General features: G+C 44.7%; 1 protein-coding gene across 2 annotated transcripts; it reads right to left on the bottom strand.

Moving 5' to 3' along the window:
* Positions 1-20,675: 20,675 nt before the first annotated feature.
* On the bottom strand, positions 20,676-48,591 carry styxl2 (serine/threonine/tyrosine interacting like 2). 2 transcript variants are annotated; one of them, XM_078232963.1, is made up of 6 exons: positions 48,308-48,591; positions 39,802-39,926; positions 38,345-38,439; positions 34,164-34,392; positions 29,616-29,833; positions 20,676-24,052 (listed from the first exon to the last, which is right to left on the bottom strand). In XM_078232963.1, exons 2-6 carry the CDS (start codon positions 39,909-39,911, stop codon positions 21,216-21,218), a joined length of 3,489 nt encoding a protein of 1,162 aa, XP_078089089.1. In that variant the 5' UTR covers positions 39,912-39,926; positions 48,308-48,591; the 3' UTR covers positions 20,676-21,215. The 2 variants fall into 2 exon arrangements, with proteins under 2 accessions (XP_078089089.1, XP_078089091.1); XM_078232965.1 differs by lacking the exon at positions 48,308-48,591 and adding an exon at positions 40,028-40,410.
* Positions 48,592-72,089: the final 23,498 nt, after the last annotated feature.

Here is a 72,089-nt window from a genome sequence, read left to right as displayed (position 1 = left end):
ATTAAACTGCAATAATTTCATAAGTCATACAATTATTATGAAAATATCATGATTTACTGATTGCAAAAAATGATAGAAGTTGAAGATAGGGTGTCCCACTTGTACTCACTGAAATTGTGTAAGATGCCCATGCATAAATATTTCTACCTGGATAGATAGATGACTGTCCCAATTCACCAAACAGCCATTTTGTGATGAGTTTGTTTATAAATAATACATGGATCAGGGCCAATGATGGTTTCTGTGTGTTAGCCAAAACAAAATTGTAATGATTACTGTTAATGTCAGTTCAATCCAAATGACCTATCTTGAGATAAACAGTTGCCCTTAATGAATGTATATGTCTACTTTTTATATTTTTTAATTCATATCTGAAGATGACAAAAATCTGAATGTGTAATAGCACCAGTACACAAAATCATTCTTCCCTCTTTTAAATTAGTTTCTGCCAAAGAATGGCATGAACTTAAGGATTCCATTTTACTACCCCTCCTGTGTGCAAATATTCATCATAGGTGGTCATGTGTACATATTTGTAAGTTAGCAAAAATGTGATACTTACCACCATTTAATGAGTAGCTGTCCCAAAAGACTTAAACCTAGAAATTACTGTGCACCATGACTGTGTAAATGCTTAATGTATATGGGATCCATCTGCTCCTGTAATGAAGGTGTTAACTTGTTTTATTCACAAATGAGATAATAATTCCATCAAAACAGAAAAACAATGTCATGTTAAAGGTTCAGACACTAACATCTAGGCTAAAGTGTGATAATAAAAATGATCAATTATTGAAAGTGAGTTTTAAACATAAATATACATGTCATAAATGTTTTGAAAGACAAAAACTGCATATAAAGATAAGGTGAGAAGTGACAGAAAAAAGAATGCTTCATACAAGCAAGTGAATTTAACAATGATTGACATATACACAAACCTTCCAGTGTCCAAATCACAATAGCATTGACTGAGGCCTGGGAGCAATTTTCTTGATGTGGAGATGCCGGCGTTGAATTTTCTTGCCAGTTCTGTTTGCCACAGTTATTATCTAGTTTATGAAAACCAAGAAAAAGGGAGAAAACAAGAGAATGGTTCCTCAGTCCCTATGTTCCCCTTATAGTATGATGAGTTGGTATCGTGACAATTGGGATAGAATAGCCAAGTTCATGACAAAATCCTGGAAATTAGCAAACCTGTTAGTGATGCACTTCACATTTACTGCCTGTGCTTTCATATGATAAGACAATCTGAGTCTGGCAAGGGATTGCTCTCTAGATAGTTACTTGTACTTAAACATGAATGGAGCCAGTCATTCCGAGAAATGGCATGGAAATGTCTGTGTTTTCTGTTGCTAAAAAGAAAAGCAGCTGCACAGTCAAATACAGCACACAATGAGAAACCTAAGGAATGACCTGCTGAGACCTGAAAGACACTAATAGCACAGAAGGTGAGAAACAGCTGTTACCTTCAGTACTACTGCCATGGGTTTGGCTTTCTACAGGACACGCATTTCAAATTGCAAGCCTTGACAGAAGTCAAATTCAATTTTTGACAAACATTTCAGTAGTTTTTGCTTGTTCAGCCTAGAATACAAGAACCAGAGCTGATGCAGCTGCATCAAATACTTTGTCATAATTTTTCTCTCTTGTCTGTAATTACTGAAAGAAAATAAGCTCAGCTGTTTTCAATATAGAAGTATACATCAGTCTAACTTGCATGTCTAGGAAATATCTGAATTTGCAGTACAATATTTAGATCTACAGTTTAGCCTAAAGTAGGCCATTATTGATATGTTTATATAATGTCTGATATTAGCCCTAATCTAATTCAATGCAGAACCCAATGTGGAACTGAAGTTAAAAAAAATCCCTAGTCTTGTTAAAGTACCTACAATTAGCCTGGAGGTGATGTGAGTGCCAATATTGGCCACACACCTCTCGACTACAAGGATAAAAATTTGAAAGATACTGGAAGACTGTCAGAAACATCTTCTGGTGTGTATCAGCATTTTGCATTCTTTCTGGTTGTATCACAGCTTGGTATGGCTCCTGCTCTGCCCAAGACCGCAAGAAGCTACAAAAAGTGGTGAATGTAGCCCAATCCATCACACAAACCAGCCTTCCATCCATTGACTCTGTCTACATTTCCCACTGCCTCAGCAAAGCAGCCAGCATAATTAAGGACCCCACCCACCCCAAACATTCTCTCTTCCAACTTCTTCCGTCGGAAAAAAGGTACAAAAGTCTGAGGTCACTTACCAACCGACTCAAGAACAGCTTCTTCCCTGCTGCTGTCAGACTTTTGAATGGACTTACCTTGCATTAAGTTGATCGTTCTCTACACCCTAGCTATGACTGTAACATTACATTCTGCACTCTCTCCTTTCCTTCTCTATGAACAGTATGCTCTGTATAGCGCTCAAGAAACAATACTTTTCATAATATGTTAATACGTGTGACAATAATAAATCAAATCACATTCTGGAGAAGAGTGGTAGAAATGAGGAAAAATTCTGTGTCTGCGTATGTTTCCTCCGGATGCTCCGGTTTCCTCCCACAGTCTGAAAGACGTGCTGGTTAGGTGCATTGACCCGAACAGGCGCCGGAGTGTGGCGACTAGGGGAATTTCACAGTAACTTCATTGCAGTGTTAATGTAAGCCTTACTTGTGACTAATAAATAAACTTTTAAAAAATTATGTAGAGATGCACCAAAAAATGAGTACTTAGAGATTATGCATGCAACAAAATGCATTTACTAAAATTCAAAAAATGTATATAAGGGTCATAATTTGAGGATAAAGGGTAAACCTTTTAGAACTGAGGTGAAGAGAAATTCCATACTTTGGATATCTGAAAGGAGGAAGGCTCAGGGTAAGGTTTTGGTGTGGGGAGATGGGGGGAGAGGAGGAAAGTAAAAGATGCTTGCACTATTTGCAGCTTGTAAATCATAAGAGACAGTGCAATGTGTTGGGTTCTAAGAAGGATAATCAGGTAGGAGGATACTTCCGAAAGTTTCAGCCCTGCTGCTGGTCATGGCTTCAGCAATAGCTGCCCTAATAATAGCTGGCAGTAACTTCTCCTGTCGGATCCAGGCATGCAGCCAGCTCCCGTCTCCAGCCAGTTAGTAACTTCTGCTTCTGGTTGTGCATCACACAGCTCTTCAAGAGAAACTGGTGTGACATCAAGTGTCACGCGATTTGTTTGGATGACGTGACTGTCATTGATGAAGAATAGGCAATGTCTACAAGCTGATACATGGGTGTGAGGCTTGCTGCAGTGTCCAGTGTATGATGGGTGGGGTGGAATGTCAGATATGAGTCCTGTCTGATAGCGATTGTTGTGAGTGAGGGATGGTGAATCTGAGATTAGTCGTGCTTTTGGTAGGATACAGCATTTGAAGATGCATTTACTGACCTTACCATTCAGGTGAGGTCAAAGAATTTCTTGCAGTACTGCATCCAGTTCCTCAGGGCTTTTCACCTGATCATTGACACCAATGCTATCGATTCCCCATGCCTTCTCGCTCCATATCTAGTGAATCTCCAAACCCCATATGGATGCAAAACATCCCTCCTCCATTCTGCCTCCTCCACCAAGGGCTTTGGTGCAGCATCTGAAGTCCTCGAAGCCCGCGTTCTCTTCCATGTTGTGTCATTCTTCAGTGTCACTCAGGTCAGGTTCACTTCCTGCACAACTACCAGCACCTGCTCCAGCCACAATGCACTTCCCCTTTAAGAGGTGCGGGCTAGCTTAAAGCAGTGTAGCAATGGTGTTAGCAACTTCTGATATTAGCCCTTGCTGGTGCATCCAGCCATCCAACAGTGAGGTTAGCACTGGCTGGATGCTGAAATCATCGAAATGAGCAGAACAGCACAAAGTCGATGTTGCGCCTGCATTGCAATCAACAAGCACGATTAACTGTGCATCGCGAACCCCAGGCTGATCTTCACAGTCAATCAAATCTAGCCCCAGGATATTGAGTGGGTATAATATGACTTTTGATTTTGATCAGGGTCCAATCGAGCTCCAAAAAAAAAGGTTATTTATTAACAATAATTAGGGCACAGTTAAATGGAATTACAACTCAACTTTCTCAAGATGCAAATTCATTACACAATCATGGTCATGGTCAGTTGTAGCTGGAATTAATGATGATAAGAACATAAGAACTAGGAGCAGGAGTAGGCCATCTGGCCCCTCGAGCCTGCTCCGCCATTCAATAAGATCATGGCTGATCTTTTCGTGGACTCAGCTCCACTTACCCGCCCGCTCACCATAACCCTTAATTCTTTTACTGTTCAAAAATTTATCTATCCTTGCCTTAAAAACATTCAATGAGGTCGACTCAACTGCTTCACTGGGCAGAGAATTCCACAGATTCACAACCCTTTGTGTGAAGAAGTTCCTCCTCAACTCAGTCCTAAATCTGCTTCCCCTTATTTTGAGGCTATGCCCCCTAGTTCTAATTTCACCCGCCAGTGGAAACAACTTCCCTGCTTCTATCTTATTTATTCCCTTCATAATCTTATATGTTTCTATAAGATCTCCCCTCAGTCTTCTGAATTCCAATGAGTATAGTCCCAGTCTACTCAGTCTCTCCTCATAAGCCAACCCTCTCAACTCCTGAATCAACCTAGTGAATCTCCTCTGCACCCCCTCCAGTGCCAGTATATCCTTTCTCAAGTAAAGAGACCAAAACTGTACACAGTACTCCAGGTGTGGCCTCACCAGCACCTTTTCCAGCTGCAATATAACCTCGCTGTTTTTAAACTCCATCCCTCTAGCAATGAAGGACAAAGTTCCATTTCCATGATGCCACCAAGAGAAACCACAAAAACTCAGTAAAAAAAATTAAATTAAGAGTGAAGTTCTTGGGTATTTTGTAATAAAATGAAAAAAATTCTTCATTAACCCAGTTTGAACTGCTTTACTTTGCTTGTACCTTCCAGGACAAGAAAGTTCACTGCAATTTCTTACAGACAGAGTAGGAGTAGACAACTGTTCTCATTTCACCCTCCATCATCATGATAAGCAAATGTGCACTAAAATCATAGAATTCAATAGAAATGAAAGCTTCACCATTACAGTGACATGGAAATTGGGAAAAGAGCAACGTTAACACACAATTACATTAGAAAGGAGGAATTTCAGTAAAAGTAATCAAGCAATGGAGACATTGTGAATGGAGTTAAGGAACAATAAAGGATGCAAGATTCTGGGAGGAGTTGTCCACAGACCTTCAGAAAGTGATAATAAAGTGGGCAGATGAATAATTATAGAGATCATGGAAATATATAGTAATATAGTTATAATGGGAGATGTTGGGCTAAAAATTGCAAATGGCCCAATTGTGGATGCAGGGGTCTTGATGTGCAATTACCCAATGAAGGTGATGCAGGCAGCATGCGGACTTTGTGCCGTCAACCTCACACATGCTCAGTGCATCACACCCCATCACACTCACCCATCAATGATTTGGAGCCATTAGGATACGTGCCTAACATTCATATGCTTCACCTCAGCCTCACACTGCTGCAAGCCCCCTGGGCATTGGCACTTTACCCCTTGGGCAGTGTCAGGGGGCATGGGCTGGCACTGCTAGGGTGCCAATGCCCAGGGGGTACCCCCCCCCACTGCCTGACCCTCTGGGGATCCCCGATTGCCCCCCCTTCACTCCAGCGGGGTTGGGCCGCTAGTTCCCCGTTAGTGGGGAACTACTCTAAACCCTGCTGAAGTGAACTACTCCAGCGCGGGGGAGGTGGGGGGGGGGGGGGGGGGGAGGTGGCGGGGGGGAATGCTAGCGGGCCCGGAGACGTCAGTCCCAGGCCTGCTAATCATATTGAAATCATATTCAAATGCCAATTTAAATGGCCCTTGCGCCTCCCCGCCGATTTCCAGCACGGATCTCGTGCTAGCAGGGCACGAACGCGCACAAGAACCACACGAATCGGCAATGGCGACAATCTCCCGGCCCGTCATGCTAAAAAATTAGCATAGCATGATGGGAGAATTGCGACCAATGCGTGGGAGGCTGGTTTGCGTGATGAACTGTGCTACATTCACAATCCCTTGTAGTTTCTTGCAGTGTTGGTCAGAGCAGGAGCTATATCAAGCTGTGATACATCCGGAAAGGATGCTTTCTATGGTACTCTTTATTATATTTAAAGTTTAAAGTTTATTTATTAGTTACAAGTAAGGCTTATGTTAACACTGCAATAAGTTACTGTGAAATTCCCCTAGTCGCCACAGTCTGGCGCCTGTTTGGGTCAATGCACCTAACCAGCACGTCTTTCAGAATGTAGGAGGAAACCAGAGCACCCGGAGGAAACCCACGCAGACACGGGGAGAACGTGCAAACTCCACACAGACAGTGACCCAAGCTGGGAATCGAACCTGGGTCACTGGCCCAGTGAGGCAGCAGTGCCAACCATTGTACCACCGTGCCACCCCCTACTACTATGAACATGAAGATTTATTGGCCGTAACATTAGAATGAATCAAATATAATCACCCCACAACCAGTTGATACATTGGCCGGAATTGTACCAGCATGCCCGCCCCGATTCTGGGGGCGGGCGAGACTCGGAGAACGGCATTCTGCATTGGCCTCGGGCGGAATCGTGTGAAATTGGGGCGGACATGCCGGTAAAATTATGTAGAAAGGATCTGTGATGTTATCAGACATTATATAATCTGGTAAAAGCAAAATACTGTGGATGCTGGAATCTGAAACAAAAACAGAAAATGCTGGAAAATCTCAGCAGGTCTGACAGCATCCGTGGAGAGAGAATAGAGCCAACGTTTCGAGTTCAGATGATCCTTCGGTAGAGCTGACTATATTATCTGGATTATTGCTGTCATAATTTTGCTGGACAAAGCTGCTGGACATCAGCATTCGACTCAATGTGCCCTACACTTACTAATCACATTCACATACTATTGAGTAAGAATGTGAAATTTGTTACTCAACTAACAATATAGCTTAATCGTACTTGAACAATTAACTCGTGAACGTGAAAAGAACAAAACCCAATTCCCAGTGTCGATAGTTGTGTTTGGGTGTGCACACTGTAACAAAAACCAAAATGGGGTTTTCAACTACAACTGAAACATCTAGAAAAAAGCAATGTTCTTTGAAGTGGAAATGTAATCAGTTCCTCTTTACTCGCAGAAAAATCGATATATCCTGTCAGGCTTCTTCTCAGCAGAGTAAGAAACCTGAAATGTGTGCCAGGACAAAATGAACAAAATCGATCACTATAGCATCGCTGCCCCTTTGGGGACAGTAGGTTAACAGCACAGCACAATACTTTCTGCTACTTGTTTCCCTTAAGACATTTTAATGTATTATCAATGTACTTCACTGTTCCAAAGTTATATATTATTTTTCTCTACAGCATTATACTTGACTACACAATGGGTGAAAAAATAATTATGCTGGCATTTTAGATTGTCTTCACGTTTTTTATCTGTACAGTAAGTTCAAAACATCCTCTAAAAGAATTAAATTCAATGAATGAATCCCAATGTTCTTTTGATGTTTACTTGGCAGCTAATTAACTGTACACTCATTCATAAAGTTGAATGGTGCTGACAAATGAACCAAATTTAAAGTACAAGAGGTTTTGCTACCTGAATTGAAACCACAAAGCTGAAATGGAGGAAATGCCATTGATTTTTAATACCAAAATGACCATAAACTGAAGATGCAATTTGATGATGGGATTGAGGGAACTTTTAACTCCATGGAAGAGGGATTTAAAATGGAGTGGCCTTTGCTCCATCCACAGTTTGTCGCAATTTTAAAATGGCTAATCATTCAGAGAGGTGATGTGGAGATGCCGGCTTTGGACTTGGGTGAACACAGGAAGAAGGCTCACAACACCAGGTTAAAGTCCAACAGGTTTATTTGGTGGCAGGAGCTTTCGGAGCGCTGCTCCTTCATCAGGTGAGTGATTCAGAGAGGACCCACATCCAGAGATCTAAGTGAAGTGGGAGCCTCAAGCACTAATGCAAATTGGAGTCTGAGTACATCAACACAATCCTGAGTCACTTTAACCAGGCAGTTAATGGGTCACCACCAGTGGTTGCCCTGGCATTATGAACCTGCTCAAATACTAGAGAGGCGCTCTAGTGTTTAAGACTTCCCGTTGGCGTGCCAGATGATTCAGGAGTGATCCTTCAGGAAGCATATGGAAAATGTAAATCTCTTCTGCCCAGATTCCTTCTCCTCACCAAGCCTTTCCTTCCATCATCCCACAAATCATCAGTTCAACTGCTGATCACCCCATATTCTACCTCTAGACTTTCTTAGGCCAGACTGGCACTCTTCCAGCAGAGTGACACTGTGCTCCTTCCTGGCTGTTTTGGTTGGGGATCCATTAATGGGGCCAGGACTTTAAAATAGGCTGTGTCTTTCACTGCTGCTCCTGGACCAGCCACTCACAAGGCAGATGTTTCAGCAGAGAGTTAAAATTTCCAATGTGGGAATGGCAAGGTAAATATTGCTCACGTGCCACTGTTGTCTACCTCATCATCAAACTTGTAAATGCAAATTCAATTGATTCAATCAAAAAGGTAATTGAAAAGAAGACATAATTCAGAAATGGCTGGAATGTAACAGGCTTTGATATGAGCTGAGATGGATAATGCCAGGAGTCCACTAACAGCCAATGTTTTAAAGTTTATTTGTTAGTGTCACGAGTAGGCTTACATTAACACTGCAATGATGTTACTGTGAAAATCCCCCAGTCGCCACACTCCGGCGCTTGTTCGGGTACACTGAGGGAAAATTTAGCATGGCCAATGCACCTAACCAGCACATCGTTCGGACTGTAGGAGGAAACCGGAGCATCCAGAGGAAACCCACGCAGATACGGGGAGAACGTGCAGACTCTGCACAGACAGTGACCTCAGCCGGGAATCGAACCCGCGGTCCCTGGCGCTGTGAGGCAGCAGTGCTAGCCACTGTGCCACTGTGCTGCCCAAGGACGAGCTGAGGATGCGCTGCCACGCTTGACCTTAGCCAAATGGCCGAGATACGCAAGGGGTTTGAGAATTCATCATCATATATATCAGCAATTGTCCAAATTGAAGCAAATTCCAAAGTACAGGCTCGCAATAGGATAAAGGTCCAATGGTAATTTCTTTACTTATAATTTTCTTTTAGCTTGAATGAAATATTGGCACATTTTCATTAGAAACAAAGGTAATGTTACAGTTTTCATTTGATACAAAACGTAATAAAGTCTATTGCTGTTTCCATTTGTTACTTCCGCTGACCGCTGTGTACCCTGTTTTATATATCATAGTGATGAATCAGAAAGCTGCAGAAATAAATATTTAAAATATTTCAAGCTTGCCAGCTTCTTCTGTTACACACAAAAAGCATGGCCTTGGTTGTCAACAATGGATGCTCCATTGTTTATATCTATAACACCAAGATATGTAATTGAACTTTCAAAGCAGCCAAATCATTGTCAATAGGAACACTTCAACGTACCACGTTTCACTTTCCTCAAGCAATTATACTTTGTATAACAGGCTCTGAAATTTCTGGATGTAGGGACCCTGAAAAAAATAAGGATAAATGAAAGAAAAATGAAAAGAATGTGTTTTCTTGAAATATGGGTAAATTTAATGAAAAAGACATTTCCCATTGTTCTTTGTTTTCTTGTGAGTTTCAATATCCTGTTTACTGGGCCCAATACCATGAACAGATACTGTTTGTTTGAGTGATGTAAGCTAAGCCAATCCGTTTTCTAGAGAGCTGCACTTTAAGCCAATCAGATTACTTAGGGGGAGGGAAAAAGAAAAACAGCGGGAGGCAGAGGAAGCTGCAGTGGGGAGACACACGTGGGGAAGAGGAGCTGTTTCCATGCGGTAAAAACCCAGTTTTAACGTCGAGGCAAATAATATTTGTAGACTAACATACTTCAGTGTGGGCACAAATATTACTGTGCAGTTAAAGCTTGTGTTTGTCGCAGTTTAGTAACTCGTTTTTTCCAGTTTGAAGTGAAAGGCAGCAAGGTTTAGTCCTGTTTGTTATTTTCATTACTGTTGAGAAAAAATGTAAAGCGCATCGTCTTGTACTCTCAAGCGTGGCCGTTTCTGCTAGAAACTGCCGGTGAGGGACAGTCAGCTATAAACACCAAGCGTAGTTTTCACTGAGAAGACAGAGAGAACGAGGATTAGCTGAAGCTAACTTGCTAAGTAGCACTGCAGAGGAGGACAGACTTCAGCGCACTGGACCTGCGTCACTACACAGACAGCTTGCTGCATTTTTTATTCCTGCTGCATCATCTTCCCGCTCGCAGACCCTTCTGGACTGTGTGTGTCGTGGTTGCGTGAGTAACTGGAGACTATACTATCAGACACTGAACGATATCAGCAGTGTGTTGTTGAGGGCGTGTTTTCTTCATATGTGCACCAACGTATGGGCCCCAACGTTTATAAATCCAAGCGCTTGGTAATATTTTGAACATTTCTCAGGGTTGAAACTGTTTAATTGAAAAATCTATAGTTTGGGACTCTTTACCCGTTTTATGAGATGCAGCAATGCAAGAAAATAAATTTATTTTTGTTATTCCTTTTGCATGGTTGTCCTGAACCTTTTCTTATTATAAGGTTTACATACTTACCAGTTTAGGAGGCACTGCGCCATTATTAATAGGTTATTACTCTAGATTGCAACTGCATACACTAATCCTTTTCATTCACGCCTGTACTGACATTTATTGGTAAATAGGAAATTTAGCTCAACACCAACCGCTAAGAACTCAGGATCCTGTTAATTGAACATTTACATAGTGGCCCCTTATAACATCAAGCACATCCCAGGTACAGCTTTACTTAACTCAGCTGGTCAGAGCATATAGTTGTCAGCAGGAGGTTACATGGACATTTATACAATAAATGGCAGAGTCATCAGGAGTATAGAAACACAGAGGGACCTAGGTGTGCAAGTCCACAAATCCTTGAAGGTGGCAACACAGGTGGAGAAGGTGGTGAAAAAGGCATATGGTATGCTTGCCTTTATAGGACGGGGTATAGAGTATAAAAGCTGGAGTCTGATGATGCAGCTTTATAGAACGCTGGTTAGGCCACATTTGGAATACTGCGTCCAGTTCTGGTCGCCGCACTACCAGAAGGACGTGGAGGCGTTGGAGAGAGTGCAGAGAAGGTTTACCAGGATGTTGCCTGGTATGGAGGGTCTTAGCTATGAGGAGAGATTGGGTAGACTGGGGTTGTTCTCCTTGGAAAGACGGAGAATGAGAGGAGATCTAATAGAGGTATACAAGATTATGAAGGGTATAGATAGGGTGAACAGTGGGAAGCTTTTTCCCAGGTCGGAGGTGACGATCACGAGGGGTCACGGGCTCAAGCTGAGAGGGGCGAAGTATAACTCAGACATCAGAGGGACGTTTTTTACACAGAGGGTGGTGGGGGCTGGAATGCGCTGCCAAGTAGGGTGGTGGAGGCAGGCACGCTGACATCGTTTAAGACTTACCTGGATAGTCACATGAGCAGCCTGGGAATGGAGGGATACAAACGATTGGTCTAGTTGGACCAAGGAGCGGCACAGGCTTGGAGGGCCGAAGGGCCTGTTTCCTGTGCTGTACTGTTCTTTGTTCTTTGTTCTTATTTAACATTGATAAATAAGAGTGATTAAAGTTCAATTTGACAATGTCCTTCACTCACATTCTTGTTAGAACGAGTTGTTTTGTAAAACATTTGGGTGAAATCTGACCACAAAATGGCAGTGTTGTGCGCAGCACGGCGCTGGCGTGTTTTTGGGCCAAATCTTACAACTCATTGGTATTAATTTCCCATTGAGTGTCACGCCACGCCAGTGGCACATTCCCTCTGATTCACCATCGTGCAACAATTTAACTGGGGAGCTTCGTATAAACGGCTCCCCAGCACTTGTTCCACAATGACTGCAGGGGTTGGCAGCCAAGAAGACAGCACCTTGCTTCACGGAGGGGGGGGGGGGGGGGGGCACTGATTAAACTCTGCTCAATGGAGTGGCGCAGAGGCGGGAAACCCTGCACCCACTCAGAAGGAGACAGCTGTCCAGCAGGGTTACCGCTCCTGCCTGGGGATACAGTGGCAGCTTGGTGAGTTCAAGTGCACTACAGAAGAGGACCAGGCAGCAGTGCCGAAAGAAGCTGAATGATCTCCCTCGCTCAGCAGGGTAAGTGAACAACCCCCAGTCTCCCACCTACACTCTGTCTATCGATGTTGCTGCAGGGCAAACTAGGGCACAACAGATATCGGTGGACACAGCCAGCTGGAGTGATGCCCGAGTTGCGAAACTTTGCACGCTACAAGGGGCGGGCCCTCAAGCTGGCTGGGGAGGAGGAAGACTGTGTCTGTGCTGCTGGTGATGTAGGGGCAGCAGAAAAACACGAGAATCCTCCACACAAATGCTGGCATTCCTCAAATCTCCAGTGAGTAATCAATGTTCCCTCCATATCCCCTGTAATGCACTGATGCCACGTCCCTTCTTTTGCAGGCCGACCAGCGGAACAGGCTGGACCATCCTCATGCCTCCTGAATCCACCAGACACCAGTATCTCAAAGAGGGGTTACTCTAACCCTATCGTGTTACACCTGTCACCCGCACCCAGATACTCACACCTCGGTGGGTTCACTAAGTAGGCAGGCTTCTGGGACACCAGTGACCACCTCACAGCTGAAGATCCACGGCAGGCAGAGGCAGGGACTCCCAGGGGCCAGCACTCATAGGCCCCCCAGGGAACACCCGCCAAAGTTGTCTCAGGCAAAAGGGCATGGTAGTCAGCAGGCCACCTCAACCTCAGCTGTGGATCCTGAGATATACCTAGACGTAGTGGGAGGATGAGGAAGATTAAGAAACTCTAGGCACTCAGTGGCACTCAGGTGAATAAAGGCACTGTAGCAGTAAGGTCACTATTGTTTGATATTAAATTTCACTTTGTTCATTCACAAAGCCTCCACCCTGTCTGTTCATACCATCAAGCTTAGGCTCATCTGGTGCCTCAACCCTGTGGATTGTGAGAATAATGTGGAGATGCCACATGTGGTGGGCACAGTACGAAATCTCACAACACCAGGTTAAAGTCCAACAAGTTTATTTGGTAATACAAGCTTTTGGAGCATCGCTCCTTCTTCAGGTGAGTCACTCCCTCAGCTGCGATATAGACTGGAACTCAGGAAGGACGACACAGGAAGATCTGCCTACTTACCAGCCTTCGCAACCTCTTTAAAGCAAGGGCACCCCATGCAAGTAACACCTCCTGACTCCTCTCCCCAAAATGGTGATTCTGGGACCCCCACATTCAGCCCAAAGTTGAAATTGTCTGTGCCCCCTGAATCCCTCGAGCAGTGCACACCGCGGAGGGTGCTGGCTGCCTGAGCGCTCGTCTCTAAAACCCCCCTCAGAGCTGAAGTCCCTGGGTTCACGCTTCTGTTGACCTGTTATAAATAGCGTGGTGTGATGTCACGCTGGTGTCAACTGAAAATTCTGTGTGTGCTCAAGATCCAGAGGAAGTGCTCGCTGATGACACGCTAACATATTCAAATCAGCTTTCTGCAGTCCTGCAGACTGTTTCAGATCTCTCTACTGGTGAGGGGCCGGTAAGATTGGAACTCGGAAACTCACCGACGTGTATCGCACTCTCCGGATTTTGAGCCTCCATCGCTGTTCCTCCAGATGGAGAGCGCAGGCTCAAAATGGCCCCCAGTGTATTGCTTCAAAGCGCGTATGAAGTAAAGTAAAGGTAAAATCACCGACAACTACTCAAGGATTCATTACAATCTAACAATGACTGTTCCAGTGACTGTATCATGCTGTAAATCTTTTTAGATTCAATGCATTCTGGAAAGTACATTCAGGAATTAGTTGCCTATTTAAAGATAAACTGTCACTTACAATTTTAACTCCGAGAAAAACCTCAAAAAAACTTCTGAATCAAGAGAGCAAACGCCTTTGCCGTGGGCAGCACAGTGGTTAGCACTGCTGCCTCACAGTGCCTGCTGCCCCAGGTTCAATTCCCGGCTTGGGTCACTGCCTGTGTGAAGTTTGCACATTCTCCCCGTGTCTGTGTGGGTTTCCTCCGGGTGCTCCCGTTTCCTCCCACAGTCTAAAAAACGTGCTGGTTAGGTGCATCGACCCGAATAGACGCCGGAGTGTGGCGACTAGGGGAATTTCACAGTAACATCATTGCAGTGTTAATGTAAACCTTCTTGTGACTAATAAATAATAAATAGACATTTTGAAATTTCTGTGTCCAACAGGTCGATGCGATGCATTTAGTGTGTGGGTGAAGAGAGTTAGTCTATGGCTTCCACATTTGTGGAGAGTTTGCATCTCATTTTCAATCTACACCGCCAGCTAGCAGCGAGACAAAATACAAAGCCTAATGTTTCAGCCTCTCCCGAGCACATCCTCTCCACTGGTAAGTCCTCAGCTGTGTCTCCTTGGGCAACACATGGAAATTGTGTCCCCCTGTGGTATCAAGTTAAAGCTTCAGAGGAACTCAGAGGAAGTTCTGTCCCCAGACATGCAGTACACAGGCCCACTGATATATGGACACACCCTACCATTCATGAACCAAATGTCCAGCTGTGGATGAACATCTCCATTGCTTTGTGCACGTCTCAGAAGAACTGAAGGTTAAGAGAGCGACAAAAAATCTGGAGTGGAGCCAAAAGATGGACTAATGTCTAAACATGTCATCATTCTGACAACTCCTGTGACCAAGCTGGGGCCAAACATAATGCATTGAATTCCTTTGGACTCAACTGGGGAGGTTGAGAGGTATTCTTGTAGAGGAGGTATGGACACGCAGGCAGTTATAACCATATGGCCAATTCACCGTACAGTAGGTCTTTGGGTCTACCCCCGTCACTATCTGATGAAAATAGCCAAGTCAGCACAGATGTTGTCGGCTTAATAATAAATGCCTGTCTAATAGCATAGTCTTGGACCTATGAGTTGGTGACCTCGTCCGACTAAGGGATGCATCCAGAGCCCATGTTCTCACAAAGTTTTGTTCATGCAAGTCGCTGCATTGTTTCATGGTCAATACTGGGTCCGTGTGGACACACAAAAAAATTCAATGTAGGGGTTATTAAAAAGCTGGCCAAATGCAAACAAAGACATTTTAAAGAGAATATTAGGTGTGTTAAAGACCCATATTTTTAGGTGCTATGGGCCTATTAGTTGTTTGAGGCACAAGTTATAAAATTTAGCTGCCCTGTTGGCAATCAGTGTCAGACCCACTGCGTTCAGGAGAGCCAGGTCTACATATGGTCTTAGCAATATTTCTTAATCATAGAATCCCTGAAGTACAGAAGGGGGTCATTCAGCCCATCGATCCTGCGCCGACAACAATCCCACCCAGACCCTATCCCCTTAACCTTGCTAATCCCCCCGACACTAATGGGCAATTTAGCATGACCAAGCCACCTAACTTGCAGATCTTTGGATTGTGGAAGGAAACTAGAGCACCTGGAGAAACCCATGCAGACATGGGGAGAACATGCAAACTCCACACAGATCATCACCTAAGGCTGGAATTGAACCCATGTCCCTGGCACTGTGAGGTAGCAGTGTTAACCACTGTGGCACCATGACGTCCTGGTGCAAGCTATCACCAAAAAGGTAAGTTATAAAAGAAGGGTCGCTCAGTTTTGGGTTGGGAGGAACAGGAATGTTCATTCCAGTACCAAATTAAAACTGTGGCCACTGCCAGCCATTGCTTGCCCCTCCCTGATTGCCTTTCTCCCTGTTCCAATTGCCCCAACCCTCCTCTTCCAAAACTGCTTCCTCTAATAGTCACCGCCTTCCCCCATTACCTCAGAATTGCTGCCTCTCTCTATTTCCTGGTACCTCCACTCCATCTCCTTTGCTTCCCTCCCTACTTCCAGTCAAACCCTCCTTCCTAATCTATTCCCCAATCTTACTTTCCCATTTCTCCTGATTATTTCCATCCTCCCTTAGTTTGCAATAAACCCAAACCTCCCCCAACCCTGCGCCCCTCCCCCCCCCCCCCCCCCCCCCCCACCTCCCCACACCCCCCACTGTGTTCTCCACCTAAATCCTTGTCTCTTCTGGACAACCCCCAGTCATGTCTTGCATGCACACCACACCTGTGGTACAGGCAGTGTCTGCTGCAAGGTAAGTGCTCTGAAATACTCCCTCACCAGGCACATGCCACGGTTGTGCGGTCAGGTTACAGAACAATATAAATTGGCACTGGCGAGGCGGGGGCTTTGACAGAGGGCGCACAATTCTGGTCTGTTGGGGTTTTCATGAGCATGCATGAGAAACAAACTGGGTTCCTGACCAGTTTCAGCAGGAAGATTGACTCAACATTAACCCATCATGAACGGCGGGAGCAGAAGATCCTGACTTCACTTCCCGATGTTGGGAAACTGATGTTTTTGCCTCTCAAGATTGTCTGGAACTATCTTCCGCTCCCACAGTTTCCAGTCCCACTGATGGTGGGAGGAGGTGGTTCCGTTCTAAGTTATTTTGCAAAACGTACATGTGAGAATGTACATCCAGGATGCCACATTTTATTGCTGCACTGTAATCATGTGCTAAGCAACAATGAATCAGCCCATCAGCCACATGGGAAGCAGCAAGAAATACACTTGATGAAGCTGCAGCGTTCTGAGTCCAAAGTGTGATTATTTCTACTTTTTGGGAACCACAAGACATAACAGAGTGGACAAGCCTTGGGGGAATTTTAACTGCACTCCCTTGTTTCCAGTAAAAGGGTAGATGGACATTGAACATTTACAGTTTTATTGTGAGCAGCTGAAGATGGAAGAAAGCTGTGACAGTTGTCCTAGGAACATTATGATGCTCCTTTGGAGACCTTAATCCTTGATAGGTACCAAAGAAAAATTTCCACCTGACCATGATCAATGCCATATACACAGTAACATGACCGACAATGTCTCAAACATTGAGGACAGAAGAATGTCCCTGTTTTTGAGTTTGCACACAATATGGAAATAAATAATGGATTTATGGGAATCCACCCGCCACTGACCAGTCGGGAGTCCAGGACATTTATCCCATTTGATTGTGTGGAGGACACTGCAGAGTTACCTTGCTGGCACTCACACACCTCCGCAGGTCAACAGGATCCGTAACCACGAAGAGCACATTGTCGGTGTTAGCCGATAAGGTGACCTCACGCCTGTCAACTTCCTACTGAAGAGGTAGAGGACAGGCTCCAGAGCAATGGAATATAACTGGATGGACCTGGGGCATCCCCAATGCACTCTTCTCCCAAAGCGAAGGGCTACCATCAAAGGTTCATTAACTCTAATCAGATATTCACAGAAGTTGGATCCTTGCAATGAAATGCATCTGAACCTGAATGCACACAGAGTTCCAAATATATATTTGTGAACCACCCTGTCAAGCACTTTTTCCTGATCCAGGGAAGAAGGGTGACCAACAGACCAACCCTCCAGGAATGCTGGACCAGATCCAGGAACAAATGGACATTGTGGGTTGTCTGTGCCAGGACTAGTCATGGTAGATTATGTTGTCCAGCCAAGGCAAGTAGACACGGCCCTGGCAAAGAGCCTGTCATCAGTACTGAGGAGGGAGACTGACGATTAGTTCTTGAGCAGATGGACAGCAGGATAACTGCCCAAGCTCCTAGTCACCAGACTTGTCCTCAGTCCCTGTTTATATCTGTCTCCCAGGACCTCTCAGAATACCCTGTGGATTTCCATGGTCAGCATGCCGAGTTACAAGAACTTGCCCCAAGAAGGCTGGTTGAGGGCACTGGTCAGCTTTGCCAGGCTGAGTGGAGGATTAAGCAGCTCAGCACCCTCCAGGCTGACCTTCAACAGATCCTCCCACAAAAGTCAGCAAGCATCTGCAATGGATATCTCCATAATGGGAATGGGCCTGGGTGCTGATGCCTCCCAGATCCAATGCCAGGGATCCATCGTCAGCCAGCAGCTTCAACAGCTGCTTACCGATCTCCCGTCTATTGTCCAGGGGACAGAATGAGGAGTCCAGGTCCTGTTCTAGGAGGGACTGGATTGCGACACCATACATGCGAACAAGATCAAACAAATTGTAGGTTCTTCACAATACACTTGCCCCAGGGCAGAGTCTTCAATCACTGGACATTAAATCAAGCAACTCCTTCTCCAACTACCTTATCCTGGATTCCTGCCTCTTGGTCGACCACCCACCACGCCACCCCCCCTCCCACCCCCCACACCCGCCCCACCACACCCCCACTACCACCACCCCATATACTCCCGACAGAATAAACAAATGTGAGCCTTGCCCATGTTCCACCATAGGCTCAAGGAGCTGAATCACTGCTGCTTCATTCTCCAGTCAGCCCAGAATCGATGGCCTGAGCTCTGGAACCACTCATCCTCTGGTAGAATGTTGTAAACATGCCAATACTGTGCATGGAGCCGAGCACTACACACACTACCCGGTGATCTGAGCACCGCAGCAGCAACATTAACATAGATGGACCATGGAAGCTATATGCCCAGGAATTTTACAGGCAGTTGATTCACAGAAACACAGAACTGTTACGGTGCAGAAGGAGGCCATTTGGCCCATCCTGTCTACATTGGCCCACCTGGATCTCCCTGCTCAAAGCTTCTGCTAGTGAAGCCATTGGAGCCCAAATGGAGATTTTATCAGACATTCAGAAAATCACAGGAGCGGACCAGATCCGTGGACTTCCCCGCAGCCACCAGGCTGTGCAGGGGATTGGAGCGATTCTTCAACTTCTTCATCACTGCTAGATGTGTCGAGATCAGAGTGATCGCTCAACTTCATCACTGCCAGGTCATGTGGGGGCTTGGAAAGATTCTTTGACTCAAGGGAATGCAGTTAAAATTCTCCCAAGGCTTGTCCACTCTGTTATGTCTTGTGGTTCCCAAAAAGTAGAAATAATCACACTTTGGACTCAGAACGCTGCAGCTTCATCAAGTGTATTTCTTGCTGCTTCCCATGTGGCTGATGGGCTGATTCATTGTTGCTTAGCACATGATTACAGTGCAGCAATAAAATGTGGCATCCTGGATGTACATTCTCACACGTACGTTTTGCAAAATAACTTAGGACGGAGCCGTCCCCTCCCACTATCAGCGGGACTGGAAGCTGTGGGAGCGGAAGATAGTTCCAGACAATCTTGAGATGCAAAAACATCAGTTTCCCAACATCGGGAAGTGAAATCAGGATCTTCTCCCGCCGTTCATGATGGGTTGATGTTGAGTCAATCTTCCTGCTGAAGCTCAGCAGGAACCCAGTTTGTTTCTCATGCATGCTCATGAAAGCCCCAACAGACCAGAATTGTGCGCCCTCTGTCAAAGCTCCCGCCTCGCCAGTGCCAATTTACATTGTTCGGTAACCTGACCGCATAACCATGGCATGCGCCTGGTGAGGGAGTATTTCAGAGCACTTACCTTACTTTAAATAAGAGCCATGATGTGGAGATTCACCTGAGGAAGGAGCAGCGGCTCCGAAAGTTCGTGATGCCAAATAAACCTGTTGATCTTTAACCTGGTGTTGTGAGACTTCTCACTTACTTTAGATAAGTTATACAAATTACAGGCTTTAAAGACTGTTACAGCTGTGGCTTTTTGCACTAGCTAATCGTCTTGGGGTAAGCATCACGACTTACTCCTCCAAGGTGAAAACATCTCCTCTGATCTAGAAGATGGCTTTTACTGCTCAAATGAGTTAAATGATTCTGAAAGACACATATTCCTCCTTCATTTAAAAAAAAATTATGCTTTTGCTGTCAAATTAGATCCTTAGAAATGAATACTTATTTTCAACCTGTAAAATTACAATACTATAAAAAATAAAGCAATAAAATAAATGAGTGATTTAAATTGGTACTTTCCTTGTAGGTGTAATGCATTATATGATCTTAGGGTAATATTCAAATAACTGCAGGCGGCAAGCCGGTCATTAATAACTCAGACTCCCAGGAGCAAATAAAGCCAACAGCAGCGCCCTGCCTGAAGTCAAGGAAAGGACAATGACCATCCCCCACCCAACAAACAACACTGAGTTAATGTAAGGAAGACCTCTGGAGTCTCTTAGTCCAAAAGGTCATGAATGTAGCCCAATCCATCACGCAAACCAGCCTCCCATCCATTGACTCTGTCTACACTTCCCGCTGCCTCGGCAAAGCAGCCAGCATAATTAAGGACTCACGCACCCCGGACATTCTCTCTTCCACCCTCTTCCGTCAGGAAAAAGATACACAAGTCTGCGGTCATGTATCAACCGACTCAAGAACAGCTTCTTCCCTGCTGCTGTCAGACTTTTGAATGGACCTACCTCGCATTAAGTTGATCTTTCTCTGCACTCTAGCTATGACTGTAACACTACATTCTGCACTCCCTCCTTTTCTTCTCTATGAATGGTATGCTTTGTCTGTAAAGCGCGCAAGAAACAATACTTTTCACTGTATACTAATACATGTGAAAATAATAAATCAAATCAAATCAAATGGACCTCAGTGAACAAGACCAAACAAATGATGTCGACCATGGATCAGATGTTGCACTCAGTGTGTGCAGAACCATGACAAGAAATCAAATGTACCAATGTTCTGTCCTTTAAACATTGCGCTTTGAAATTCTGCAGCGAGTTCACAAAAGTCCCTCAAGATGTTTCACACCAAAATCTTTTATTCAGTCAACGGTAAAAAATAAGGTAAAGTCATTCTTTTCACAACAGGATCCCAATTTGCACTGAGGCTTCTGCCTCATCTGCCCCCTACAAAAGCAGCAGTGATAAAAGTTCACTTGGTGGGAATAAAGCACTTAAATGGAAGTGCGCCGTTTGAACAACATCCCAGCTGCATTCTCTCTGACTGTGAGAATTAAAATCACCTCACAACCCCGTTATAAATGGATACGAAAAACATTCCAAAGCAAAAGCAAATTAAGAGGTATTCATTTAAGCAAGAAGTATATATTGACATGGATTTTATTGCCACTAAAGGGTTGTAAAATTTATTTCTCTCAAATATTGCCAGTAAATTTGAAATTTGCATCAGATTGCACTGCTCTCCCAGGTTTGGTGGGGTCAGAGGGTTGTTCAGTTGCTTGTTAAAATTGGCTGTTCTATTTCTGTTGTGCATTCCAATTCAATTGTACATACGCAGCTTCTCATTCACCAACTCCATTGTATCACTGATTGTTGTTGTTATTCTCTTTGGCGCCTTTTTTTATCCTTGATTCTGACTTCTTGACGACTCCTCCAAGCAGCTATAATTTCATCATCGTCTTCACTGCTGTTTCCGGATCCAGACTTCAAACCTTTCTTTGCGGAAGGATTTTCAAGGTCACTGGTGTTCCCTTTTGCACTAGACTGTTCATCTACACTTGCAAAACTCTGCTTAAATGTTCTCTTTGTATGCGTCTCCAGGGTATCATCGTGATCGTGGCCATTTAGTTCTGTCTCTGAACGGCGCGAGAAAGATCCCCTTGGGAAGAGGTGAGTTGGTTGGTCTGATGGCTGAAAACCAACATGCGAATGCTGTGTTTCAATAGGGGACATTTCAGAGCGCAGCTGTCTGGAACTACCAGCTCCTTCCGCCTTTAGCCTTCGAGAACTATAGTCGGGTGATGGGATGGAATATCTCGACTTGGTTATATTGTCATCATCAACATTTGATTTGTAGGAAGAAGCAAATCTTCCAGATGTATATTCTTCTGAGCTTGTCAGGGGTGTTTTCAAATCAACATCTCTTGTAAGATATAATGAAGCTGAACCTTTTGTTGCATCCAGTTGGTGATTTGGCGACAACCCACTACTATCACGTTCGTGCAGATAAGAAGATCGATTGAATTTTGTTTCTTTATTCATAATCTGGTCATATTTTAAGGGTTTATCATCAACAGATACTTCCTTAACATCTCGAAGCCATTTCTGTATATTGGTAGCTGGGGCTGGTGCACTGATACCTGTGCATAAACGACTATCTGAAAGATTGGAAGCTGTGTCAAACCTATCTGTTCTTGAATAGGACAAACATGAACCTGTTTCAGCCACCTCCTCATCTCCACTTTCATCCTTCTTCTTCTTTTTAAACAACGTGCTGCGTTTATTGTCGACAGCGACCTTTTCTTTCTTGTACGCATCCATCTTATCTCTCATTTCACTTTTTATCTCCTTGTTCTTGGAGTCCAACATTTTAAGATTAACTTCATCCGCAAACAAGCTATAAAGGGGTTTGCTTGTTTTTGTAATCTTCTCCTTTGAATTGAAGCCCTCAGACTTGATGCTAGAAAGACTGCAGCCTGACAGGACAGACCGAGTGTCCGTACCGCGAGCTGCCCTGGACCCCAGCAGGGAGCTAGAACAGGCACTCCCAGTCTGCGCGCTGAGAAGTGAAATTTTGTCATCTTCTGAGTATCTTCCAGTGGTCCCTTGTTGGAGGTTCTTGTCTAACTGTGAGGCAGTGCCCAGGATCTCAGTTTGCTTCAATGCAATTTGCTCACTGACCACAGAAGCAATCCAATCCTGAATGCTGGAGAATGAAACAGTGGCATCAGGATTTACCTGCAATGGTGGCATAGGCACTGCCGCAGCTGAGGCAGTTCTGGCTCTGGATGCTGAGGTTCCACCACTCTGCATGCTCAACATAGAGGCAGCATCATCACCTACATTTCTGTCAGACATTCGGCATCCAAAGATAGATAGTGGAATGCTCCCACTCATGGTACTCTCCGTCTCACACTCGGATAAGGACTTACTCTCTTCCAGTGTCCGTTTGGAACGTTCCAAGACCTCAGCCCTCCTTTGCTTAGTTCTCTTAGATGTAATATCTTCGTCTTTTGCCAGATTAATTATCTCATTTTTGTTTTCATTGCCCATTTTTTTCTGGTGTTTCAACTTCCAGCTCTGATAAGCAGTCAGGTTGACGTCAGCAAGTGACTTTAATCCTCCTTCCTCCCCCTCTTCACCTTCCTCAGTGTTATTCTCATCATCTGCTTTGGGATCTTTTTTATTCCACCCGAATTGTATCCGTTTGACACGCCACCTTTCGAGGGGGGTCAGTTTGTCTTTGTGCTTCTTGCAGAAGTTGAACATAGAGCTGGTTTCTGAGAAAGCAGAACTTTCCTCATCTGGCTCTCTCTTTTTTTCACTGCAGCTAAAAGAAGCTACGCTACTGCTGTCATCACCTCTTGCAGCTCTCTTGCTGATCTCAAGTAACCGTTCATCCCACATATCCCAAGTGCTGGCTTCAGTGGATAAGGAGTCATTTCGAGTTCTCCTTGGCTTGTTTAAATATTCCTCTGAACGTTGTTGGAGTAGTTCACTGTCCAGACTGTCAACGCTCGCAGTGTCATCTTGTTTACTGCCAAGATATTGTCTGCTTCTCGCAGAAATGGATCCTCTGTCTTCTTCATTGTTACTCCGTTCAGGCAGCCAACATGGATCCATTTGAAACTTTTCATTTTTACTTTGCCATTCCCGAACTAGCCAATCAACATTATTCTCTTCCTCAAGATCTCCAGGAAGTTTGGGTCCGTCCTCTCGTGGTTTCTTGGTTTGTTCTATTGGTGACAAACCTTGTTTTGCTCTCCACTCTTCATAAAGCCTTTCCTCTTCAACTTCATCGATTAGCGGTGGCCTTTTGGAAGCAACGCTTGTTTTTGTTGCGGAGCTGACTAAGCTGTTGGCAAATAAGCTGTTCGTGTCTTCCTCTTCCACCATGATAGAATGTGCTTCAGCTCCCATGATGCTCTGGGTCTCGTCTCCGGCCACAGAGACAGAATAGGCTTTTGCTTCTATGACAGAACATTGGCTTAGAGTCTCATCATCATCGTCAGGGTCATACTGACTACGTTCTTCCAAAAGGTTTTCATTTAGTTGCCTAAGCTGCATCAAGAAGCCCTCATTTGGGAAGATTGGACGTTTTTTACGTAGAGTCATTAACGCCTCCATGATTGTCATATGGTGAAAGATCATAAGGTAGGCTGCCACTAGGGCTGCTGACCGACTGACTCCCATGACACTGCAAACCAAAACTTTACCTGCGAAAAAGGAAAAGAAATGAGTGTTTCAAAATTATTCCAACTTCTCTTTTAAACATTGTAACATATGATTGAAGAAGTACATTTAAATGTGGGGAACCAATGCTAAGGAAGAGAAGGGTTGAGGTCCTGTAAGCAGAATTTTACCAGCTAGGGTGGAAGTCCAAAGGCACAATTACTCCTAGTGCCTTGTGTCTTTGAAATAGGAATAATAGGATAAAGCAGACTAACGCAAAGCTGAAGAAATGCTTCCGGTCCCTGGGCACTGGGACCAAGAGGTACCTGTTCAAAGTAGATAGATTGCACCTGAACAGAGCTAGGAGTAATATCCCTACAGGAAGTTTAACTAATGATGTGAGAGGAGGGTTTAAACTAATTTGGAAGGGGAAAGACACTGGGATGAAACATTAAAGAGGAAAAACAAAGCGCACATAGGACTGGAAGAGGCAAATAGCACTAGAATAAAGAATAGTTCATCAATAGACTGGACTAAAGAATAGTTTATCAACGAATAATTATATAAACGATCTGGAAGAAGGTGTAACTGGGGTGATCAGTAAGTTTGCAGACGACACGAAAATGGCTGGACTTGCAGATAGTGAGGAACATTGTCAGAAGCTACAGAAGGATATAGATAGGCTGGAAGTTTGGGCAAAGAAATGGCAGATGGAGTTCAATCCAGATAAACGTGAAGTGATGCATTTTGGTAGAACTAACGTAGGGGGGAGCTATACGATAAATGGCAGAACCATAAAGGGTGTAGATACGCAGAGGGACCTGGGTGTGCAAGTCCACAGATCCTTGAAGGTGATGTCACAGGTGGAGAAGGTAGTGAATAAGGCATATGGCATGCTTGCCTTTATAGGATGGGGCATAGAGTATAAAAGTTGGGGTCTGATGTTGCAGTTGTATAGAACGTTGGTTCGGCCGCATTTGGAATACTGCGCCCAGTTCTGGTCGCCACACTACCAGAAGGACGTGGAGGCTTTAGAGAGAGTGCAGAGGAGGTTTACCAGGATGTTGCCTGGTATGGAAGGGCTTAGTTATGAGGAGAGATTGGGTAAACTGGGGTTGTTCTCACTGGAAAGACGGAGGATGAGGGGTGACCTAATAGAGGTGTATAAAATTATGAAAGGCATAGATAGGGTGAACGGTGGGAAGCTTTTACCCAGGTCGGTGGTGACGTTCACAAGGGGTCATAGGTTCAAGGTGAGGGGGGGAGGTTTAACACGGATATCAGAAGGACATATTTTACACAGAGGGTGGTGGGGGCCTGGAATGCGCTGCCGGGCAAGATGGTGGAGGCGGACACACTGGGAATATTTAAGATTTATCTAGATAGCCACATGAACAGAGTGGGAATGGAGGGATACAAAAGAATGGTCTAGTTTGGACCAGGGAGCGGCGCAGACTTGGAGGGCCGAAGGGCCTGTTCCTGTGCTGTATTGTTCTTTGTTCAATAGGAAGGACTAGACAAGGGACAAATCCACAGCAGTCTAAGATGGGTTTGGAGTGCAAGCACATAAATGCAACAAGAGTGGTAAGTAAGGTTGGTGAACACATATGTTGGCATACAAGTTACTGTGATATAGTGGCAATAACAGAGAGCTACCTGCTTTCCTCCTGTTATCCTCTGGTTTTTTGTCAAACACTTTGGCCAGAACTTTCTGGCCATTCATGCTGGCGGGATCTTCTGGGCCAGCCAACGGCGCACTCCTGCCGTGGGTTTCACCTGGCGGGGAGTGCATTCAACGGGACAATGGCAGGACCATAAGGTCCCGCTGCCAGCCAATGGCAAAACACAAGTTGGGATGTGTGGAAAATCTTTCCCTTTAAATCTGTTACTTCTGGTTACCAACATTTCTGCCTACCGGAAGTAGTTTTTCTTATTTATTCTTCGAAAACCATTCATGAGTTTGAACGCCGCTATCAAGCAAATTTCAGAAAAATGTAAAGTATACAACAAGGTGATAATGGGACACTTCAATTATCTTAATATAAATTGAGTTAATAACAGTGTAAAAGGCAAAGAGGGGGAGGAATTCCTGAAAGGTGTATTATAGAATGGTTGGAATTCTCTGGCTGTTCACCCTGGCGGGATTCTCTGGACCCACTGGCAATGCACCCCGCCCACAGGTTCACTGCCAGCATGGGGTGACGTCAATGGGAATTCCCATTGACAGTGGCGGGAATCCCACTGCTAGCAAACAACATGCCATCTCCACTGGCGGGAAGCACGCGGCTGGAAAGCCGTAGAATCTCATCCAACACTTCTCGGTGTTTTCAGTCCAACAAGGAAGGAAACAGTGGTGGATATAGTCCTGCAAACTAAAGTGGAGCAAGTGGATTAATTGGGGAGCAATGATCATAATAGTATCAGAGCCAGAACAGTCATGGAAAAAGACAAAGTGCAATCAAATACAAAAATACTTAACTGAAAGGAGGCTAACTTCACTGAGTTGTAAAGGGATCTGGCCAGGGTTGACTGGAATCGAACATTGGTAGGTAAAACAGTAATTTAACAATAAGAGGCCTTAAACAGAAGGTGGTTCACAAGAACACAGGAATTAGGAGCAGACGTAAGCATTTTGGCCCCTTGAACCAGCTCCACCATTCAATAAGAGTGTGGCCTCAACTCCACTTTCCTGTTGGCCTCCTTTAACTCTTGAATCCCGTGTCAATCAAAAATCTATCTAACTCAGCCATGAATATATTCAACGACCCAACTTCCACTGTTCTCTGGGGAAGAGACCCTCTGAGAGAAAAATAATCTCATCTCAATCTTAGATGGAAGACCCTTAATTCTTACACCGTGTCCCCACAAGAGAAACATCCTCACAGCGTCCACCCTGTCAAGTCCCTTCAGGATCTTTTATGTGTTAATGAGATCAGCTCTCATTCTTCTATAGTCCAATGTGTTTAGGCCCAACCTGATCAGCCTTTCCTCATAAGATAATCCCTTCATCCTAGGAATCAGTTGAGTGAATCTTCTCTGAACTGCTTCTAATGCAATTATATCCTTTCTTAAGTAACAAGACCAAAACTGTTCATGGTACTCGAGATGCAGTCTCACCAACACACTCTAAAGCTTCGTTATACATGTACAATTGAATATATATGGTTCAAGTATAGGGAAAGCATGTTCCTGTGAGGGGATAAAGAAAAGGTCTGCAAACATAGTGCTCTCTAAATGGCTAAAGATATACGGGTTAAAATGAGCTAGAATTGGGAGACTTATGACAATTATAAGGTTCATAATGCAGCAGAGAACAAAGCTGAATATAGAACAAGCAAAGGAGATCTAAACGTGGGGATAAAAGGGACAAAAGGAGAATATGGGAATATATTAGCAGCTAACATAAAAGGAAACACAAAAGGCCTTTTATAAACATATAAATAATAAAAGGGTAATCAATGGAAGGTGAGGCTGATTAAGGACCAAAATGAAATTTCTTGTTGAGACAGGAGGCATGGCCGAGGTTCTAAATGAGTACTTTCCATTTGTCTTCACTCAAGGATAGAAAGCTGCAAAAGTAGCAGTAAAAGAGGCAGCAGCAATATTGGATAGGATAAAAATAAGGAGGGTGTATGTAAAATGGTAGCAGTCCTCAAAGTCTCCTGGTACAAATGGGATGCATCCAAGGCTACTGAGGAAAGTACAGGTGGGAATTGTGGAACCTTTTAAAGGAAGTGGATTAGAATACTGCCCTAATTTTCCCGTCCCACCCGCCACAGGAATGGTAGCAGGTGGGTCACGGATCTTGACCTCGGGCAAGATTTTCCGGTCTTGGGGCGAGTGCGACAGGAAAATCTCACCCATAATCTTTCAAAGTAATCTCAATTTGGGATCCATTCCTTTAGAGTGAGAAATTGCACATGTCACTCCACTAATTAAAAAAGGTGAGAAGGGAAATGTGGAGATTTAGAGAGAAATTAACACATCTATTGTTGGGAAATGACTACAGTTTATAATTAAGGATAGAGTGACTGAAACACCTTGAAACTTTTCAGCAGATCAGGTAGAAGCAACATGGTTTTGTAAAGGGTGGATAATGCCTCTAGAAACTGAATTTGTTTTGAAACGGTGACTCAAGTAGAGCGCAGGGTAATATTTGTGCATGTTATGTATGTGGACATCCAAAGGGCATTCAATGAAGTCTTCAGAGATTGTTAGTTACAGCTGGAACTCATGGATTTAAAGGCAAATTATTGACCTGTTTCGGAAATTGGCTGAGTAACAGGAGACAGAAAGTAAGGATAATGAGCAGGTACTCTTAACAGGCAGTTTGTGACGTGAGATGTCTCACAAGGATCAGTATTAGAAACTCAACTGTTTGCATGTTTATTAATGATTTAGATGATGGGAGAGAAAGTCTAATATCCAGGTTTACCATTGATACAAAGATAGGAGTAATTGTAAGCAGTGCAGATGGAAACATGAAATTACAAAGAGATATTAATTGATTAAGTGAGCGATCAAAATATGGCAAATCGATTTCAATATGGGCAAGTGTGACTTTGGACCTAAGAAGGATAGATCAGTGGAATAGTGAAAATCTGGAAACAGTAGAGATCCAAAGAGATTTGGGGGTCGATGTGCATTGATCATTCAAATGTCATGGACAGGTACAGATAATAATAATAAAAAGACTAATTGAATCCTGGCCTTTTCTCTGAAGGCCTAGTACACAAGGGGGAGAAGTCATGCTTCAGCTAAACAAAGCCCTGGTTAGACCACACCTGGAGTAATGTGAGCAATTCTGGGTACCACACCTTCTGAACAACAACATTGACAAGTTGCAGCCCTTTTGAAATTATATTCTGCTTGTCTATTCTTATGACCAAAGTGAATAATCTCACACTTGCCCATCTTATACTAATCAGCCACATTGTTGGCCATTCACTTAACCTGTCTAGATCTCTTTCGTGGCCTCTTTTTGTCCTCCTCACAGCTTGCATTGCCACATAGCTTTGTATATATAGTCAGCAAACTTAGATGCATTACTCTCGGGCGCTACATCTTATTTGTTATACAGATTGTAAATAGCTGAGGGCCCAGAACTTATTCTTGCAGCACTCCACAGTTATAGCCTGCCAATGTGAAAAAAAACATCCCCACTCTTTGCTTCCTGTCCATTAGCCAATCTTCTAACCCTGCTAATACATCAGCCCTAACTCTTGTGTATTAACCGTTTATATGGCACCTTATCAAATGCTGTATATTATGGGGTGATTTGATCAAGGTTTTCAAGATATCAAATGGAACTCTAAGGGACACTGATAGGGTAGATAGAGAGAAATTATTTCTGTTGACTGCAGAAGTCTAGGATTAGGGGATATAATTTAAAAACTAGAGCAATATCCTTCACAAGGGAAACACTATTATATGAATATATATTGGGCCGTGTCAGGCAACTCCAAATATCAGATCCACCTAACAGAGGCCAATAAACACACCATAGCATCAATGGCAGACCAAGGCTCATATCATCTAGTTAGGGGCTATGCCATATTTTACAATGCCCTGGTTTGATTAGTATTGAGAATCTGATTTAAAGTTTACCTCTGTACGTCAGGAGTGCTTCATCCATAAACTCTGCAGCCTTACGGAAGTGTTTGGACAGGTCAAAGTCAGGGAAGTCGTCCGCTTCGATTCCAAGGTACTGAATTTCCATTCCTGCGTAGAAGCCTGTTGTGGTGTACACACCCGTACCATGGGCAGCATTAAGGACGTGAGTAATCCCCAGGCGTTTCAGTCGCACCTTATTCACAGTTGCACTCCTGGAAAGACAAAATGAAAGCTGAAAGCTATTTTCGAGTTCGTGAGCCGACTAAACAGTAATTTCAAGTTTAAAGGTTTGCTCCAAGCATTTTCCCAGCACTGGGACAGTTTTCACAGCAACCTTTGTGTCGACTTTCCAGATTTTGAAAGGCCTCATCCTTTGCATAGTGCTCCTCACACTCAGCCCACTTTTAAAAAATTAATTTATGGGATGTGGGCGTCAGTGGCTAGGCCAGCATTTATTGCCCATCCTTAATTGCCTTTGACAAGGTGGTGGTGAGCTGCCTTTTTGAACATGTGATGAGGGTATATCCACAGTGCTGTTAGTGAGGGAGTTCCAGGATTTTGACCCAGTGACAGTGAAGGACAGTCACCTTTGAATTTACTACAAAAGCCTGAATCAACAATGGTGAACATGAAACTGCCAATTTACTATTTAATAGTAAATATCATTTACTGGTGTAAAAATCCATCTGACTCACAGTGTCCTTTAAGGAAGGAAATCTGCTGTCCTAACATTATCTGGCCTATATTGTTTCCATTAGCAGGGGAGACTAGGACGCGGGGGCACAGCCTTAGAATAAAAGGGAGTCACTTTAGAACAGAGATGAGGAGAAATTTCTTCAGCCAGAGAGTGGTAGGTCTGTGGAATTCATTGCCACAGAGGGCTGTGGAGGCCGAGACGTTGAGCGTCTTCAAGACAGAAATTGATAAATTCTTGATTTCTCGAGGAATTAAGGGCTATGGGGAGAGAGCGGGTAAATGGAATTGAAATCAACCATGATTGAATGGTGGAGTGGACTCGATGGGCCGAATGGCCTTACTTCCGCTCCTATGTCTTATGGTCTTATGGTCTTATATGTGATTTCAGAACCACAACAATGTTGTTGACTGTAAATTGCCCTCTGAATTGGCCTAGCAAGGACTGAGTGGCATCAAACCATAATGGAAATGACTAATAAGAGTAAAACCAACAGACCACCTGGCAATGACCTCAGACCTACAGCACATAGACTGCAGACGTTCAAGTAGGCAGCCTATCATCCCATTCTCAAGGGCAATTAGTTAGGGATAGCCAATAAATGCTGGCCTTGCCAGCCATGCTCATATCCCTTGAACTAAAGAACCTCTCAAATACAGTTAGCAGAATGCCAAAGCAAATGCTCATGTTGTGGGTTAGGTTATCTAAACATAACAAGGCATGTTCCAGGTGAAGAAGTCAAATCCCCAAATAAAATTCTCCAAATGAGCTGCAATGGAAAAAAACATGCTCAGAATAATTTTGGCATAAAGGCAATGAGTACACTTTCAGGAGTTTTGGGGGTTATTGGTTGGGGAGGCCAGCGATCAGGGTAGAGGCGATATCTGGGAGTGGGGGAGTGACAGATGCTCAGTGTTCTATGTACACTTGTAGATAGAACACTGAGAGATGTGCGCATGCACAATGGCGCCCTTTAGCTAACAATACCCGGCTTTCCAGCGAGAATAGACTCCATCCACTCCCCCTACTGGCGTGAATCACACTTTGCCTCTTTTTTTGCACTAAGGCATAGGATTCTGTCTGAAAGCTCGCTGAAAAATTGGGCACGATTCTCTCCCATTTTCATGCTCTTTCGGCACTTAGAATTTTTTGGTAAGATCACCCCCAACATGTTTTAGCACTCAGGATGGTGAAACTGTCGCTGACAGGAAGTACTGCCTTGGAGTGCTGCTGGCCAATCCAGTCCTTCCAGGAACAGCAATGCAGAGGTCAGAAGAGGCCCTGCAGGGTGCTGCCTGAAAATAAAGCCTCGGCTACTGAAGGAAAGGTAAGTGGCAGGGGTCCCAGGGTGGGGAGGGTAGGCGAAGGCTGGGGCGGGGGTGGGGGGTGGTGGTTATGAGAAGATAATTAGGATCCTGGGGAATAGGCCAGGAAAAGAGTGGTGGAAAGGGAGGTCCGGAGCTCTCAGTCACAAGGAGGCTTCTGATGGAGATGCCCCCACTCATCCCCCCCTTCCTTGCCGCCTGAGATTGAGCTCTGTTTGCTTTTGGGTTTGTCCCCCCAATCTGATGCAAACCTAAAAATTGTAACTGGGCGGGTAAAGGCCCTTAAGTGCCCATTAAGTGGCTGCTTAAGAGCCTTTATTGGGGAAAGGGTGGGCTTCCTGCCTGAGGTTTTGCCAGCCCCAGCATAAAATCGTAACCAGGCCGGGGTTTATGAAACCTCCGAGGGAATCCCGTTCATGCAATTCCATGCTCCCCCCCTCCACAACTCAGAGCCCACTGGGATTGGGATGCGGATAGGAAGCATAACATTCTGGCCAGGGACTTGCTTGCAATCAAACAAAGATTGGGTGACAGCATTGCAGAACATGTCCATTGATTGGCAAGCATGATCCTCAACTTCCAGTTGCCCACTCTCACCCTGATCTGTCTGTCCTCAACTTCCTGCACCACTCCAATGAAGCTCAACATAAGCTCCAGGTACAGCACCTCAACCTTCGATTAAGCCTTTTCCAGCCCTCCATACTCGACATGGTGTTCAAAAATCTCAGGTCATAATCTCTGCTGCCATTTGTTCAAAGAACAGCCGTTGATCCCGTTTTCTCAGCTAACATCTCCTCTAAATTAATTTCTTTACTCATCTCATTACCATCTCAGCAGGTCTGGCAACGTGCGGTTCTTGAACAATAGATCTTTGACCTGAGATGTTAACTTTGTTTCTCTCTCCACACATGCTGCCAGACCGGCTGAGCATTTCCAGTATTTTGTATTTTGATTTCAGATTTCCAGCATCTGCAGTATTTCAGTTTTGTTTTCCATTCCCATCAGTCTTACACCATCATCCCTTTTGCCATTTAATCTAACCTACCTTCCACCCTAACACAGACCTTCCCTTTCTTCACTCCCTCCCTCTTTCCCTGCCTTAGTACCTGTTAGATGTCCATTTGTTTTAGTTCTGATGAACTGTTGTTGACTTTACCAGGCCCACTGTTTTTCTTTATCCATATTAATGACATAGATTTGAATGTGCAGGACAAAATTTGAAAATTTGCAGATGACACAAAACGTGGAAGTAATGTGAACTGTGAAGAGGACAGACTTCACCAGAGGACAGGCTGGTGGACTGGCTGGAGAGCAGCAGAGAAATGTGGAGTGATTCATTTTGAAAGGGAGAACGAGGAGAAGCAATATAAAATAAAGGGCAAAATTCTGAAGGAGATGCAGAATGAAAAGACCCGGGGGTCTATGTTGCAGATCGCTGAAGGTGGCAGGACAGATTGAGAAAGTGATTTTGGGCCGAATGGCCTCTTTCTGTTCTGTAGGGTTTCTATGATTTCTTTCTTTCTAAACGGGCATATGGGATCTTGGGCTTTATAAATGACAGCATTAGAGTTTAAAACCAAGGAAATGATGAGGATCCTTTATAAAACTCTGCTTTGAACTCAGCTGGAGTATTTTGTCCAACTCTGGGCAAGCACTTCAGTGAATGCTTTAGAGAGGGTACACAGAAAGTTTGGAAGAATGGATCCAGGGATGAGGCGCTTCAGAGACGTGAAATCAGAGATCGGAGAAGCTGGGGCTGTTCTCCCTCAAAAAGAGGAGATTTAATAGAATTGTTCAAAATCACAAGGGGTCTGGACAAAGTAGCTAAACAGAAACTGTTCCCACAGGCAGCAGGGTCGAGAACCAGGGAACACTAATTTAAGGTGGTTTGTAATGTGAGGAAAAGCTTCTTTTGTGCAGCGAGTTAACATATGGAATGGACTGCCTGAGAGTGTGGTGGAAGCAGATTCAACTGGGGCCTTCAAAAAGAGATTGGATAAATAGCAGGACTAGGGGAAGGGAGGGGCAGTGGGACCAGCTGAGTTGCTTTTGCAAAGGGCCAGCACAGACATAACAGGCCGAATGGTCACCTTCTGTGTTTATTTAATAGTGTCACAAGTAGGCTTACATTAACACCGCAATGAAGTTACTGTGAAAACAGAGTCACCACACTCTGCAACTGTCCGGGTACACTGAGGGAGAATTTAGCATGGCCAATGCACCTAACCAGCACGTCTTCCGGACTGTGGCAGGAAACCAGAGCACCGAGAGGAAACCCACGCAGACACGGAGAGAACGTGCAGATTACGCACAGACAGTGAGCGAAGCCGGGAATTGAACCCGGGTCCCTGGCTCTGTGAGGCAGTTATTATTGTTTTATGATGCTATAATTCTATCTGAAACGTTAGCTCCATTTCTCTCTCCACAGACCCTGCCTGACTGGCTGAGATTTTTTTCTCGTTTCGTTACCAATTTCTGCACCCACAATATTTTGCTTAGTTTATATTACTTAGTTGGACTTACTTTTCAGCTATGTAGACATTTGGCCACACCTCATCCAAAAGTTCTCTGGGGGCCTCCATCTTTTGCATCAGAGCACGCTGGATGTCCATGATGCAGGGTGTGTTGAATTTGCTGGTGTCATCAAACTTTACTTTTACCCGGTTATAAAGATCTTCCACCAGTAGCTGCTCAGCTGATTCCATCATTTTTGGTGACATTGGCTCAACTTTTATTCCTTTGGGTTTCAACTCTTCGGATACAAAAGACAAAGAAGTAAAGTTTACAGGTTTATTTAATTTATTTGTCACAGGTAAGGCTTACATTAACACTGCAATGAAGTGACTGTGAAAATCCCCTAGTCGCCACACTCCGGCGCCTGTTCGGGTACACTGAGGGAGAGTTTAGCATGGCCAAGGTACCTAAGCAGCACGTCTTTCAGACTGTGGGAGGAAACCGGAGCACCCGGAGGAAACCCACGCAGACACGAGGAGAACGTGCAGACTCCTCACAGACAGTGCCCAAGCTGGGAATTGAACCCGGGTCCCTGGCTGCAGTGCTAACCACTGTGCCACCGTGCCACCCAGAAGTAGCAATGGATAATGAAGAATATTTTGGAAACATTTAAAATTCAGATTGAACATGGGAGCAGTGAAGCACAGAAATAATTCTAAATTAAGAGGTGGAAGGGAGAGAGGAACTTAAATCATTGCAATTACCTGGGAAAGGGTGTACAGAAAATTGTTACAACCAAAGACTGACTACTCCATAGGTCCTGATGAACTTCATCCTGGGGTTTTAAAAGTAGTAGCTGCTGAGATATTGAATCATTGGTTTTAATTTACTGAAATTCTCTAGATTCTGGAAAGGTTCCATCTGATTAGAAAATAGTGAATCTGATTCCTCTATTCAATAAAGGAGGGACACATAAAGTAGGATACAGGTCAGCTAGCCTAACAATATCATAGTGAAAATGTTACAACCTATTATTAAAGAGGTGAGATAATAGTAGTAGCCATAAATATGTATATATGATTTTTATGTTTAGGGGGACTGTTTTAAAGTTCAGTTTTTTTCGACAGGCAGTCGGTACAGTATTTCTGGAAGGAATACAGCTCAGATGCTGGGAGTGCCAGTTAATTACTCACTTTAGCCATGTAGTGTTAGGTGGCACAGTGGTTAGTACTGCTGCCTCACAGTGCGAGGGACCCAGGTTCGATTCTGGCCTTGGGTGACTGTGCAGATTTTGCATGTTCTCACCATGTCTGCGTGGGTTTCCCCTGGGTGTTCAGGTTTCCTCCCACAGTCCAAAGATGTACTGGTTAGGTGGATTGGCCATGCTAAATTGCCCCTTAGTGTCAGGAGGACTAGCAGGGTAAATGCATGGGGTTATGGGGATAGGGCCTAGGTGAGATTGTTGTTGGTGCATGCTTGATGGGCTAAATGGCCTCCATCTGTACTGTAGGGATTCTATGCCATTCTGTTCTAACTTAGGAGAGAGCTAATGGACTTTTATTTACAAAACGAAAAGGTCCCCTCGGGTTTTTGATTTAGGGAATGGAAGGTGGGTTTAGGTGTGCAGAATCATGTGATAATGTGGTTAATGGGAGGAGTTAGGTATGTAGCAGAGGAAAAACAGCTTTCAGTTCTGGCTCGGGTTTGTTTAAAGACAGAGGTCTATAAGCTCTCCACAAAATCTCTCTGAAAGCATCAAGGCGCTTTCCACTCAACATAGGAAGCATATTTATGGTTGCTGAATGGATTTAAAATGGTTTTTGAATCAGTAAGAAAAATGTTGCCTAGTTGGAACTGAAACAGTGATAAGTTAGAAAATAGCGTTGTTTCGTTTCATGTTTAAATATTGTTCAGTGGGTAATAGTTACGCTGCTTCATTTGTTGGAATTATAGTTAAACTGTGTTATTAAATAAAATTTGTTTTACTGTAAAGGATCTCCAATTTGTCAGCGGAATTACTTCTGGAGTGAAGCATCCTACCTTAAACATTTATGCCAAAGTAGAAAAGTTGCTGGGGTCTAGTCTGACTTCCTAATATAATTTGGGATTCTGGTCCAGGGTCCGAACAGGGGGTGACAGAAGGGCACTTGGAACATTTAATACAATCAAGCACAGTCAACAATTTTGTGAAAGGGAAATCATGTTTAACTAGTTTATTAGAGTTCTTTGAGGAAGTAACGTGCAATGTGGATAAAGGGGAACCTGTAGATATGCTGCACTTAGATTTCCAGAAAGACATTTAATGAAGTGCCACATTAAAGATTATTACACAAAAAAGAGTTCATAGTGTAAGGGATAGCATATTAGTGTGGATAGAGGATTGATTAGCCAACAGGAAACAGAGAATAGGGATAAATGGATCATTTTCAAATTGGCAAAATGTAATGAGTGAACTGCCACAGCGATCAGTTCTAGGATTTCAACTATTTACAATTTATATCCATGACTTAGATGAAGGGACAAATTGTATTATAGCTAACTTTGCAAATGATATAAAGATAGGTAGGAAAATAAATTGTGAGGATACGAAGAGTCTGCAAGGGGATATAGATAGGTTAAGTGAGTGGGCAAAAATATGGCAGATGACATATAATGTGGGAGCATTTAGAATTGTCCACTTCAGCAGGAAGAATAGAAAAACAGCATATTATTTAAAAGGAGAGAGAATGTAGAACTTGCACAGAAGGATCTGGGTGTTCTGGTATATGAATCACAAAAAGTTAGTATGCAGGTTCAAGTGATTAGGAAGGCAAATGAAATGTTATTTATTGCAAGGGGAATTGAATATAGAAGTAGGGATGTTTTGCTACAGTTGTACATGGCATTGGTGAGATCACATCTGGAGCACTGTATGCAGTTTTGCTCTCTTTATTTAAGAAAGGATAAAATTGCATTAGAAGCAGTTCAGAGAAGATTCACTCCACTGATTCTTGGGATGAAGGAATTGAAGAAAGGTTGGGCTGGCTGGGCCTATATCCATCGGAATTTCGAAGAAGGAAAGGTGATCTTATTGAAACATATTAGATTCTGAGGGGACATGACAGGATGGATGTTTTCCTTTGTGCAGGAAACTACAATGAGGGGACAGTTTAAAAATAAGAGGTCTCCCATTAAGGAAATTAGATTTTTTTTTTCTCAGAGGGTCATTAGTCTGTGAAATTGTCTTCCCTAGAAAACTTTGGAGGTTGGGTCATTGAATATCTTTAAGGCTGAATTAGATGATTGATGACAAGAGAGTCAAAGGGGTTTATGAGATTGACAGGAAAATCGAGGCCACATCAACCATGATCTTATCAAATCGTGGGGCAGGCTTGAGGGCCAGAATGGTCTATTCTTGCTCCTAACTCGTATGTTCACATGGATCCAAACAAGAATCCAAATCTAAAGTAAAAAATATGAAATGAATCTCCTGAATAGTGTAGAATTTGGAAGCATCCTCCACCACAAACCAGCAGTAAAGATGCTTTGCCATCGCAAAGATTTCCCAAGAATTTGACACAAATGCCTCATTAGATGTTCTGGCAGATTTGAAGCAATCCAGCACATGAAATACTACCATCTTACACAGAGAAAATTGAAGATTCAAAAAATTAATTAAGTCACTTCACTGAATTACAATTAACACCAATGTTTTAAAATGTCTTCTTTACTTTCTTTCAAAAATCATTGTGACTGAAACAACAACATATCTTTCTTTCTCCGTGTATTATGTTGTGTGTCTCTCTCCTTGAAATCTAAATTGGCCTGAATTGGTTTAAAATTCTGAGATTTTTGACCATTCAGATTTCACACCTAAGAAGATTTTGGTGCAGATCCTTATTAATGGACTACATTTATATCAGTGAATTTTACTAAGATATATAAACGCTTAAATATTGTGCCAAGTTACTTCTGCTTAACTGGATCAGCAACCTAAGCACACACACTCCTAAATCTCACAAAGGAACTGAAATGCAGAATCTTAACCTTCCTTTGGCTCTTAACCCGCTGCAAGAATTCTTTTTCCTGCTGACATATAATGATAATGATGGAAATTAAATATGCCTGAGCCTCTGCTGGGGCAATGGGTGAGTTTCAAACTTTCCCTACTTCCCACCTGCACAAAACCTATGTGGATTTAAAATTGGGTCCAGGGAAACTGTAAAATGTGATATATTTCTGGGGGTAATCTAGAAACATAAACACCTTACGTTCATTAATAATCTTGGTCGCAGCAATCGCAGAGGAAAGATGGATGGGCTCCATGAAGATGCTTTCTGTGTCGGTATCTGACAGAGTGGAAAATCTGTCAACGAAAATAAAGTACAAGTTTTTAAAATTTCTAATGCGCATTTCAATATTGTTTCTTTGCCTCTTCCTTCATTATTGCCCCTTGTCTCCAACAACTCATTGTTTATTGAACTAAGCAGATTATTTATTAGCCCTTATTATTAATTTTGCTTTACATTAGGAATTCTGTTTTTTCCTTAGAGGAGTTCTTACTCTTTCATTTTCACCAGATTGTGCGTCTCATGGGTAGAATGCTTGTTTTCAAGTCAAAAATTTGTAATTTCAAATTCCATAGCAGGGAGTTAAGCACTGTGAATTATCTAGGCGAATAACTCTGTAGTGTATTGAAGGAGTGCTGTGCTGTTGGGGGTGTTGTCTTTGGAAAATACATCAAACAGAAGCCCCAGGTGTTGATTAAATATCCCGCAACCCTGTTCAAAGTAGACCAGGTGAGCTTTTTGCAAGAGTATTCACAGCATTCAAAAGTGGCCACAGAAAGGAGAAAATATTTTGTTCACACATTCTGGTGAATGCTTGTTGCTCTAAGTAGATAGCTCAATCACATCGAGCTGTTCTGATCATTGATCATTTGTCCTCTTTTAATTTTTGAAAGTTAGACATTGGTTGATATGTTGACTCCTGTTTAACAAAGGACTTCAGCAGATGTCTTAGAAGATGGGGACGTGTGAAGTGGGGTTGGGGGAACAATGGGCAGAGAGCAAGGAGGTGTAAAATGATTTTATTCAGTCAATCAACCTTTATTTCTTGGACCTTCTGGGCTCTCAGTTATTCTGTTCTTGCTCTTGCTCCAAATGTAATATTTACAAGTTTGCAGGTGACATGAAACTTGGTGTGAATGTGAGTGGTCAGGAGGATGTTAAGAAGCTTCAAGGTGATTTAAGGTAAGTTAGGCGGAATTTTCCCATTGGCAGGACTTGATAGAGCCGGTGAGGCTGGCCCCACAGAGATCGGGGCACCACCTTTAAAGGGTCGCCTGATCAGAACTGACGTTAAACTTCCCTCAGCACCCACCTCCCCCCCCCACTCCCCTCTCCACCTCCTACCCTGAAGGTATCGCGGGCTCTCCCCCCAACAGCACAATTATCACAGGCTCCCCCCAGCCACCCCCACTGCCCCGAACCGTTGAATCTTTTACATCCACCTGAAAGGCTGGTGACGTCTCAGCTTAACATCTCATCTGACAGAGACAGAACACTGCAGGGTTAACCTAGATCTTAGTGCTCGGGACTCTGGAGTGGGACTCAAGCCCACAATCTTTTGACTCAGAGGCTAGAATGCTGCTCACTGAACGAGAGTTCACATGCATCTGTGGTTGGATCTGCTTATGCCAAGGAATTAATCATTGCACACATCAGACCTGCTGGGAGATGGACTGCGGAGATATCGGGCCTGCACAGACAGGACATCATCTTGATCATTATCTCCTGGAACAACTTGTTCACTGTTGGTATTCTGAGATGTAGCCATGACTGTTCTTTAGGTCTGTGTAAAAACAAAGGGAATCAATACCTCTAAGTGTGGAAAGACAAACCTAGAAATAGCAAACAAATAAATATATACAAATATTGTCACCTCATACTCACTTCAAAAATGAAAGGAGGTAAACATCATAAATTAGATATTTCATCTAAATTGAGCCAAGCTTTGTGAACACTTGAAATGAAACAAAAGCAATTTGTACCATTTCATTATTCTGACAATATTCCTCAATCCCAGCTGTACTGCAATCATCCGACCTTTATATTTCCCACTCCTCTATTCTCATACTTGCTGAGATGAGATTGCCAATAAAGGTTGGAAGAATTATCCTTTCACCTCTGTGGCCTGTGCTCAAATGCTGCTCAGGCAGAGGAACCAGAGATCTACTTTCTTTGATTGTTAAAGGCTCTGAATGAAATGATCTTGCGAAAATGTCATCTGACCTTCAGCAGTCAGAAGTTCCACATCAGCAGCAATCACCACATTTGGCAGTCAGTTGGTTTGGCTGCCTGTTTTATACCCTGCAAGATGTACTTTCCAAAGGAATGCGGAATGAAATGTGATGTACAGCAGGCAGCCAGACCTGTCCTATCTATTTCCCACCAGGCAAGCTTGATTAAAATTACCCCCACAAGCGACAACATGTTGTTGAAAAGGAGGAGAGACACTAGAAACTGTGCAGGAGTGCATTGCAGGAAACACAAATCACACTGAGAAAGAAATGCAGAAGTGAAAGAAGGGCATCTGTGTTGACAATAAGGGAAATAATGGAGGAGACAAAAAGAACTTTCCTCAAGCATAACTTTCCTCAAAACACACCTAGCCCGGAAAACCTGTAAAGACCCATTCCCCCTGCGGCCAGCGCAGTCACACCCACAGCATGGATGGGTACAGCACCAGTTTTGTTGACATCAGAAAGTGAGGACTTAGATGTATTGCCAAGTGGAAACATTATTTACCAAAGGTAATGAGAAGTGACAAAACTAGAGACTGCTTACAAGCAGGAGGAACATAAGTTAAAAAAAAAAATTACTCTACAGACACAAGTCAGGAGTTGGATCTTAGGGCATTTGTACATCACTTACTTAACTCATTAGTGATTGGCAGCAATTAAAATAGTAAACAAGATCTTCAGTTGCATCTAGCCAGAGGAATAGAGTACACACCACGGGAGTAAAACTTGTAGTATTAGGGTGTTCAGGACTGTAAGCGATAATGTGGGATTGGGGAAAGCAGTACGGCCCATATCTCCGGTCCCGACAGGACAGGAATCATCATCGGCAGAACCAGAGAATTTAGAGAGCAGCCAAAGGTCTGCTGCCTTCGATGGAAACCCCTTGGCCTATGGTGTAGAAAGTCACACAATCTGGTAGAAGTCAGCATGAAGATATCACCTAGTCAGGACTGTATCCTGTTTATAAACGTAATGTACCATTAAAGTTAAAGTTTATTTATTAGTCACAAGTAAGGCTTACATTAACACTGCAATGAAGTCACTGTGAAATTCCTCTTAGTCGCCACACTCCGGCGCCTGTTCAGGTCAATGCACCTAACCAGAGCTTTCAGAATGTGGGAGGAAACCGGAGCACCCGGAGGAAACCCACGCAGACACGGGGAGAATGTGCAAACTTCACATGGACAATGACCCAAGCTGGGAATTGAACTTGCATCCCTGGCGCTGTGAGGCAGCAATGCTGAAATGGCAACAGGCATCTTACAACTAGCTTAGGATCCCAATCCGTATATTTGAACTGGCCTTCTGTCTTTGGGATGGGAATGCGAGATTACCCATTTAAGGGCCTGTCTGACAACTTACCCAGGGTATTAAAACAGTTTACGAAGTACCCACTCGATAATTCTCTGAAAATTTTCCCTTTTTCGGGCAATAAACAGCAGAGCAGCAGTTGAAAATTTCGCCCAATATGTTTAAAGATCTACTACCAGGAGGCATCTCTGTCTCAGAGAGAAGAAGATAAGGGTTTTTCTATTTCACACAGAAGGAGGCACATATTTTTCCTTAGGGCCACAAAATTGAGACATTAATGACTTAGAAATAGAAAAAGTACACAGCTGAAGATAATGAGAGTGATGTATGATGTTCTTCACACTCTGCAGCTGGGGTCACAATGGTCATATTTTCTGACCCGCTCGATATAACATTATGAAATTAGAATGCAAATATAAACAGCTTAACCCCTCAGTCAAAATTGCTTAATAGGGTGGCATAGTGGCACAGTGGTTAGCACTGCTGCCTCACAGCGCCATGGACCCTGGTTCGATTCCCGATTGGGTCACTGTCTGAGTGGAATCTGCACGTTCTCCCCGTGTCTGCGTGGGTTTCCTCCAGGTGCTCCGGTTTCCTCCCACGGTCTGAAAGACGTGCTAGTTAGGTGCATTGACCCGAACAGGCATTGGAGTGTGGCGACTAGGGGTATTTCACAGTTACTTCATTGCAGTGTTAATGTAAGCCTTACTTGTGACTAATAAATAGGGATGTTGTACCAAAACAATGCATTACGTGATCAGGACTACAGGTTTGTTGTCCAATCCTGAGCAGCACTGAAATAGACCATTGGCTTAGTTTAGGTTGATGTGTCACTGGCAATAATAAGTCTGCTTTTCTACATTCATCTTCCTAATTCAACCACAGGGATGTAACCCACATTGACACTTCATGGAGTCTCCATTCACTGCATTCTTGAGCCACTGGCCAGTAAAAATTGACTCCAGATTTAAAGTGCTTGGGTAATGTCTCCTGCTGCTCTTGGCCTAGTCAATAGTTGCAATTGCTGCAGTTTGCGCTCATCAGTATAAGGTTAACACCTAACCAGCTCCATTAGCTAGGCTCTTCAATCTGAAAAGAGGCAACCACTGGACGGTGCTACTAAGGAGTGGCAAATTGCAAAAGACAAATGTATGTGAACACATATTTATTTAGTAATATTAAAAAAATGTAGCTAATGAGGCTGCAGCAGACTACAGGATATCTTTGTGTTTAAATAATCAATACATGTAGCAAAGATGCTATAAGTAAGCTGTCATTAAAATATTAGTTAACGGATTACCTCCCCAGGTCTTCTTCGAAACAAGGCAATGGACTCTTGTGCATCCACTCAAGAAGGCCTTGGTTTAACAGACCATCTGAAAGGCAGTGCCGTGCTCTCTCTATACTGCACTGGAGAGTCAGCATTGATTGTTGTGCTCGGGTCCAGGAGAGAGAGACATGATACCAGAACCTTGCAATCCAGAGACAAGTGTGCTACAACCGAGCCACAGCTGACAACTTTGCCGTCTCAGACACATCTTCAGCATCCCTGGGCAAGAGTAGAACTCCAACTCAAAAAACCTGGAGTGTGTTAATTCCATCACCATCCATTCACTGCTAAACCAATGCTCCCTGCACTGGCTTGGCCATGTTCATCAGATGGATGACCGTCACACACTCAAAGACCTTCTGTATGGTGAACTGGTCACTGGGTCAGGACCACCTGGGGATCTATAACCTCTGCTACAAGGACACCTGCAAGCAAAATATGAACATGGCAGACATTGACATTGACAGCTGAGGGACAGCTCCCGGAAGCCTGACTGTTTGGAAGAGGCGAACAGAAGCAAAAAAACTCAGCTGTCCAAGAGGGCCCAGAGAAAACACAAGCCAGTGAATTGTACACCTTCTCATCCCACTGCGTTCCTTAGCAACGAATGCAGTAGAGATTGCTTAGCCATAGTGGGGCACCTAATACACTCAGCAATGTTTAACACAGAATCGACCAAACCATTGTCTCAGGAGATGGAAGACATTTAAATATAATCCAAAATGGCCCCTGTGCATTTTAAAAATACTCTGACGGAAGATCATCCCAAGCTTAGATGCCAATTGAACAGCTGTGAAACTCCAGCATTCCTGGCTTTTATTTCATTTTTGATAGGTTTTTATTTTCTCAAAAGGAGAAGTTCCTCAAAACACAAGGTCTCATTCACTGCAATTGCAATAGCAATCTACAATATGATGCAAGCATCTTTTATGAAAAGAAATGTCCTGATGTGACTTTCAATGATGTGGTGATTGTTAGCCTGGAGTGCAAACAGCACATAAATAAACAAAATAATAACTTTCAATTCAACTCAGAAAAATCTTCTATTTTACCAGTTCAAAAACAAAATGGTCACTTTGATAAATGCTATTTATTCCAACAATAAAACACAAAACTGACAGCATCTTTCAGGTTAAAATACTTATTAACACACAGTATGCAGGTCACTGCTACTAATTCATGTATTGTTCGACTGTTACTTAAAATTTGTTCTTTCACAGGGTATGGGCATCTCTGGCTGTGCCAGCATTTATTGCCCATCCATAATTGCCCTTGAGAAGGTGGTGGTGAGCTGCCTTCTTGGATCGCTGCAGTCCATGTGGTGTAGGTACACCCACAGCGCTGTTAGGGAGGGAGTACCAGGATTTTGCCCCGAAAATGAAGGAACAGTGATATATTTCCAAGACAGGATGGTGAGCAGCTTGGAGGGAACTTGGTTCTCATGCAAGGCCCTTTATGTAGAAGAATTCTTCTCTGAACAGCTAATGCTGAAGCCACAGCTTTGCTTAGGTTTCCACAAGGAAAGAGGGCAAGGATCTGAAGATTAAGGTTTACAGACATTTCATAAATTTTGCTAACATCTTGGATCTATGGCTGCAAGAAAAGCAATTTCCTATCTGGACGTAGTTTTTACTGAGAATGTCAAAGAAAGGGTAATAAATATAACTGCAGCTTGAACCACTGGAAAATCTCTACACAATTCCAGTGGTTAGCACTGCTGCCTCATAGCGCCAGGGATCCGGGTTCGATTCCCGGCTTGGGTCTCTGTCTGTGTGAGTCTACACGTTCTCCCCATGTCTGCGTGGGTTTCCTCCGGGTGCTCCAGTTTCCTCCCACACTCCAAAGATGTGTTGATTGGCCATGCTGAATTGCCCCTTAGTGTCAGGGGGTAATTAGGGATACAGGGATAGGGCCTGGGTGGGATTGTGGTCGGTGCAGACTCAATGGGCCGAATGGCCTCCTTCTGCACAGTGAGGATTTTATGATTCTGAAGTATATCTCCTGTCAGCAGCAAATGTAGATGGATAAAACCACTTTGATTTTGCCTGAGATTGTAACTCCCTGACATGAACCTTCTGCCAGCAAAGCCCATGGGCCATGTGGTCAGTAATTATGCCTGCACTTGCTGGTGTACTCCAGTGCTGGCCCAGCACTCTGTGGGGGGACTCCTAATTTACAGGGCTCCTGTGTCTAATTTATTCCAGTGTCCTAATTTCCATATAGGCACCAGTGTCACTGCGGGTGTACCTCCAACACCCGGCTGCTCCGTATGGGTCACAATCCAATACTTGTCTTCTGTGATTTTGCCTTTATGGACCCATCCTTGGTGGGGCCCAATGTTGTGCCCATTTAGAGGCATCCCTCACCACTCGACAATACAGATCTGGTACATACTCCGAGTACCTACTGAGCCAGGTAAATGGGAACAGCCAGCATTGGGAGTCCCCTCTGCCAGATCCACCCTGCAGCCACCTTTTCCACAGGGGATTTCCACAGTAACTTAATTGCAGTGTTAATGTAAGCCTACTTGTGTCACTAATAAATAAATAAACCTCTTGAAATATGATTGACTTTATAGAGTGGGTGGAGGTTCTGCTTATTCGCTGGCTGGCAGGCCCCGGTGAAGTGGGGGAAGTCTCTGGAGGTTGGAGAAGTCAGGGGATAAGGATTAAAGGGAGGATGTTGGCAGGGTGGCATCTTTGATGGGCAGAGGGGACCCCCTAAAGGAGGGACACCTGCTTCCTGCCTGATAACAGTTGCTGGCTATCCATCTCGTTTCTGCCTTCCCCCGCCACATGTTTAAAAAAATGCAGCAGAGCCCTTCGTTGGTCACTGGAAGCCTCAATAGGCCTCAGGACAGATGGACTGCCTGACACCATTCCCCGCAGCGTCACATGCAAGGCAGGCTGTGCTTGGGTTGGCAGCCATTTTATTTTTCCAGCTTCCTCCCCTCCAGCCCCATCACTACCAAATACACTGGCAGGGGGCTGTAAAATCCAGCCTATAGCTTCACAGGTTCCTAGTCCAGTAACATAATCAGTCATCTACCATACTCTTAGGGCAAGAACTGAAAATTGTTATCGTTTAGCAGGTCTGGCAGCCTCTATGGAGAGAGAAATAGAGTTAACGGGTTAGATTTTCAAAGTGGGGTAGGAAACCCGATGTCCAAATGAATCTCACGATGCCATTTTCAAATTGAAATAGTTAGTTGGTCAGGGGCACACTTGGCACTCAGATACTGGTGCTGGGCATCTTCAGGAGGTGAGGGGGAAGGGGGGGGGCGCTTCCCCAGAGTGCCAGTGGCAAAGGCAGGCAATAGCCATGATGGAGGCTGCTGCGGCCTTGCCAAAGAGACCAGGCAGTTCCTTATGGAGCCAGCTGTGTCAAAGGGGCTAAAAGGGACCGTGCAGAACACATTAAGTTCCAGTGTTCACACCAGAACTAGCAGGTCCCGCAAAAAGCAAGTGAAAAACAAAATTAAAGACATAAACGGCCCTGTGGAAAACGCAGCAGCTGTGCCCTAACATGGAGCAGACTGTTTGGGTTTGCCAACAGGAAGGTTAAAAATGCAAGTCTGAACTGGACAGGCTCATTAAGGAACTTACGGAGCTGTTAATTGACAAGAAGCAGGTTTCCCATTCCATCCTCACCCTCATAGAAAATTGCAGACTGCCCAGAAGGAGTCGGGATCCCAGTAAAAACCTCCATGATTTTCTGAACCAGCGCCATGTCCCAATCCCTAAAAATCTCTTTGAAAATCCGGCCCAACCTTTCAGGACCGTGACCTTCCATCAGAACCTCTCAGGACATTTTTTGTGGTCAGAGACTTGAAACATTGGCCGGAACTTTCCGACCGTTCACGCCGGCGGGATTTTCCCATCCCACTGCAGGGAACGGAGACTGCAGTGGGAGCGTGGCGGGAATGGGCGGTAAGATCATGCCCATTAACTGCATTTTTCTCTCTCCACTGATGCTGCCAGGCTTGCTGGGCACTTCCAGCATTTGTTGTTTGTATTTCAGATTTCCAGCATCTGCAGTATTCTGCTTTTACCAAGTATTGGTTCAGACTGGTCTTGAAACCTTTCAACTGGTGGAAACAGGACCGATGCAAAAAAGTCAACCAGGTCGCCGCCACAAATTTCAAAAACATAATTTATTTTCTATCTTTTTTAAAAACATGAATAAACCTCCCTCCATATTTTATGTTAGGCCCATTGGGGACTTTCCACACTAACTTCATTGCAGTGTTAATGTAAGTCTACTTGTGACACTAACAAATAAACTTTTTCATTAGTTTGGCAAGCTAAAGTTTTTAAAGTTTATTTATTAGTGTCACAAGTAAGGCTTACATTAACACTGCAATGAAGTTACTGTGAAATTCCTCTAGTCACCACACTCCGGCGCCTGTTCGGGTCAATGCACCCTAACCAGCACGTCTTTCAGACTGTGGGAGGAAACCAGAGCACCCGCAGGAAACCCACGCAGACACGGGGAGAACGTGCAAACTCCGCACAGAAAATGACCCAAGCCGGGAATCGAACCCGGGTCACTGGCGCTGTGAGGCCGGCGTGAACGGTCGGAAACTTCCGGCCAATGTTTCAAGTCTCTGACCACAACAATGTCCTGAGAGGTTCTGATGAAAGGTCACGGTCCTGAAAGGTTGGGCCGGATTTTCAAAGAGATTTTTAAGGATTGGGACATGGCGCTGGTTCGGAAAATCATGGAGGTTTTTACTGGGATCCCGACTCCTTCTGTGAGGCTGCCCACCGACACGGCCTCTGATTATTTTTAAGGACCGCCAGTTACTCGTTAAGACATGTTCAATGATAAAGAAAAGAGAAAAGAAATGAAAAAAAAATTAACTTTGAGATACTTCAGATTTGATTTTCGTTGTTGAAAACGTTTACAGGTCATCAGCATATCGCCAAAGATGACTGCAATTGAAAACAAAGCAGGGAGAAGAGCAAATATTGTGAGGTTTCTAATGTTTTGATGTTGTTAGCTGGAGAGGCAGTGGTCTGAAATGAGAGAGCAGCGATTATTTTGAGCCTGTGACAGCTGCAGAATGTAGTGAGCAGCTCCCCTGACTCAGGGTCCATGGAATGTGCCCTTTGATGGAAGCGACAGGCGACACTACTCAGGCGGCTCCAATCTTTACAAAAAGAAAACTTAGTAATAACCGGATGACACCTTTCCTTTTAACAAAAAAGAGAAAAAAAAGCTAAAAGAAATATTCCAGCTTCTTTAATCAGCCCTCGGCGAACTAAAGCATTAGAACATGGATCGTACCTGGATGCTGAAGCTTATCTCCTCGCACCAGCCGTCACCAAAAAACTTCTCCAGCTCCAAATGCGACTGAGAGAAGCTGACACCAGGGTCCTCCTCTGGAATGTGCAAATCCACTGGTGCCTGACAGCAAGTGACAGCAAAACCTCCAGTCAGCAAACAAAAACTTTCATATTTCTCTGTTCCGTCTTTTATTTTGATCCCAGTGTAGTTTATTAATAAATGGTGAACACTGAAGAATTCTATTTTTTTATTTGAACAATGTTTATTTGGGACCTGCTCAGTACACAGGTGGTGACATCAGTGTTATTTTAGTCCATGTTCTGAATGATAAATAAATCACAGACTGAATCTTGTGATAGGCTCAGATTTGGAATTATGCTTGAACAAAAGTAAGTTAAAGTTTATTTATTACTGTCACAAATAGGCTTACATTAACACTGTAATGAAGTTACTGTGAAATTCCCCTAGTCGCCACACTCCGGTGCCTGTTCGGGTCAATGCACCTAACGAGCACATCTTTCAGACTGTGGGAGGAAACCGGAGCACCCGGAGGAAACCCACGCAGACACGGGGAGAACATGCAAACTCCACACAGACAGTGACCCAAGCTGGGAATCGAACCCAGGTCCCTGGCGCTGTGAGGCAGCAGTGCTAACCACTGTGCCCCCAGTCAATACCATTTTACAAACATTTACATATCTGTTTGATTGGAATATATTATTGAAACTAACATTTAAAAATACTAATGAGTTCTGAAGAAAGTTAACAATGCTTATGAAGTACTGTAACGGTTATAGTGAGAAATCATTAGTAAGGATGGAATTGATGTTGGTATTTCTTCATAAGCAAAAGAATAGTTCAAGCAATGAACTGCCAGTACATTGAACTTTGTTTTTTAAAAATTAATTCATGGGCATCGCTGGCTGGGCCAGCATTTATTGCCCATCCCTAGTTGTCCTTGGAGGGCAGTTGAGAGTCAACCACATTGCTGTGGCTCTGGAGTCACATGTAGGCCAGACCAGGTAGGGACGGCAGATTTCCTTCCCTAAAGGACGTTAGTGAACCAGATGGGTTTTTCCAACAATCGACAATGGCTTCATGGTCATCAGCAGATTCTTATTTCCAGATATTTTTTATTGAATTCAAATTAGAACACAGAACAGAACAGGCCCTTTGGCACACGATGTTGTGCCGATCTTTATCTGAAACCAAGATATAGAAATCATAGAAACCCTACAGTGCAGAAGGAGGCCATTCAGCCCATCGAGTCTGCACCGACCACAATTCCACCCAGGCCCTACCCCCACATATTTTACCCGCTAATCCCTCTAACCTACGCATCTCAGGACACTAAGGGGTAATTTTTTAAACCTGGCCAATCAACCTAACCCGCACATCTTTGGACTGTGGGAGGAAACCGGAGCACCCGGAGGAAACCCACGCAGACACGAGGAGAATGTGCAAACTCCACACAGGCAGTGACCCGAGCCGGGAATCGAACCCGGGACCCTGGAGCTGTGAAGCAGCAGTGCTAACCACTGTGCTACCGTGCCGCCCCATTGCACCATCTGCCATGGCAGGATTTGAACCCCGGTCCCCAGAACTTAACTGAGTTTCTGGATTAATAGTCTAGCAATAATACCACTAGGCCATCACCTCTCCATCACCTTGTGGGAGAACACAAGTGTATCACCTCTCTTATGAATTCTAGCTCAGGATGAGCCTTCAGCTGTTCATAGGCTTAGGCTCCAAAGTTCCAACATTTGGATGGTAATTTCATTTTGGAGTTTTCACTCTCTATTTCTGGAAAGTAAACATTTTCATAATTTCTTTCAGCGTGGAAAATAAGCACAAGGAGGATTGTGCAAGAAAAGACAGTGCTATGACACTCACCACCTTCAGCCAGAGTGGTGAATCTGTGGAACTCTTTGCCGCAGAAGGCTGTGGAGGCCGGGTCATTGAGTGTCTTTAAGACAGAGATAGATAGGTTTCTTGATTAATGAGGGGATCAGGGGCTATGGGGAAAAGGCAGGAGAATGGGGATGAGAAAAATATCAGCCATGATTGAATGGCGGAGCAGACTCAATGGGCCGAGTGGCCTAATTCTGCTCCTATGTCTTATGGTCTTATCAAATACAATAAATCAATGGTCATTTAGTTTATAGCCTCTGGAATTAATCTGAAAGAAAGAGAAATCATACCATTCATTCATGTGTGCTGTGACTGAAGGTAGGTCCTTGGCTTATTGTCAGCTGATGCTTCATCCTGAGCCATTGCCCTGGCAGTACTGTATTTGTCAGCGGCTGTTTGCCATTGTCTCTCAGGGACAGAGAGAGCAGGAATCAAACCTATACGGCTGGCATTATTCTGAATGACACACTACCCAGCTAACCAATGGACCCCTACTGGCCCTCAGAATAACTAACTTGAATAGAATTAAATTAACAGCTTGCCTCCTGTGACAAAACAAAATGTTAATTTTCCAGACAATGTTTAAAAATCATTGAAACAGTTTTGCAATGAAATCCCTTGTATGACCTGGGATTGTTTGCCACGTAGGTAAGCTGAGTAAACTCCGGACTAAATACTTCCCGGATAACTCCGGATAACAAGTTGAAGCAATTGCTTATCAGGCAGTTGGACCCTATCGAATGATGTACGGGTTACGTTGATTGGCCATGCTAAATTGGCCCTCCTGTTAGGGGATTAGCAGGGTAAATGTGTTAGGGGTGCGGGATTAGGGGCTGGGTGGGATTGTGGTCGGTGCAGGCTCGATGGGCCGAATGGCCTCCTTCTGCACTGTAGGGATTCTATGGGTCTATGAATGCACTGCAGGGAGCTTTCTTCCATCCAAAGGTTGAGTTTGAGTGTCAGTTTAAAATCCAGCTTTGTGGAGTGAGGGATTAACTCTAACAATAGCTGCTGGGCATGTGCATAAGGCACTCTGTAACATTGATGTCACTCACTGAGAGGAGATGAGTGTGAAGCATCTCAGAAAGTAGCTCCAGCTACGTCTTAGTCTTATTCAATCTTTATAAATAGTTAACATGAAAATAAATGTTTTGAACAATAGACTGTTGCCTCCAGCAAGATCTCTTTCCTGAGAAAGAAGCCAATGAATCCTGAGACAAACGCACAATAGGAAAAGAGGCAACCTAATACAGGTCAGAGGTACTTTAACTCGCAGGCTTCATTCTAATTTGCACTCCCACTCTTATTCTCCCTTTACTCTCAGCAATGCATTCTTCTTCATCATGTCTTTGAGCACTCAGCACATAGCTGCGCAATACCCCTTCTCACAGTGGCACAGTTAGTCCTGCTGCCTCACAACACCAGGGACCGGGTTCAGTTCCGGACTTGCGTGACTGTGTGGAGTTTGCATGTTCACCCCGTGCCTGTGTGGGTTTCCTCCCACAGTCCCTAATCTGCAGATTAGGCGGATTGGCCATGCTAAATTGCCTCTTAGTGTCCCAAGATGTGTAGGGTAGGTGGATGAACCATGGTAAATGTGTGAGGTTACGGGCAGAGGGCCTGAATACGATACCCTGTCAGAGAATCTGTGCAGTCTTAATGGGTCGAATGGCCTCCTTCTGCGCTGTAAGGATTCTATGATTCCAAAAGCTCTGCTGAGGAGAATATAGATGTGGACTGGGATTCTCCTAGCCTGCTGCGCTGCCCAAGCCAGGAGACAGCCGGTTCGAATCCTGCCATGGGGCCTGTAGCAAGGATCGCAACTGATGTTATGCCAGTTGCGAGTTTCCCAGGCACCTTTTTTTAGTATAATCAGCTCCACACCGGAAATCGGCACAGAGCTGATTAGCATGAAATCAGCATTGAAATGAGAGAGGGAGGAGGTGACCAGGGCTGGGGAAGGGTCAGGGCCGCCTGGGGGTGGGGCATCAGGGGCTGGCCATTGGGGTGGGGGATGGGGTGGGGAGATTGGGGCTGGCCCAGGGAGGTCCAGGAGGCCAGTGATCAGGGGGGTTGCGGGGCTGGCCAGTGATCAGGAAGCCAATCTCCGCAGTGATAGATCGGCACATGCGCAGTGGCCCCCTCAGCACTCTGCTGCCGGCCTGTCCAGCGGGAATAGGCCCCACCCATCTCTGACCAGAGTGAATCAGTAAGAGCTTTAACAACACCAGGTTAAAGTCCAACAGGTTTATTTGGTGGCAAATACCATTAGCTTTCGGAGCGCTGCTCCTTCGTCAGACGGCTATTGACGAAGGAGCAGCGCTCCAAAAGCTAATGGCATTTGCTACCAAATAAACCTCTTAGACTTTAACCTGGTGTTGTTAAAACTCTTACTGTGTTCACCCCAGTCCAACGCCGGCATCTCCACAGAGTGAATCACACAGAGGCACTCTGCATTGCTTGGAGTGTCAGAGATTCATCTGTTAATTATTCTTAAAATCAGGAGGGAATTACTCACATTTCCCACACATTGGGAATTTAGATTTCTTTTGGGAGAATCTCGACCGTGAACTTTAGGGGTTCACCAATGAGAAGTAAATTGCTTTCTACACAGTTGTATCAGGCCAAAAGAAAAAACGCTAGAAAATCTCAGCAGGTCTGTAAGGAGAGAAAAGAGCTGATGTTTCGAGTCCAGACGACCCTTTGTCAAAGCTCTCACCCAGTTATATCAGGAAGGTTTGCTAAGAATTTTCATTAAAATGGCTTAAAGTGAGGACGAGTTTGCTTCCAGTTTTGTGATGTCATTTCTCACAACACCAGCACGCTGTCTTAAAGTGGGTGGCCAACTCCAGGGATTCGACAGCTGGATGTAACTTAACGCTCACAGTCTTTACCGACTCGGAGTTCAAGCTTGTGCTCCATCTTGGAGGGGTGCCATTCACGTTGGACAGATAGATGGAGCAAATGGATAGAATCTCTCGAGACCTCAATCATCTCCAACAAACGTCCCTCCTGCAGGTTAGTGGAAGTGCTGATCTCCATGGGAATGGCAGTGATGAAGCAGGTAGGGGCAGCTGTCAGGATGTTGATACCCCTCTCAGCCAGTGGAAAAGATGGGGCGGGACTTTCCTCTCTCTCCGCAGTGGCAGCGGGAGGCAGTGCTGCATTGGCTGGCGGTGGGATCATTTGGTCCCCCTCCCGTTGTCAACTTGGTTTCCAGTTGCTCGCGACCTTCGCCACCGGGAAACCCACGGCGGGGGTGCGCCGTCTGCCGAACCCTAAGATCCCACCACTGTGAACGGCAGCAAGATTTCAGCGATTGTGTCAACTGAATGCCTGTGAAGTCACAGACATTGGTGGCCACAGTCCCTCAAAGATCTCCACTAGGGAACAGCACTGTTGTACCAGCGGGAGCATTTTGTCACTGCGGGAGCATTTGCTAGGACTGGTAGAATTAGTAAACCACCTTTTAAGAATATCACAATGGGATGGCCACTTTGACAACAAAATAATTTAACACAGTGTTATGTCTAGATTTAAAAGCAACACCTTTAGTGTCATTGTAACTTTGGTCTATGAATTTTTCTCATTACAGCTTTTTATGCTGTATTGTCAGAAAGTCAATGGCAATGAGGTTGACTGAATGGTTTTAATGACCTTCAATATAGAATCAGGGGAGTAATGAAGGGTAACAAGGATTGTTAATGCTGAGCTACCTTTTCTAACTTTGCGCATAAGGGCGTTGCGGATGTAATTGAAAATGCTGCTCTAAAAACAACTCCAGGGACTCTTGAGCTACAGTACTCATACAAACATATGAATTAGGAGCAGGAGTAAGCCACTTGGCCCTTTGAGCTTGCTCTGCCATTCAATAAGATCATGGCCGATCTGATTTTAACCTCAACCCCACGTCCCTGCCTATTTCCGATAAGCTTTCACCCCCTCACTTATCAAGGATCTATTTACCTCTGCCTTAAAAATATTCTGCCATTTGGGCTCCGTCAGGATGCAAGAGGCAGTACTGAGGGGGTGGGGCCTGAGTGGGGGCTATGACAAGGGGGGGGTGGTGGAGGGAGTGCGGGGGGGGCTGATGCGGGGGTGTCACGCAGGGGTGCATCCTGTGGATCATATAAAAAGAACAGGGAGACAGTGGAGAAGATTCAAAAGGGCCAACACACAAGTAGATTCTGTATCACTGAAGTGTGAAGGAAGGTCAAGAGAGTGCCATCAGATTTCATTCAACAAAGAACAAAGAAAATTACAGCACAGGAACAGACCCTTTGGCCCTCCAAGCCTGCACCGACCATGCTGCCCGACTTAACTAAAACCCCCTACCCTTCCTGGGACCATAACCCTCTATTCCCATCCTATTCATGTATTTGTCAAGATGCCCCTTAAAACTCACTACCGTATCTGCTTCCGCTACCTCCCCCGGCAGCAAGTTCCAGGCACCCACCACCCTCTGTGTAAAAAACTTGCCACTTACATCTCCCTTAAACCTTGCCCCTCCCACCTTTCCACCCTGGGAAAAAGCTCCTGACTATCCACTCTGTCCATGCCCCTCATAATCTTGTAGACATCTATCAGGCCGCCCCTCAACTTCCGTCACTCCAGTGAGAACAAACCAATTTTCTCCAACCTCTTCCCATGGCTAATGCCCTCCATACCAGGCAACATCCTGGTAAACCTTTTCTATACCCTCTCCACATCCTTCTGGTAGTGTGGCGACCAGAATTGAACACTATATTCCAAAATACAGCCTAACTAAGGTTCTATAAAGTGGCAACATGACTTGCCAATTTTTAAACTCAATGCCCTGGCTGATAAAGGCAAGCATGCCGTATGCCTTCTTGACTATCTTCTCCACCTGCATTGCCACTTTCAGTGACCTGTATACCTGTACACCCAGATCCCTCTGCCTATCAATACTCCTAAGGGTTCTGCCATTTACTGTATATTTCCTCTCTGTATTAGACCTTCCAAAATGCATTACCTCATATTTGTCCGTATTAAACTCCACCTGCCATCTCTCCGCCGAAATGTCCAACCGATCTATATCCTGCTGTATCGTCTGACGGTCCTCATCGCTATCCGCAATTCCACCAATCTTTGTGTCGTCCGCAAACTGACTAATCAAATCAGTTACATTTTCCTCCAAATCATTTATATATATTACAAACAGCAAAGGTCCCAGCACTGATCCCTGAGAAACACCACTTGTCACAGCCCTCCATTCAGAAACGCACCCTTCCACTGCTACCCTCTGTTTTCTATAATCGAGATGTGGAGATGCCGGCGTTGGACTGGGGTAAACACAGTAAGAAGTTTAACAACACCAGGTTAAAGTCCAACAGGTTTATTTGGTAGCAAAAGCCACACAAGCTTTCGGAGCTCCAAGCCCCTTCTTCAGGTGAGTGGGAATTCTGTTCACAAACAGGGCATATAAAGACACAAACTCAATTTACATGAATAATAGTTGGAATGCGAATACTTACAACTAATCAAGTCTTTAAGAAACAAAACAATGTGAGTGGAGAGAGCATCAAGACAGGCTAAAAAGATGTGTATTGTCTCCAGACACACGACGGCGCAGAGTCGCTGAGCAGAAACTGATAGCCAAGTTCCGCACACACGAGGATGGCCTCAACCGGGATATTGGGTTCATGTCACACTATTTGTAACCCCCACAGTTGCCTGGACCTGCAGAGTTTCACTGGCTGTCTTGTCTGCAGACAATACACATCTTTTTAGCCTGTCTTGATGCTCTCTCCACTCACGTTGTTTTGTTTCTTAAAGACTTGATTAGTTGTAAGTATTCGCATTCCAACCATTATTCATGTAAATTGAGTTTGTGTCTTTATATGCCCTGTTTGTGAACAGAATTCCCACTCACCTGAAGAAGGGGCTTGGAGCTCCGAAAGCTTGTGTGGCTTTTGCTACCAAATAAACCTGTTGGACTTTAACCTGGTGTTGTTAAACTTCTTACTGTGTTCTATAATCGAGCCAGATCTGTATCCATCTTGGCAGCTCACATCTGATCCCATGCGACATCACCTTCTGCACCAGTCTGCCATGAGGAACCTTGTCAAAGGCCTTACTGAAGTCCACGTAGACAACATCCACTGCCCTACACTCATCAATCATCTTCGTCAATTCTTCGAAAAACTCAATCAAGTTAGGAGCGCCCGAATCGGACTTATATGGAGGATGTCTGTTTTGCGCCGATTCCAGTTTGGGGAACACGCTGGTAATGGGGGGAAGTGCCGGTAAGTTTGGGCGTGCAGCCCATTTAGTCATTTGAAACGTATGCAAATGCATTTAAATGGCCGTCGCAACCGTTTTGGGCATGGTCCCGATCACGGCCATTTTCAGCCTTGGTAAAGGGGGAACTGGCGTGGAGGCAGGCGCGAATCATGCTACTCGCTTCATGCCCGACTTCACCATGTTTCGCGCCCGAAAATGGGCGCAACTCGATGGTAAAATTGGGCCCAGTATGTGCAATATTTCTCTGCGGTGCCTAAGATTCAATGCTGGAAAATATTTAATTACTTTTAATTCTTAGTGTATCTGAAAAGATATATATTCTTAATATGAACCATAAACTTTACATCATTGGTCTTTTTAATAATGTCATAGAAGATCTTTTATCTTGATGCCAAAATATCTCGGCTGCTTCACACAATGTATTATGTTTGGAATGCCATGACTGCTGTGTAGGTAGATATATCAACCATCCCACACCAGTAACATCTTGTAATTAGTAATAAAATGAAGGACCAGTTAAGCTATCAATTCCCTGCAATTCAAAAAATATGCATCAATCTTTTTTGCCAATACTGAGAGAGGCAAGGGAGGAAATTGCTGGGGCCTTGAGAGAAATCTTTGTATCCTCACTGGCTACTGGAGCAATCCCAGAAGATTGAAGAATAGCCAATGTTGTTCCTTTGTTTAAGAAGGGTAGCAAGGATAATCCAGGTAATTACAGGCCGATGAACCTTATGCCAGTAAGGGGAATTATTGGAGAGGATTCTTTGAGACAGAAGCGATAACTTTGTCCTTGATTCTGTGACCAAGCCTACACATTCACAGAAGGTATTCTTCAACAGACTCAAGAGAATGATCAGTCTTTGACACTTCACACATTGTCTCATTTAATGTCTCTGAAAGCACGCGTGTCTCTGCAATGTGTTCATTTCTCTTGTTCCTGGTTTCATCCTCTCCAATTCCATTTTTATTAAAAATTTCACCTGAGCTCCTTTGCAATGAAGGTTTTTCAGACGCTTTGTGTATGAATTTATTTGTTGGAAGCTTGTGATTTTAATTGGGTTTTACATGGTGAGATTCGCACCTCGTTAGTGTGGCTACTCTCACTGCAAACAGACAAGTAGTCTTGCAACGTTACAATGTAACTTACATTAAGGAGCGGCACAGTGGCACAGTGGTTAGCACTGCTGCCTCACAGCACCAGGGACCCAGGTTTGATTCCCGGCTTGGGTCACTGTCTACGCAGAGTTTGCACATTCTCCCCGTGTCTGCATGGGTTTCTTCCGGGTCCTCCGGTTTCCTCCCACAGTCCAAAGATGTGCGGGTTAGGTGGATTGGTGATGCTAAATTGCCCCTTAGTGTCAGGGGGACTAGCTAGGGTAAATGCATAGGGTTATAGGGATAGGGCCTGGGTGGGATTGCGGTCGGTGCAGACTCGATGGGCCAAATGGCCTCTTCCTGCACTGTAGGAATTCCATGGATGAAGCAACATTTACCCATTCTTCATGTCACGAATTGTTCATGCATCTTGCTGTTAAGTTAGATGACTTTGGAAATACAGTTCTAAGTAGCAATTTGAATTTTTGCTTTCTTAATGGTGTGGAGGACCAGGACAGGTTGTTGGTGATCTAGATACCTAGAAACTTGAAGCTGTCGACCATTTTCACTTCATCTCTGTTGACCAGTTGGTGCAACGACAATAATATTGCCCAATGGAATGCTGTGTTCCAATTTGAAATTCAACAGCCATTGTTCTGACCAATAAATCTCAGCAGGGAAAATATATTCCCTTTAAATCCATAAACATCCCGATTTTTCTATCAAGCTCATCGAGTAGTGGAATCACAATGGGAAGCTTAATGTCCTCGTCTCTCTATTTACAATTTCATAATTGCTGATTAAACGAAGTATTACTTTAACAGTGTAATATCTCCCTAGACTGGGCCATTGCCTGCTGTTTAACTCAGTAGTCACTTCATCACCAGTAAGTTAACTGACACAGTAATTGGAATATGAAGATCCTGTGAGTTTGTAATGTGGTTTATCTGAATAGTCAGGACAGTAACAGAGAAAATTAGATAAATTAAAGAAAGATAACCTGATATCCTGATACTGGGGGAGGCATGGTGGCACAATTGTTAGCACTGCTGCCTCACAGTGTCAGGGAGTTGTGTTCGATTCCCGGCTTGGGTCACTGTCTGTGCGGAGTCTGCATGTTCTCCCTGTGTCTGTGCTCCGGTTTCCTCCCACAGTCCAAAGATGTGCAAGTTGGGTGAACTGGCCATGAAAAATTCTTCCTCGGTGTACCTGAACAGGCGCTGGTGTGTGGCCATCAGGGGAATTTCACAGTAACTTCATTGCAGTGTTCACATGAGACTACTTGTGACTAATAAATAAATACACTTGAATAAACTTTAAAGGGATAACGCCAAGACTATTGTATATACTTAAGTTTTTTCCCCATGTTATGTATATTGTTATTTTATTTATTTAACACATTTTTCACATTGAAAATCACTTCATCCTTGGAATGAGCATCGCCACATCACTCATAATTTTGGGACATTTTGCTAAATCAGTAATGAATCTTGAAGTTAAAGTTTATTTATTATTGTCACAAGTAGGCTTACATTAACACTGCAATGAAGTTACTGTGAAATTCCCCTAGTCGCCACATTCCGGCACCTGTTCGGGTACACTGAGGGAGAATTTAGCATGGCCAACGCACCCTAACCAGCACGTCTTTCAGACTGTGGGAGGAAACTGGAGCACCCGGAGGAAACCCACGCCGACACGGGGAGAAGGTGCAGACTCTGCACAGACAGTGACCCGAGCCGGGAATCGTGGCCGGGTCCCAATCTTGGGAAAGGGGAAAAATGTTGGGACGTATTTCAATTTTGGAAACACAGTGACATTTACAAAACGTGTTTTCTTTCATGTCATTTTACTGTGTAAAAATGATTATGTATTCCAACTGAGAAGTTTTAACTGAAGTACTGATGAGTTTGTGTGTATTTACATAGTAATCCTTGGGAGCTCCTTCTATTGTGAAAATTTCTCAGTCACATGTAGATATCATAAACTAAAAACCAAGGTGGCATTGGGATCCTGAGCTCCCTGTCACAAGGATAGTAATCTCCTGTGCTAGATGTTTTGAAGAATGCAGATAGGAGCCTGCTGGGATTTTCACCTCAAGATCCTATTGTGGTGAGTATTTGTGAAATCCGCAACGGGGTGATCAGAACAGTTAAATGACTTGGAAATATATCGCCGTCCCTTCGCAGTCACTGGGTCAAAATCCTGGAATTCCCTCCCTAACGGCATTGTGGGTCAACACACAGAACATGGACTGCAGCGATTCAAGAAGGCAGCTCACCAGCACCTTCTCAAGGGCAACTAGGGATGGGCAATAAATGCTGGCCAGCCAGCGATGCCCATGTCCCACGAATAAATAAAAAATAAACTGTTTTCTGGTGATTTGAAGGAATTACCATCCGTGAGCGGTGAACAATGGTTAATGATCCCTTCATCCAATCATTGATGAACCGAGTCTGGAGGGAAATTGCACCTTCAGTAGGGGATACAACTGCTTCACTGGACTCAGCAACGCTCACAATTGTGCAAAGATGACCGGTCGTGAATGGACTTCCGATTCCTCATTCCATGAAATTGCCTGCACAAAGACACCTCCACTGCTGATTTCAGTTCCAATTATGTAGAAATGCATGTTACTGTCTGACTAGTTGTCAAGTTTTGATCCACAGTCTCACAGATCCCACCTACTGCAGATATATATCTGTGCCTTACTTTGTAGAGTTATCCTGAGATTTTTGGGTGGCAATATTAGGTGCATGTATAGCTCAAAATCAATTTTAGTTTAGTTTATTTATTATTAGTCAGAAGTAAGGCTTACATTAACACTGCAATGAAGTTACTGTGAAATTCCCCTAGTCGCCACAGTCCGGCGCCTGTTCGGATCAATGCACGTAACCAGCATGTCTTTCAGAATGTGGGAGGAAACCGGAGCACCCAGAGGAAACCCACGCAGACACGGGGAGAATGTGCAAACTCCACACAGACAGTGACCCAAGCTGGGAATCAAACCCATGTCCCTGGCCCTGTGAGGCAGCAGTGCTAACCACTGTACCACCATGCCGGCCATGAAGTTGTTCACCATTTTGATTAGCAACATTACCACTTATTGTAGGGAAGTGGCTATTGATGGTAATCTCCGTGTCAGATGTATTTGTTTGCATATCACATCTGTCACTCCTGTATCTTCCAGAAACTCCTGTACAGTGCTGTCATTTAATGCAGGGCCATCATCTCTGTTGCCTTCATTAAACTCTTTCCCCAATTTTCCTGAGGTGATGTGGAACCAGGCAATTAATTTAGCATAGAGGTGATTTAATTGACTTTTTTCTTTCTGCCATATTTAAAGGATTAATTACATTACCAACAAATGAAACAACAAGCTTTTCGAACATCACAACTTCTTTATATATTACATACAAAGGCACTTGTCTTCTTGTATCCACCATCAATTGCTTCCATCTTCTTGAAAAGGTATATTTGACATACATTCTCCAAATTTGTTTAGAAATAACCTCAGAATGTAAATGACACCTTTTGTACCTGTAATCACAATGAAAAAAAAGACGTTCGCCCACCTCAAATTTGGCATGTCAACTACAACTCTCACCAACTTTTACAGATGCACCATAGAAAGCATTCTTTCTGGCTGCTCTGCTCAAGATTACAAGAAACTACAAAAGGTCGTGAATGTAGCCCAATCCATCACGCAAACCAGCCTCCCATCCATTGACTCTGTCTACACTTCCCACTGCCTCGGGCAAAGCAGCCAGCATAAGTAAGGACCCAACGCAACCCGGACATTCTCTTCTACCTTCTTCTGGCGGGGAAAAGATACAAAAGTCTGAGGTCACGTACCAACCGACTCAAAAACAGCTTCTTCCCTGCTGCCGTCAGACTTTGGAATGGACCTACCTCGCATTAAGTTAATCATTCTCCACACCCTAGCTATGACTGCAACACTATATTCTGCACTCTCTCGTTTCCTTCTCTATGAATGGTATGTTTTGTCTGTATAGCGTGCAAGAAACAAGACTTTTCACTGTATACTAATACACATGACAATAATAACTCAAATCAAATCAAACAAAAGAAGGATCTTTCTAACATTTTTAAAATTTACTTTGCTGGGCTGGGAATCAATGTCGGCTGAGCTGAGATTATAGAACCGAGGAAGGAATGGTTCGCCTGATCTTTGGAGCCAAACTCATTTTCATTTGAGTGTGGTTCACACCACAATCTCCCTTGTGTCACTTTCCTTCCTTATGAATTCAGTGAGGAATAAGAAAGGCTTATGAATGGTTTCTATGTGTTTAGCCCTGGTTGTGAGGTAACAGAAAAATAAATGAACAGAATTATATTTTTAATAGCGCATTGCTGTGGACAGCACGGAGCCTTGCGTTGCTGCTTTATATGATATAAGATGGAGGAAACAGTACATTTGGAATATTGAAGGCACTTTTGTCCAGGATTAGAAACATTGAGGGGGGATTCTGCACTTTCGAGCGCAGTCACATGGACACAAAACCCCATGAGAGTTGGGAAATCTGATTCTTGCCAGTGAGATCTCGTGACCCGATTGTCCCCGCCACTCACCGGTGATGTAACGACCTAATTTCAATAAATTGTAAACCATTTACATGTTAATAAAGGGCTTCCCGGCCACATGATCCCGCCTCACTATATATTCATACCATTGGCAAGCTTTATGACAGCTTTATGAGAATGGGAATCAGTCGTGGGGAAACCGCAGGGTAGGGTGGTGGGGTGGTGGGGGGGCGGGGGGGGGGGCGGAGGTGAGGGTTGCCAAGGTAAGTATAGCTCCATTACTGTCTGACTAGTTGTCAAGTTTTGATCCACAGTCTCACAGATCCCACCTTCTGCAGATATATATCTGTGCCTTACTTTGTAGAGTTATCCTGAGATTTTTGGGTGGCAATATTAGGTGCATGTATAGCTCAAAATCAATTTTAGTTTAGTTTATTTATTATTAGTCAGAAGTAAGGCTTACATTAACACTGCAATGAAGTTACTGTGAAATTCCCCTAGTCGCCACACTCCGGCGCCTGTTCGGATCAATGCACCTAACCAGCACGTCTTTCAGAATGTGGGAGGAAACCGGAGCACCCAGAGGAAACCCACGCAGACACGGGGAGAATGTGCAAACTCCACACAGACAGTGACCCAAGCTGGGAATCAAACCCATGTCCCTGGCCCAGTCAGTGCCCTGGCATTGTCCCCTGGCACGGATTGGCAATGTTGGCAGTGGTAACCTGATAATCACAAACTGGCAGTGCCAACATGTGCCAGGGGCATTGCCAGGAGCAGGCCTTCTGGGGAGCCCCACTGGTAGGGGGGGAGGGGGTGTTCACCTTATGTGTGGTGGGGGGGTGGAGGAACAATACTTGTGAAGGAAGGAGGGAGGGCAATGGCTGCATGTGGGGGTGGGGGTAGCTGTGAAGGGGGAAGAGTGCCCGTGTTACTGCCGTGGTGGTTGGGGGCAAGGCAGATAAGGGAGAGTGCCCCCAATATTTCTATGGTGGGGTGTGGGGGCGTCACCCTGATGCCTGTTGGGGGTGGGGGTTGGGGGGGGGTGCGGCCTGGGTAAGTATATTTTGAATGCAGATCAAGGTGCTGTTTGTCTAAAGATGATGCCCTGATCTTTGTGGAGTTGGCCTTGCCAGCTCTATCAGGCCCCACCCCATTCCAGCGAATTTCCCAGATTCTCTGTGACAGAAAATCTGGTCTGAAAACTCGGCTGTGTGTCCGGAGATACACACATCGGTTTTCAGTTGGAGCCCGACAATCTGACAAATTCTGGGAAAATTCCACCCATATTTATAGCGAAACATTTGGTAAACTGACTTATGGCAATTAGGCACATAAATGTTTTTAATTTTGAATAAAGTGTATTTTAAAAACACATTGTTTGTGTTATGCTCATGTTTGTACATGACTAACTTTCGGAGATTTGCTATATGAAAGCCAAGTATTCAAAAGTTCAATTGGGAATGAATTTTATTCATATGAAAACAATGGCAGCATTTTCTTCCTGTGAGACCATCGTGATGCTTCACCAACCACGCTCTTTCAGTGAAAAGCCTAGTCTATACTTCATCCAATGTTCACACTGAGATGGGCATCTGCTAGAATGGTCGACTCTTGGCATACATTCCCATCTCTCAGGCGAGGAGGAGTAAGGGGAGAAGATCACAATGAATAATGGAGAAAAATACACTAACCTTAACTTCCAACAAAGAACCTAAACTGCAAAACGTTCTAAACACTGTCGTGCCTGGATCGCAACATGTTTTACAGCCAGGCGCACTTAAGTTACATAAGGAACACAAATGAAAGTTTTTATGCTCTCTGATAAGCAACTGGGGAGTGATTCAGAAGCCAAAGGAGAGAGTGGTGCACTTGATAGGCTTGTTCAGTGCCCCCCAGATAGTGTAGAGGAACGAAAAACTGATCATAATACTTCTGGATGAAGTAGGCCGCCTGGTCCACCTTAGCTTTGATGTGGAGATGCCGGCGTTGGACTGGGGTAAACACAGTAAGAAGTTTAGCAACACCAGGTTAAAGGCCAACAGGTTTATTTGGTAGCAAATGCCACTAGCTTTCGGAGCGCTGCTCCTTCGTCAGGTGGAGTGGATCTCCACTCCACCTGACGAAGGGGCAGCGCTCCGAAAGCTAGTGGCATTTGCTACCAAATAAACCTGTTGGACTTTAACCTGGTGTTGTTAAACTTCTTACTGAGTCCACCTTAGCTTTTCCAGCATTGACTACTTCTTAAGTTAGTCAGGACATGCATCACCATGGACAGGAGACAAAAACTGAAAACAGCTGGAATAAAAAAAATAAAATTTATTATGACGTATTATGAATACTATTCAAAATGGAGGCCATGATGATTCAATACGTTAGACAGGTTTATAATCGACAATCTATACGTTAAACGTAGTAATAAAAGATCTATACTCTAGACAGGATTATAATAAAGAATTTGTACATTAGACAGGTTTATAATAGAGAATCTGTACATGATGCGCGACAATTAAGCACGTGGAACCAAGGCTTCGATATTGAAGGCTTTTATTGTGTAACAATGGAACTACTAACACGAATATACCAGTTCAGACTGAAGGGGTCCTGCCGGAGCAGAGGGTCTTATACCTCGCCACCGGAGGTGGGACCCCACTGGAATGTGCCATGATAACACTTATAACAGGTAAACACCCTAACCCAACAACATTGTACAACCCCCACAGTAACAACACCCTAGCCCAACAGTGACATAATAACAACCCCCAGTGGTGAACCAACGATGGTTCACCACATTCACCCCTCCTTTAAGAACAAAAGGTGGCGGGGTGCAAGAAAAAAACAGGTCATATAAACAGAATTCACAAGTCCAGACGGTCTGGAGGACCGCACCGACGCTGTGATCTCCTCAACACCGGTTGCGAAACCGGAGCAGGTGCTTGCGGTGGCGTTCTTTCCAAAACAATGTCTGGCTGTCCCCTCAAGGACTCCCGGGCCGGCTGGCCCTGGTGAGGCGATGGTGCAGGGGATCCTGGAACCTTTGGTGGTGGTGGTGGTGGTGATGATGGTGGCGCCGATCTCCGAGTCTCAGGCAAGCTGTACATGGGAGTAAAAGTGTTATGCACTGGTCCCGGTGCTGACCGCGCCACGTCTGGGGAAGCAATGAGGAGTAGTGGATTCGTGACTGGGGGAATAGGAGCGACAGGAGTTGCTACGTCCCCTGCGGGCGCCAGGTCTCTAATGGAGACAGTGTCCTCTCGCCCGTCAGGATATGCCACATAGGCATACTGAGGGTTGGCGTGGAGGAGTTGGACCGGTTCGACCAAGGGGTCGGACCTGCGAGCCCTCACATGTCGCCGCAGAAGGACGGGTCCTGGGTACGTCAACCAGGCTGGCAATGAGGTTCCCGAGGACGACTTCCGAGGGAATGAGAACATCCTCTCGTGGGGAGTAGCATTGGTTGCCGTACACAGGAGGGAGCGGATAGAATGGAGCGCATTTGGAAGGACCTCCTGCCAACGGGAGACTGGAAGGCCCCTGGATTTCAGTGCCAGTAGGACAGCCTTCCAGACTGTAGCATTCTCCCTTTCCACCTGTCCGTTACCCCTAGGGTTGTAGCTCGTGGTTCTACTAGAGGCAATCCCGAATGAGAGCAGGAATTGCCTCAAGTCGTTGCTCATGAACGACGAGCCCCTGTCGCTATGAATGTAGCAGGGGTACCCGAACAGGGTAAAAAGTTCACTGAATGCCTTGATGACGGTGGCAGTCGACGTGTCCGCACAGGGGACAACAAACGGGAACCGGGAATACTCGTCTATTATGTTGAGGAAATAGACATTCCGGTCCGTTGAGGGAAGGGGGCCCTTAAAATCCACACTCAGCCTCTCAAAAGGGCGAGTGGCCTTGACCAATTGTGCCCGGTCTGGTCGATAAAAGTGTGGTTTGCATTCTGCGCAAATCCGACAGCTTCTCGTCACTGACCTGACATCCTCCACCGAGTAGGGCAGGTTGCGGGCTTTGACGAAGTGGTAGAGTCTGGTGACTCCAGGATGACACAGATCATTGTGGAGAGCCTTCAAGCGGTCCTCCTGCATGATGGCGCATGTTCCGCGCGAGAGGGCATCCGAGGGCTCATTGAGCTTCCCTGGACGATACATAATATCGTAATTATAGGTGGAGAGCTCAATTCTCCACCGCAAGATCTTATCGTTCTTGATCTTGCCCCTCTGCGTGTTGCTGAACATAAACGCCACGGATCGTTGATCCGTGATCAGGGTGAACCGCTTCCCTGCCAGGTAATGGCGCCAGTGTCTGACTGCCTCCACAATGGCCTGAGCCTCCTTCTCCACCGCTGAGTGCCGAATTTCAGGGCCTTGAAGGGTGCGGGAAAAGAACGCGACGGGCCTGCCTGCCTGGTTTAGTGTGGCGGCTAGGGCGAAATCAGATGCATCACTCTCCACCTGGAAAGGGATGGATTCATCCACCGCGTGCATCGTGGCTTTCGAGATGTCGCTTTTCAAAGCCTTGAAGGCCAATTGGGCCTCCGGCGTAAGTGGGAAGGTCGTGGACTTAATGAGCGGACGAGCTTTGTCCGCGTAGTTGGGGACCCACTGCGCATAGTACGAAAAAAACCCGAGGCATCTCCTCAGTGCTTTCATGCTAGCGGGCAAGGGAAGTTCAGTAAGTGGGCGCATACGGTCTGGATCAGGGCCAATGACCCCGTTTTCCACCACGTATCCGAGGATGGCTAACCTGCGCGTACGGAATACGCACTTCTCCCTGTTATAGGTCAGATTCAGGCGAGATGCAGTGCGCAGAAAGTGTTGGAGATTCGTGTCGTGGTCCTGCTGGTCATGGCCGCAGATGGTGACGTTATCCAGGTACGGGAAGGTAGCCCGCAACCCGTTCTGGTCCACCATTCGGTCCATAGCACGCTGGAAGACCGAGACCCCATTGGTGACACCAAATGGAACCCTGAGGAATTGGTATAGACGACCATCCGCCTCAAAAGCCGTATATTGTCGGTCCTCTGGGCGGATGGGGAGTTGATGGTAGGCGGACTTAAGGTCTATGGTAGAGAACACTCGGTACTGCGCAATCTGATTGACCATATCAGAAATGCGCGGGAGAGGATACGCATCCAGCTGCGTATAACGGTTAATGGTCTGACTGTAGTCGATGACCATCCGAGGTTTGTTCCCGCTTTTGACTACCACGACCTGCGCTCTCCACGGACTAGCACTGGCCTGTATGATCCCTTCCTTGAGGAGCCGCTGAACCTCAGATCTAATAAAGATCCGGTCCTCAGCGCTGTAACGCCTACTTTTAGTAGCGATGGGCTTGCAGCCAGGTACCAGATTTTTAAAAAGGGATGGTGTAGTGATTTTCAGGGTGGATAGATTGCATGCGGGGCGCTTTGGGCAATTTGGAGGCTGCGGCTGATTCCCTACTGCCAGTGAAGGGAGTGGCCCACCGTACTGTAGGATCACACTCTTCATGTGGACCATAAAATTTAGTCCGAGGAGAATTGGCGCACAAAGGTGAGGTAACACAAGGAGCCTGTATTGCTCGTAAATTGTGCCCTGTACCTCAAGAGTTACCATACATCGTCCTTGGATCGGTACAGACCGGGACCGTGATGCCATGGAAATTGTCTGCTTGGCAGGGAGAACCCGGAGTCCACACCTTTTAGCAGTTTCAGGGTGTATGAAACTTTCGGTGCTCCCACTGTCAAACAGACAATTCACAGTTCGACCACTAACCTTTATATCCATCATGGAATTCTCAAGCCTGTAGTGCCTGGTCTGATCCAGGGAGATCGACGCCACCTTTGGCCCCTGGGCATCACTGCATGCTGCCGATGTGGATGCTGAGGACCCCTGCTGGTCGCTCCTAGTCGTCGTGGACCATGATGGCCGCCCCCATGAATCGCACGTGGGCGAGGGCGCCAAACGCAGCGACTCCTGGTGGTCTTCCTCCTCCTCCGTCAGCCACGATGGCGCCGTCCCGGGTTCGCACGTGGTCGGACCTCGTGGGTACTGCAACGCCGAAGGAGATTGTCTCCATTCTGGAGGGTTACAAGCTGCACTGCCGTTTTTAGACTTGGACCTGCAGACTTTGCCGTAGTGGCCTTTTTTACCGCACTGGCTGCAGATTGCCGTTCTTGCCGAACACTGTTGCCGTGGATGCTTGGCCCCACCACAAAAATAGCATCGCTGGCCACCTGGAGCTGCCGCCGTCGTCGGATCGATCTGGGAGCGCGGGTTAGCGGGGCGAGGAGGGAGCTGAGCTTGCTCCAGCCACGTTGACTGCACGTGGTCCTCGGGGTACAGCGCCAAGCTCTTCGACACCGCTTCCAGCATCCCAGCCATCTCCATTGCTTGGGTCAAGTCGAGTTTCCCCTTTTCCAGCAATTTAAGCCTGATGTACGAGGACCCTACCCCTGCTACGAACGCATCTCGGGCGAGGTCGTACATATATTGTTCGGCTGTTACGTCTTTACAATCGCAACCCCTGGCAAGCTGCAGGAGCTCATTGGCGTAGTCCTCCATGGTTTCGCCCGACTGCCGACGTCGTGTAGCGAGGAGGTAACGAGCGTGTATCTCGTTGGGTGGCTTCGTGTATCGTTTTTTTAGGAGCTCGACGGCACCCTGGTAAGTGGGAGCTGCACGAATGGCGAGATAAATCGTGTCGCTTACCCTTGCGTGGAGGACCTGGAGTTTATCACTGTCTGTAGTGATAGCTACAGAGGCTGCCAGGTAGTCCTCGAAACACTTCCACCAGTGGTCGAATGTGTTAGCGGGTCCAGTGTCAGACGATCCGGTTTTAAGATCTGTTCCATACTCTTTTTTTTTTGTACAGTTGTGAGTTTTCTGTTACACAATAAAATTGATGCGCGACAATTAAGCACGTGGAACCAAGGCTTCGATATTGAAGGCTTTTATTGTGTAACAATGGAACTACTAACACGAATATACCAGTTCAGACTGAAGGGGTCCTGCCGGAGCAGAGGGTCTTATACCTCGCCACCGGAGGCGGGACCCCACTGGAATGTGCCATGATAACACTTATAACAGGTAAACACCCTAACCCAACAACATTGTACAACCCCCACAGTAACAACACCCTAGCCCAACAGTGACATAATAACAACCCCCAGTGGTGAACCAACGATGGTTCACCACATTCTACAATGTCTCATCAAAAATGTAATCCATACATCTGGGTCCACGATGAATGCAGTTTTTATATGCTCTGCTCAGCATGATGTTGCTGTATACATTTCCGTGGTTCACCACAGTACATTAGACAGGTTTATAATAATGAATCTGTACATTAGACAGGTTTATAATAAAGAATCTGTACATTAGACATTGTCCTAATAAAGAATCTATACTCTAGACAGGTTTATAATAGAGAATCTGTGTGTTAGTCATGGTTATAATAAATAATCTATACTCTAGACAGGGTTATAATAAAGAATCTGCACGTGCTAAGTGTAATTTTACAAGATGTAAATTTATCTATCAAATCTATCCAAATCTTCATTTTGTTTGTAAAAAAAGTAGGAGTTATCTTATTAAAACAGTCAAATTATGTCCATCACAGATAGAAAAATTTCCTCCTGGCTGGGTTAAGGAGACACAACGATCAAATTCACTTCGTTGAATCATATGTTGCTGTTTTCTGTCATTAGATAGGTTTATAACAAAGAATCTGTACGTTAGACATTGTCCTAATAAAGGATCGATATTCTAGACAGGTTTATAATAAAGAATCTGTACATTAGACTAGGTCATAATAGAGAATCTGTGCATCAGGCAGGGTCATAAGGTCATATATGGGACTTAATAGGATGGAGGGTTACAGGTAGGCCTAAAAGGTAGGGATATGTTCGGCACAACTTGTGGGGCCGAAGGGCCTGTTTTGTGTTGTAGTTTTTCTATGTGTCTATAATAAAGGATCTCTACTTTGGAAGGTTAAAGTAAACCAGAGGGCGCATTTTACTGTCCCGCCCACCACAGGAATTGGAGTGGGTGAGGGGTGGACCAAGGAAAGGTCCGTTGACCTCAGGTGGGATTTTCCGACTTCGGGGCGAGCGTGGCTGGAAAAGCCCACCCTCTATGTTAGTCATGGTTCTAATAAAGAATTGGCATGTTAGGCAGGGTCATAATAAAGAATCTGTATATTAGTCATTGTCATTAAAATAATCTGCGCATTAGACATGATTATAATAAAGAATCTGTACATTGGACATGGTTATTATAAAGAAACTGTCGGCTAGACATGGTCATCAGAAAGGATAGGTAACCAGCAGAGGGTGCTATTAACCAGTGAACATGGTTTCTCTGCACCAATTGTATTGTGTAGTTTGAATATTCACCCTTGCTGAAATGGAAAGTTTTGCGTTCAAGACAAAAACTGATAATTCAACTGTTTGAGAATATTGTATCGAGGAGTCACTAGGAAATTATACAAAATTATCTGTTTTCCTTAATCACATAGTTTTGATCACATTCTGTTTGTGGCTGTGTGCAAATTGGCTGCTTTGTTACCTGCCTTACAACAAACAGTGTCTATACTTCAAAAAAGTACTTTGTTGGTCGCAAAACATTTGGGAAGGTTCTGTCTGAGGTTGTGAAAAACAACTTCCTTATTTTTTTGGGGGGGGATGGGTTGGGGGAGCAGTGTCAGCAGAGGGGCAGCGAGGTCTCAGCATCTGCAGGTGAGCAAGAGAAATATCCAGTGGTTGCTGGAAGTGTGGGTGTTTACACAAGCTCAGCACAGAGGCAGCCTCGATTGTGATGCCCTTTGTGATAGAATTGCCCGCTCACACTCAGTGTAACTTCAGATGAACTGGAAGTTTCCTCGTACCCATTATTCAGCATCCTACTATTGGCAAGTGGAGAGACAGCATTTAAAGGAAGAATGAAAACACACAGAGCAGGCAGGTGGACTGACAGCAGATTAAGTTATTTATCAGAATTAATTCATCCGTGGAGCAAACCAATGTCTGCACCAAATGAACTTATAACTTGAACGTTCTTAATATTCTCAGAGCACGCAGTTGCAGTTGGGTGGCACAGTGGCACAGTGGGTTAGCACTGCTGCCTCACAGCACCAGGGACCCAGGTTCAATTCCTGGCTTGGGTTACTGTCTATGCAGAGTCTACATGTTCTCCCCATGTCTGCGTGGGTTTCCTCTGGCTGCTCCGGTTTCCACCCACAATCCAAAGATGTGCAGATTAGGTGGATTGGCCGTGCTAAATTCTCCCTCAGTGTACCCGAACAAGCGCCGGACTGTGGCAACTAGGGGATTTTCATAGTACCTTCATTGCAGTGTTAATGTAAGCCTTACTTGTGACTAATAAATAAACTTTACTTTACTTTAAGATGAGTGCTGTGCTGTCTGATCTTTCTCATTCTGATGCAGCTCTTTACCGTAAACAAGAAGTTAAAATATAGCTCAGCTCTGATCATTGCATCTTCCGTTGAAATGCTAACCAGTTCATTCGGGGCAGCACGGTGGCACAGTGGTTAGCACTGCTGTCTCACAGCATCAGGGACCAGGGTTCAATTCCAGCTTGGGTCACTGTCTGTGTAGAGTTTGTATGTTCCCCTCGTGTCTGCGTGGGTTTCCTCCGGGTGCTCCGGTTTCCTCCCACATTCCAAGGATGTGTGGGTTAGGTTGAATGGCCATGCTAAATTATCCCTTAATGTCAGGGAGATTAGCAGGGTAAATATGTGGAGTTACAGGGATAGAGTCTGGATGAGATTATTGTCGATACAGGCTTGATGGGCTGAATGGCCTCCATCTGCACTGTACGGATTCTAGGATTTTATAGGCATCTATGTGTGGTGATTAACAGCTAGATTTTGATGATAGGATATGTTTTGTAACCAGTTCCTATATTTATAAGTAGATTCTTCCTGCTGTTTAAATGACAATTATTTTGTCAACATCTGGTAA

This window comes from Mustelus asterias, chromosome 17 (assembly GCF_964213995.1).
Source record: "Mustelus asterias chromosome 17, sMusAst1.hap1.1, whole genome shotgun sequence".
Taxonomy (NCBI): Eukaryota; Metazoa; Chordata; class Chondrichthyes; order Carcharhiniformes; family Triakidae; genus Mustelus; species Mustelus asterias.
The sequence above is the reverse complement of the archived record's forward strand: the minus strand, read 5'-3'. Positions and strand labels throughout refer to the sequence as shown.

Coding starts and splice junctions, on each gene's coding strand:
- styxl2 (XM_078232963.1), bottom strand. CDS start 39,911: ATGGCTACATCTCAGAATACCAACAGTGAACAAGTTGTTCCAGGAGAT. Junction 38,440..39,801: donor CGCAGTCCATCTCCCAGCAG/GTCTGATGTGTG, acceptor TTTCGTTGACAG/ATTTTCCACTCTGTCAGATA. Junction 24,053..29,615: donor AGCACTCCTGACGTACAGAG/GTAAACTTTAAA, acceptor CCTTTTTCGCAG/GTAAAGTTTTGGTTTGCAGT.